General features: G+C 34.0%; 1 protein-coding gene and 1 non-coding gene across 2 annotated transcripts; both read left to right on the top strand.

Annotated features, from left to right (window-relative positions):
- Positions 1-19,698: 19,698 nt before the first annotated feature.
- Positions 19,699-19,821, top strand: LOC129233916 (U6atac minor spliceosomal RNA). The gene has a single exon (XR_008581499.1). It is a non-coding gene; the product is annotated as a U6atac minor spliceosomal RNA (small nuclear RNA).
- Positions 19,822-47,460: 27,639 nt separating this feature from the next.
- On the top strand, positions 47,461-48,842 carry LOC129233915 (transcriptional repressor protein YY1-like). Its single transcript, XM_054867840.1, has one exon. It carries the CDS (start codon positions 47,814-47,816, stop codon positions 48,840-48,842), a length of 1,029 nt encoding a protein of 342 aa, XP_054723815.1. The 5' UTR covers positions 47,461-47,813.
- Positions 48,843-72,089: the final 23,247 nt, after the last annotated feature.

Genomic DNA, 72,089 nt, shown 5'->3' with positions numbered 1-72,089 from the left:
AATTTCAGGAAAGAACTCCAACATTACTTTCCCCTCAAGTCTCGAAAAATTTCCTAAAATTGCAATTTTTGACATTAATATTGAAAATTTCTCCATCATAGGCGGATTTAGACTGTGAATTCTGGGGGTGCAACAGTACAGGGGATATGGAGGGTGGGATGCACCGCTGCCCATGGCGACTAAAATTAGTATTTTGACGGCAAAAGTGACTATTTTAGTCAAAATATGAAAAGTCACTATTCTACAATAGTCCGGGAGCAAATGGTTTCCCGTGCGATTTTTGTGATACAATTATAGCAGTTAGTTTTTCTGAAAGGTATTTGCATGAGGAAAACGAATTCAGATGTTGCCACCCTCCAAAATGGTGCAGGGGGCTGGGGGGCAGCTATAACTGCCGTGGGGGGCAAGTGATTTCCCGTTCAATTTTTGTGATACAATTCTGTGACTTAGCTTTTCTGAAAGGTATTGGTACGAGAAAACCAAATTTCGATAATGCCAACCCCGAAAATGGTTCAGGGGGGCAGGGGGCGGCTATAACTACATTTGGGGGGGCAAGCTGTTTCCCGTTCAATTTTTGTGATACAATTATGGGAGTTAGTTTTTCTGAAAGGTATTGACACGAGGAAACTGAATTTGGATGATGCTACCCCCGTAAATGCTGCAGGGGGGCGGAGGGGGAAAGGGATTATAACTGCATTTGGGGGGCAAGCTGTTTCCCGTTCAAATTTTATGATATAATTATGCGAGTTAGTTCTCCTGAAACGTATTGGTACGAGGAAACCGAATTTAGATGCTGCTAACTCCGAAATTGGTGCTGAGGGGCAGGGGGGGCGGTTATAACTATGCGTTGGGGGCATGTAATTTTTCGTTTAATTTTTATGATACAATTATGGGAGTTAGTTTTTCTGAAAGGTATTGTCACGAGGAAAACAAATTTGGATGTTGTCAACCCCGAAAATGGGGCAGGGGGGCGGTTATAAATGTGCAGGGGGGCAAGAGGTATGTTCAATTTTTGTGATGCAATCATGGGAGTTGGTTCTGCTGAAAGGTATTGGCACGAGGAAAACGAATTTGGATGTTGCTATCCCCTAAAATGCTGATGGGGGGCAGGGGGGGTATGACTGCAAACATAACACACTTATATATTCAAAATTTCTCGGTTTACAACAAGTTTTCAAAGTTTAATATGCTTAAATCCACTAATAACAACATTAAATGCAAAAAACTCCGAATTAAATTGCTGACACGTGTTTCGAAGCTATTAAGAGCTCCTTTTTCATTGTAAAAGATGTGAGTTTATGAATGAAAATTCATCCGACTAAAGACGATCTTTCCATTGATAATGGGTTCCTGGTAACAAAGTTTATCATTTCAGTAAAAAATATTAGGAGGAAGGGGATGGGTCCCCCCCCCCCCCAAATTTTTTGTACAGGTGTTTCTTTCGGTTTCAGAATATAAAGAGTATTTTTGAACAAAACAAAACTTTTATTGAAACCGTGACTTTCATAACCGTGACTTCATAATAGATTTACGGAGATAATTAGCAGCATCATACAAACTCCTCATGGTCATGTTTAAATCTTCATCATCATTCTGGGATATCATGTTATTGTCTCGTGCATGCTTCATACTAACAATTTCTGCTTGATTTCTTTTCTGCGGACGGTGAAATTCAATATCTGCAACAGATTTCTGTAGCAATTCTTTTGTTTCTTTCCTTGTAATGGATGGATAAGGGACGTTATTCATAGCACGAATGTTTTCATACGTGGTTTGTACATCAGCCATACTCAATGTACCTGTTTTTAAACATTCTTGAATCATACAAGTAAATTCAATCTCTGACGCACTCTCAGGGGCTCTAGAAGTGTTGGGTGCACTGGCATTAGGACATCGTAGTACATTTGTCACATTCTTCGCAAAACATTGTAAATGGTATCGAATGTCGATAGCGTGACCATCTTCAGGGTTTATTGCTGTATTAAGTTTTATCTGGAGGGCTTCATTTCCACTTTTAGCAATAGCATCACTCAGACTTTTTTGAGCATGATCAACCGACAGTTTTCTGAGGGACTTTGCACGTGTCTGACCTTTGTCACAGAAAAAGCATTTCTCTTTATTGAATGGAATGCAATGTGAACGTGTCAGTCTCGATGTGCTACTATTTGTAACAGGTGATGTATGCTGAGCTTGACTTTCATATCGCTTTTTTATGCGTTCAAAATGTCCCTTATGAGTGACATCTTGGTAACAACTTCGATGCCATGATGCCTTGTTGTCAGCCAGTATTTTTGCAGTCATTCCACGCAAACGGATATTAGATGAAACATACTTGACGTTTTCATATTTAGCATTTTCTAGCACACTCTTTAAAACCTTTTCATGTGTGGTAGGGTTAATGATTAGTCCTTCGGTGGATTTCTCTTGACATATAATACATAATGTATAATTAATTCCTATTTTTAGCTTTGTATTTGGTTCAGTGAGATCCATCTGAAAGTGACTAATTGCTTACTAAACTAATAAACGACGTGCGTCAAACTTCTGCATACAATATTTTTATTTTAAATGAGCTAGACTAAAATAAGAATCCCTTCTCCTCTCTTTCTTAAAAATAAATGGTACAACGTTCCCTTGTTGACGAATTTCCATTTCATGTGACTCCAGAGAAAAAGTGGCCAATTAAAGTGTCCAATAAAATAGATAATACTGGTGACAGCAATAAATTTCTGTTTTAACCATTTAAAGAGATCTGCTCTTCCCTCTCTGAAACTTGTTCGTGAGAATTTTCTTTCAGAAGAATAAGAAGGTACGGTGTGCTTCATAGAGAAAAGAGATATTGTAAAAAACCAATACTATCACGATCTGATTAGGAAAATGAGACCCATCAAGTTGCTTTGTAGAATAACTAGAGACATATAGGTTGTAAAACTGGACATGCCGATTCCGTGAGAACTGGATCAGATTTTGACATTGTTGCTTTTGGAAAAACTGACCGCCAACCAAGAATTGAAGATACACTAGGCCGCAATACAAAGGGAAGGAAAAGATAAGCAAAATTAAAGGCGGCGGCAAGGAACTCATGTTAAGCTCTCGTAACAATGCCTTTGTCCTCCGCTTCTATGAGTACAAAGGAGAAAGGAGAAAAAAGACCTCCTTCGACATATGTTTGTTTCTTTAATGTACGACCACCATGGTGTTGGAAATTTCATCCAAGCGCTCCCACCACTTAGTTAAAATTTACTTTAAAAAAAAGGAGAAAAACTCAAACGAAAAAACATTATTCTTTCAGAGCTGGGGCCGTCAAAGCCGTCATTTGGGGGGGGGGGCTTAACACTGTCCCCCCCCCCCCCCCAAAATGATAGGCCTGGGTAAAGGGTACAAATTTATTTCGGAAGAGGAAATATATACAAAGAATAATAAAGTACACAAATACAATTTTGCATTTTTTTAATCAACGGGGGGGGGGGGACCTCCCCCTTCCTCCTAATATTTTTTACTGAAATGATAAACTTTGTTACCAGGAACCCATTATCGATGGAAAGATCGTCTTTAGTCGGATGAATTTTCATTCATAAACTCGCATCTTTTACAATGAAAAAGGAGCTCTTAATAGCTTCGAAACACGTGTCAGCAATTTAATTCGGAGTTTTTTGCATTTAATGTTGTTATTAGTGGATTTAAGCATATTAAACTTTGAAAACTTGTTGTAAACCGAGAAATTTTGAATATATAAGTGTGTTATGTTTGCAGTCATACCCCCCCCCTGCCCCCCATCAGCATTTTAGATGATAGCAATATCCAAATTCGTTTTCCTCGTGCCAATACCTTTCAGCAGAACCAACTCCCATGATTGCATCACAAAAATTGAACAGAATACCTCTTGCCCCCCTGCACATTTATAACCGCCCCCCGCCCCCCTGCCCCATTTTCGGGGTTGACAACATCCAAATTTGTTTTCCTCGTGACAATACCTTTCAGAAAAACTAACTCCCATAATTGTAACACAAAAATTAAACGAAAAATTACATGCCCCCCTGCCCCCCATCAGCATTTTAGGGGATAGCAACATCCAAATTCGTTTTCCTCGTGCCAATACCTTTCAGCAAAACCAACTCCCATGATTGCATCACAAAAATTGAACAGAATACCTCTTGCCCCCCTGCACATTTATAACCGCCCCCCGCCCCCCTGCCCCATTTTCGGGGTTGACAACATCCAAATTTGTTTTCCTCGTGACAATACCTTTCAGAAAAACTAACTCCCATAATTGTATCACAAAAATTAAACGAAAAATTACATGCCCCCAACGCAGTTATAACCGCCCCCCCTGCCCCCCAGCACCAATTTCGGAGTTAGCAGCATCTAAATTCGGTTTCCTCGTGCCAATACGTTTCAGGAGAACTAACTCGCATAATTATATCATAAAATTTGAACGGGAAACAGCTTGCCCCCCAAATGCAGTTATAATCCCTTCCCCCCTCCGCCCCCTGCAGCATTTACGGGGGTAGCATCATCCAAATTCGGTTTCCTCGTGTCAATACCTTTCAGAAAAACTAACTCCCATAATTGTATCACAAAAATTGAACGGGAAACAGCTTGCCCCCCCAAATGTAGTAATAGCCGCCCCCCTGCCCCCCTGAACCATTTTCGGGGTTGGCATTATCGAAATTTGGTTTTCTCGTACCAATACCTTTCAGAAAAGCTAAGTCACACAATTGTATCACAAAAATTGAACGGGAAATCACTTGCCCCCCACGGCAGTTATAGCTGCCCCCCAGCCCCCCTGCACCATTTTGGGGGGTGGCAACATCTGAATTCGTTTTCCTCATGCAAATACCTTTCAGAAAAACTAACTGCTATAATTGTATCACAAAAATCGCACGGGAGCTAAAATTTGACCGTTTGCTCCTCGACTACAATCAGTTGTTAAAAACGGCGATCATTTTAATAAGTAACTAAAATGCGTAAAAAAGCCAGATTTTTGTTTTTCTTTTTTCTCTAGGAGAAAAGCATTGTAAAAAAAAAGAAATGAAAAATCGCTTTTTTAAGTTTACCCCCTAATTACCGGGGGGGGGGGGAGAGAAAAGTTTTACCGTGTTTAATATTTGAAAACAATCGTTTTAAAAAGTGGGAAAATGAAATGTAATAAAACATTCAAGACCAGAAATGTGATGTTTATATTTCTGTATGAAAAAAGTTTCGCTTTTACCCCCGATCGCAATTTTCGTAAAGGTATCGTTTTTGTGAGTGCAATTTTTGTAAAGGATTAGTTTTTGATAGTTTTTGCAATCTCAATTTCTGAAAAAAGTTGTTTCCGCTCTTCTTCTTCTTTTTTTTTTTTTTTTACTGTTTTTTGTTTTTTAATTTCTTGCATCCGTAAGGAACTATACATTCATGTTTTTAAAACCAGAGCTAATTTTCTTCCGATCGGAAATATCACGAATGCAGCTCTTCGAGCTCTTTTTATACAGTCTTTTGCTGTTGTCTTGAATTAGCAATCACACAATGATAAATTATACTTGAATGTGTCAGTACTGGTTTCTCTATTGCTTATTCAGAATTGGGCTAAAGTTTGAAAAATGTTTTTTAAAGTTTTCCTTTTCAAAGGTTGTTTAGAGAAAATTTGCCCAACGTAGGTCTATCCCACTTCATGGTAATAGTTATTATTATTTTTTTTTAAATGAGAAACTATTTTAGAAACTATAATCTGTATCAAGAAACGATTTTGGAGACTATTTTTCATATTAAAGGCAACTATTTTTAGTTGCGAAACTCAGTGACAGCCCTGGAGGGGGGGGGGAGATCTTCCTTCAGAAAATTTTGAAATTTTACAGTGGAAATGTTGATTTTTAGTTGATTTCAGAGTGATTTTATTGCACTGTTTACAGGAATGATGAGTAAGGACTTTATATCGTTTTTGAGGAAGTATATTATAATAGTCATATTCTTCGACATTATCAGCCATGGTTGTGTCAAAGAAAAAGAAAATTGTAATGTTATACCAATACATACCCAGTTACAGAGAATAAAATTATTATATAATGCAGCACTGAAAATAATTAAAGGTATGTTTTTATTGATTTATGTAAATATTTATTGTCTTTTTGTTTGTTTTTTTTAATGTAGAAATACTTATTTTTAATTTGTGTAGCACAATTTCAAATACAAATACAAATGTAACGACCAGCAACAGGCTCTTGGCCCAGCTAGGTTGGTCCTAGTCATTTTATTAGTCCCCAATGAAGATCAATGGCCCTCTTAAAGCTATCCACCCCCTTGCTCATTACCACTTCTTTTGGTAAGCTGTTCCAAGTGCCCACAACCCTACTCAAGTAGTAGTTTTTTCTTATTTCCAGGTTAGCCTAAGATTTGAATAGCTTAAAACAATGCCCCCTCGTCCTGCTTTCCGTGCAAAAATTTAATTCATTAACATCATTCATTTTGATAAATTTTAACAACTGAATCATGTCCCCTCTGACCCTCCTTTGCTCCAGGCTATACATATTAAGCCTATTAAGTCTGGTATCATAATCTAAGTCTAAAAGTCCCCTAACTAATCTAATAACCCTTCTTTGAACCCTTTCAATACAAAAATATCTTTCCTCAGATAAGGAGACCAAAACTGCACAGCATACTCCAAATAGGGTCTTACTAAACTCCTATATAAAGGCAGAAGAACCTTCTTAGATTTGTTTGAAATCATGGGCGTCGCGGCCGGGGGGTCCGGACCCCCCCCCCCCCCCCAATATTTGAGGACTGGACCCCCTCAATATTTGAAAATCGAACCCCCTCGATAATTGTCAAGATGAAATTCATTATTTTGGGGAAATTATTTTTGCTTTGAAGACTTTAAACAGTTGCATAATACATAATTTACCATTTTTAATTCCTATCAAATAAAACGAAATGAACATCGAAAAAAAATGAACTAAAAAAAGCAAAATAGGTGATGTGTATAGTGAACGGAAAGTTGGAAAGTGAACTCCAATGACAAACCATTGCTCTGCTCTCTGCGCTCACTAGCTTCAGTGGAAGATGCTAGAAAGCGGACACTTTCTCTTTAGTGCAATGTCAACCTTCCATAGTCGTGTCGCCGCCCCCCCCCCCCTTTTTACGACTCTCGTGCTAATAAGTCAGCAGAAGTCAGACGGGGATCTAAATTTTTGTCCCTTTCTTTCTTATCTCGTTTCTCGGCTCCTCCAGGTTTCTGTTTCGAGTTTTGCAGTGTTCGTTTCTCCTATTCGTTTCAATTCATAGCGACCCCGATGTTACCCAAACAAAATGAGACACCAGACCTCTTTGACGGTTTTTTGCAGCTGGCAACAACACCCTGGCCAAAGGATGCACAAAAATTTAGAAGACCACTTAGCTGGTCAAAGGTTAAATTTGGGGTAGAAAGGGAAAGGAGAGACGTGTCATGTGTTTGACATTATTCGACACGTGGCTTCAAAGTACCTTACCGAAGCGCGGTTTTTCAAATGTGTTTACGGCATCTCAAATTTGACCAAAAAAGTGTTACGTTGCAAAAAAAAAAAAAAAAAAAAGGAGTAGTCAAAAAATTAACGTTTGAAAAGCAAATCGTAAGCCAGCATAACGATGGATACTGTGATGTCACTTCTGATAGACCAACGTAAAAAGAAGCGCAAGATGACCAGAAAAAAAAAAAAAAAAAAGACAAATAAAAGGAGCTTCCCTATTGGGAAACGTTCCAACAAAAACAAAGATAATTTCATGTGGTCTTTTGGTCTCCTTGACAGTAGGTGACCTGAAGAGCGCTCCTATTTTGGTAAAAATACTTTTTTTTACATATTCGATTACGGCTATGGAGAGGTGGCTTGAAACGGGAAAACGTAGCAAACCTTCTACATCAATGGAACCTGAGCAATTTTTAACTACTGAATCATCATCAACATTCACGGAACCGTCTTCAAAAAGTCAAAAGACCGTGATGGGTAAGTACCATTCTGTTTAGTGTAATACATGCGGGGCTCCCCGATTTTATACTATTCAGGGGGGTTACTTCTCGATTTTCCGAATGAAATTCCTAATTACCCACATCACTACATCTAATGAGAATATCTTTTCAATGCAATATTTCACAAAAAACTACTCGAAATTTGAAGACTCGTCAGACAAAATTTTCTGGGAAAGGAAAGTTTATGAAAGTTCACAGTGACCTCTCATCGAGTAGCCCCTGAATGCATGCTAATCAGGTATGCTTTGCAGTCAATATTTTGACATTATGAGTCCTATCGGAGCTAATGAGTTCAACTTTCTTTCTCTCTCTCTCTCTCTCTCTTTTTTTTTTTTTTAAATGTTTCATCTTTTATAAATTTTAATGGAATAAATAATACTCCTTTTAGTTATTAAAGGTTAAGAGAAAATTATCCATTAATAATCCTACTTTACTGAACAAATTTTATTGAAATAACCATTTTAAAACTTATTGTCACGTGCCAGAAAAAAAGCAGTTCATTTCTCTATCTCTTTCCCGTCGTCCGCTGATCAGAGTTCAATTATACACCAAATGCTGTTTGTTCTCTGTGTAGGGCAGTACTTTTCAATCTGTGGGATGTGCCTCTTAAGGCAGGCCTGTCACTTAAAGAGGATCAGGAGGGGCACTTTCCCTGCTGACTTTTGAGAAATCAGAAATTAATGTATTTACATGGGCATGGTTTTTACTGTTTTTTGGTTTCATATGCATTGAGTGTATGGAGGATTCAACAAAAAAGCAAAATTTTGGTGCATTTGTTACAAAAAACCTGAAAAAATTAAGAAAATACTTTAAAAGGTTGCATTATTAAAATATGACATCATGAGAGAGCTTAATTACTTGTGTCTTATTTTATTTTTGTAGTTGTGTTTTTCGTTGGTTTGTGAATGTCATAACGGAGAATTATATACTTTACTTTTTTAATTAAAATACATCAAATCATAGGCGGATTCAGGCCGAAAGATTTGGGGGTGCAACAATAACAGGAATCTGGGGAGGGGGAGGGATTCCCGGAATAACAAGGCAGTGGCGAAATCAGAAAATAATTTTAGGGCAAGACTCACTTTTAAGTCTAAAAAACGCGATGTAAACCATATTTAGTAAATTTAAGGGGATGGGTAATTCTTAACATTTCAAACTGCAGAAAAAGTCTTAAACGAAAGTCGATATTAGATGCAAGGGGTGAATCCAGCTACTGGTTTGGAATGGGATTCACGCCCAAGAAAAAATTTTAAATAGTATTTTTGAAAACGCAGTTTTACAGTTCTTGGTGATATTTTAGGGTCAAGAAAGGTACGTGTGGCTCCAAGGCTATTCTTAGAAATTTTAGTCTTATGAATGTGATTATAGTCCATATTTATAGTTTGGGTTAGGAATGAAACTCATAGACTGTCTCCATTCGATTTTTTGAAAAGCAGATAGACATACGTACCCCCCCCCCCTCCCCCACGCTACCTCTTTAATTTTTCGTAATTGAAGTTCCAAAAATACTACGGAGGACAATTTTTGATGCTGTTACGGGACAGGGTGTTCTGGAGCTCTCCCCTGGAAAATTTTCGAAATTGAAGTCCTAAAAATGAAGTTCTGCAATACTCCATGGTATTAAAAAAGGATTCTCCCACTTAAATATTTCGAAACAGTAGTTTTCAAAACCAAAATATTAACACTCTTTGGTAAAATTAGAGGAAGGGGTTGGAGGCCCTTGTTCGAATATTTTCCAAAATTAAAGTCTTAAACACATGAGTGTAAGACCACATTTGGTAACGTTAAGCACACTGCAGTTTTTCAAAACTGAAGCTCCAAAAACGCAATTTTAAATGATTTTCGATGTATTTAGGTGATTAGAAGATCTTCCTTGGAAATTTTGCGAAAGTGAAAAATAAAGAAACGAAATTTGAGGTACTCTGTAATAACTTTGGCTGGGAAAGGGCTTTGGAGAAGAAACATTTTGAGGAATAATAGAAAAAATGAAAACATAATAGAAAAAATGAAAAAAAAAAAGAGAGGGGGGAGATATGAAAGAAAGAGCATTGTACGAGGAGGGGGGAGGAGGCACACAATTCGCCACCAATAATTTGAAACTGTTGAAAAATTTAAATGTCAATATTTCTTTTTGAAAGAAATTAAGAATTTTTCCCAACATTATTTTTTTTCGTAAAATAACTGCGTTTTCCCAAAATGAAATCTTTTCTTCTCTTCAATAATAAAGAATATTTAAAAAAAAAATCTACTCAAAATTTTGTGGGGAGGGTCACCAGTTTTGTGCCCCCTCCCCCCTGGATGGGGGGGCAAACCCCACTGCAGCAAAATGTCTGGGAGTCTTCCTTCAAAAATTTTTGAAAATTTACCTTAAAAATGTTGGTTTTCGGTTGATTTTATGTAGATTTTCTTGATAAATTTTCTTGCAATACCCATGGTTTTTTTTTTTTTTTTGGATTTTATTAGACATTGTTGTTTAAAAATAGAAGAATTGATATTGATATACGAATAAATACCCACTTACAGAACATACAATTATTCTATACAATAACACAGCACTGAACAATAAATTGTTTGTGAAGTTTCTTTATTTGCATGAAATTATTTATTAGTTTTTTTTTTTTCCAAATGGATAAAATTATTTTAATTCTTAATATCAGCACAGTTATGTTTTCCTTGCACTAGCGACGTGTGGTGATACACTGGATTCAAGTAAATTTACTAGTATAGCAGCTACGAAATTTTTCCCCCAACTGCGTTTCTGAGTGAAATATACTAAACTATTTTTTTTCAAAACCCAACCAAAAATTTTGGGGGTGCGGTGCACCCCCTGGCACCCCCGTAAATCCGCCTATGCATCAAATTAAATTCCTTCGAATCCAACGTGTGCCAAGAACTTAAAGCTGCAGGGTTTATCACTATGTAATATAAAAATTTAATTAAACAGTTGTCGCGGCTTATATATATATATGAGTCACATTTTGTTCTAAACAGCTTTGATTCCATAAAGCGGCTGATTCAATAAAGCTAGATTTCGTTTTTTATGATTTCATTCATTAAGAACGTTTAATTCAATTGTCCACTGTTTCAAAATGTTGAAAATTTGGTGCGGCTACTCTAAGTGTGCCGCCCTTCGTCGTGTAAAGCTGAAAGAAGCTTCACCTTATCAAAATCTTTTTGAAAATCAATATAAACAACATCCACACACTTTTTGTTATCTAAAGCCAAGGTAACCTTGTCGTAGAAATGCAATAAATTAGTAGCACACGATTTACCTTTCCTGAACCCATACTACAAACTAGTCAACAGACTATTATTCTCTAAGAAATTCATAATTTTAATTTTGATCAAGGTTTTGAAAATCTTACAAAAATACTGAAGTCAGACTTACAGGTCTATAATTCCCAGCATTACCTTTATACCCTTTTTGAAGAGCGGCGTTATGTTAGCCAGTTACCAGTCTTCTGGTACTATCCCTGAGTTATAAGAAGCATTAACAATATTTAAAATAACACCCACTAATTCCTTTGAACATTCAACTAAAGTATTTGGATAAATATTATCTGGTCCCGGAGCTTTAGTTGCTCTACTTTGTTTCAAATAAAATAGAACTTCCTCCCTGGAAAAAACAAAATACTCAAGCTGCATAATAGATTGTGTCTTGCTAGTGTCAACTGTTGAGAACTGTTTCTCTCGCACTGGCGATGTGTGGCGGCCGGATCACACAATAAGCTGCCTATTATTGTATTTTTGGGTTTACCTTCAAGTAAATTAACTTGCATTGTAGTTGTAGAAAAATATAAGTTATTTTACAAAATTCCCGAGGAAAAAAAATATAGTTTCTCCAGATAAAATATATTTCATTTAAATTTTCTTTGAAAATCCAACTAAAAATGTTGGGGGTACGGCGCATCCCCGTAAATCTGCCTATGTTGGACCTTGAATGTTCCCGAATCTTTTGTCCTTGCAACCAAACACAACCAAAGATTAATTACAGCTATTTTTCGTACGCCAATTTTGTATATTTTCTGGGGGCGACCCCTCCCCCCTTCCTCTAATGTCACCAAAGACAAACTATAAAATGCATTTTTACAACTAGTAAATTTCGGTGCCTATTACTTTCTTCAAAGATATAAATTGTACCTAAGGAGTCTCTAACGTTTTACATGAATTCATCATTCTGTTTTTTTTTTTAATTAGAACTTGATACGGAAATTTGAAGAATGATTTATATGGGCGTTAAGTATTAGTCAAAACATGCAAATTGCTCTTCAGAGGCGGCACATTAGGTCTTTCCACACGGGCGGCCGACACCCAGGATCGGCCCTGGGGCTCGGGCTCTATAACTTCAAAAAGCTTTCGGGCTCGGGCTAATAGCAAAGTCTTTCTTCAATCTCTATACAAATACAACTTAAATGGTCTTATCTATTGGAGAACAGTTGTTACTTAAAGAGCGTGAGAAAAGTTCCTTTTTATGACTAGGTTGCTTTGTTGGGATACATTTTGAGAAATGACATCTATCACTTTATCTGATCTCCCAATCATCGAGTCCAGGTGCCTTCACATCTCGAAAGCGAACGATATCCGTTCTGCAAACCCTTGGGCAAGGACGTAGTCAAGGGGGGGGGGAACCCCCCCCCCCTCTTCTCGAAAGACCATTGTCTGCTTTTTGTCAATTGTTGCATCTCACGTCAACAAAAAATTTTCAAAAGAGAAAAATTTTATGAAATCCGTTATTCTCCCCTTAAATATTCCCATTAATCGGCAATTTTTCCGCATCCGAGTCAATTCAGAACACGAAAACCTCGTGAAACTGCAGTTCCCTCTTGCCGCCTATCTTTGTATATGCTGTGTCGCGTACTCCGTCCGAAAATGACGAATGCCCGTTTCTTCTTTCAACTAAGCTGGGTTTTGACCTTGAAATTCGGCCCCTTTCCCTTGATCTACTAGATTGCCATCGGCAAAGTAATTAGAAACAAACATTTATTGCCACTTCTCCGTACCCAGTCTCACTGGCGTGGTTTTCTTTCTTTTTGAGCAATCACTATTGCTTATTTTTCTCACTTGACTGTTTTGATGTGCTATCATTTTATTTTCCCGCCAGCACCCTCTGCAGCATCACCGTCGACCGGTTCCTCACGATGCTGCTCCTCTAGCGAAAGCCATCTCCAGGTTGCGTCAATATCCTACACTTACACGCATACATATACGCACGTACAAACAAACACATACACACACATACATACACCTACACACACACACAAACATATACACACACACGCATACATACTGATACCTACATATACACACACAACTACCCACACTCATGCCTGCACACAGACACAAACACACACGCCAACATACACATACACACTCGTGATTGCGAAAAACATAATTTGAATTCCAGACGTCAAAATTCAAATTAATTTTTTTTTTCTTTTGACTCTTTTTTCGTTTGGACTTGATTTCCTAGACACATGCTGCACGAAGGACAGCCAGAGTGGGGTGCATCCCTGGACAATCAGTAATTGAAATTCCTATTATTTTCTGTTTTAACACAGTATTTTTCTACCACACACTTATGGGAAACATATCTAAAACAAATTTGTAATCAGAAGAAAATTAAGTTCACACAAACTAGGTAAGTTGTAGTTTCCTTTTAAAGTTTTCTTAACAATACGAGCAATTTTATGTGTTAATGTGTTTTCCCATTTAAAAACTAAGTTCAGACAGCAACGAAAAAGAAATTCTGCACATTTCGTGCGTTTGAGGATGAAAAAAAGTGAACATTAATTATTAATTTATTTATTTTTGCTCTTTATATTTTTGGGATGATTCATTTCAGATTCCTTTTACATTTTGATTAATAATCTTATTTAAACTTTTAGTTTATTTTTAACAATAACAGATTACTTATGTTCCCAGAAGCTTACAACTTTTGAACTGTAATCCTGAAAAAAGTTCGTTTTTTTTTTTTTTTGAACATTTGTGTCTTTTTTTTAGCTCAAGATAACATTAAGAAACTTCTCTCTCCTTTCTGAGAAACAAACTAGATTTTTTACGGATGTTTTTCCACCCAATACTTAAACATGAAGATGAAACATATTAAATGCCCCAAAAGAATTTGTGTTTAAAGGTAAAATAAGTGAATAAATAAAATTTGAAGTTGATGCAACGAAATTACTTTTCGCTGTATCAAAATTTTATAAAGCGAAGAATGAAATTGAAAATTACTCGAATATTTTACTGTGATCAGTTTATGAAATTGCAAGTTCGGCCGTATTAACACATGTGATTTAAAAGTACTTATTTGAAATTCGTACTTATAAATCTTACTGAATAGGGAAGTTTTCGATTTTTCAATTTTATTTTTATATGATAGAGTAACATGTATGAATATTGTTGAATTTCTAAAAAATAAAAATATCAGCGTGCTCAAAATGTTCCTAGCGAAAACAAGGGATCTTCGGCGGAAGGCTGCCCATTCGCGCCCTGTGACGTAGGCTCGTGACGTTTCAGAAGCGCGCACTTTTGCGCGTGGATTTTTAAAAATTCATTAAAAATCAACCACGGTGTTTTAAAATTCGGCGATGGTGAATTTTTTAGTTTTGAGGGTCAATTAACAATATCCAATAGCCAAAATATGAACATTTAATAGGTTACAACTTCCCTATTGTGAGCTTATGTTTCCAAGAGAAGAGCCGTTAGTCATTTTTAACTGAAAAAAAAAAAAAAAAAAAAAAAAAAAAAATCTTTCTTTGATGTTGTTTCCGTTTTTCAAGTAAAGCATATTTGTATTTGCTTCATTGGAATTTTCTGATTGTTATTTACCGACTTTGCACTGAGGAATTATTTAGTAAGCATCTATGCATCCATCATTAGTAAATTTCGAAGGTAGCATTAAACGTAACAAAAACGGACATGTGCATTTAACTATAAATTACCAGGTGAAAATTTCTGCTATTTACTGCATTACAAGCAAATAATTTTAAAAAGGTGAATGCGAGGTAAATTTTCTTGTGTTTTTCACTTCCATATTAGTTTTTTTGAGCAATCACGATTGCTTATTGTTCTCATTTGACAGTCCTTGACGTTACGGTTCCTTTTTCAGCTTGGACCAGGGCTGCAGCACCACCGTCCACTGGTGGCGGCACGGCTGGTCCTGAGCACTGTCCACCGGAATCCACTTTTACTGGGCGGTGGCGTCCATGTCCTACACACGCATGCACATACACACTCCCCTACGCGTGCACGCCTTTCAGGCGCGGATCCACGGGAGGGGAACTAAGGGAACGTTCCCCTCCAAAATCCCAAGTGTACATAAAAATTTTCAAAAGATAGTACGGGAAAATAATTCCGTTTTTCAAAACTTGAACTATAAGAAAGGCGCCAGAAAAAGTAAGGAGAGAATTTCAAAAGCGGATCTAAAAAGAGGAACTGCTGGAATGTCCCCCCCCCCCACACACACACTTTAGAACGTGAACTAAGGCACCAGGAAAAGCAATTAGGCAACAACAGAAACAGATCCATGGAGGGAACTGGGGGAACCTTCTCCTCCCCTCAAAACCCCATATATACCTAAAAATGTTCACCATAGAGTGTAGAAAAAATCTTCTGTTTTATAGAACTTAAACTCGAGGAAAAGCTCCAGAAAATTCGATCAAACAATAGCAGAGGCGGATCCCTGGAAGGGAACTGGGGGAACGTTCCCCTTCCTCTAAATTCTCATGTGTACTTAAAAATTTTCGCAACGTATTACAGCGAACTTCTCCAGTTATATAGAACTTTAGCTTGAAGAAAGGCGCAAGAAAAAGATAGGAGAGAATTGCAAAAGCGAATCTAAAGAGGAGAACTGGGGAATGTTCCCCTCTTCCCTGCATAAAAATAAATAAATAAATAAAGACAAACCTGTTTAAACTGTTTTTTGCATTTATTTGGTGAAGGATTGATCATTATATTTAAAGCTACTGCAATTCAGTGGCGCTATTAGAGGTGGAGGCTGGAGGGGGGGGGGGGGCACAGGGCGACAGGATCCGTGATCCCCCAGAAGGCCGAGTAGAATGTTTTTGTAAAACATTTCCTATAATTAAAGAGAACAATAGAACGTACCTTGGAAACAGTCGCCTTTTTTAGTCTGTCTAAAAATAAGAAAGCCTTCATAATGTCGGAAGTCCGCTTCCTCTGCCAATACCTTTAAAGCGCGTCTCAAATCTTGTTTTCAGGACTTCAATTTTGAAAATTTTAAAGGGGGAGAACTACCTAACACCTCGCATTCTAATAACATCGAGAATCGTTTGAAATTGCTTTTTTGGAGCTTCAATTTTGAAAAATTGCCAAACCCCTGACGTTACCAAATATGGTCTACAGTCATTTTTTTAAGATGTCGATAACGAAAAATTTCCGGACAAGGGTCCGAATGCTCCTGTAGAAAATCTGAAGATTAAAAAATTAAGGTTTTGAAAAACTTAATGGGGAAAGCGTTTAAATCCTTTATCACCGAATATCGCTCAAAAACTTCGTTTTCTAGGACTTCAATTTCGAAACATTTTTTTGGGAAAAGCCCCAGAACCGTACTGCTCGAAGTATTGTCAAAGTTAGTCTGTAACTGGGTTTTTGGAAATTCAATTTCAGAAAATTTAGCGGAGGGATTTTCGATTTAAATCTATTTTACAAAAAAACGGAGGCAGCCCTCCAAAAAAATCCCATCTCTGACCCTACCGTCAATAAATATCGCCTATAATTGCGTTTTTAAAACTTTAATTTCCTCAGGCGGCCCCCAAACCTTTCTTTTTCGTAACATCACCAGAGGCCGTCTAAAACTGCGTCCTTAAGACTGAAATTTCAACATTTTTTTTCAACAACTTCCCTATCAGATGGTGAAAATTTTAAAAGTGCACCCTCTATAAAACTTTTGTGGTTGAACCACTGGTGCAAATATTATTTCCTTTAAGCACATACAAATAGAAAAATGAACAAACTTTTTAAACTAATTATTTAAGAATTGTACTTTTAGAATTTGTAATGAACAATTTTTTTTTCATAAGAGGCATTAAGAAGCAGTAGATACGTTGTAAAACTCAATATTTATGGTTATTTTTTAATGAGTAATTTCATATAACTCCCCCACCCCTATAAACGTACTTGCTAGAAAAGTTCCCCTCCCAAATCCATAGTCTGGATCCGCCCCTGACGCCTTTACACACATACACACGCCTACGTGCACACACGTAAGCCTATACACACAACTATACACACACGTAAGCCTACACACACAACTATACACACACGTAAGCCTACACACACAACTATACACACGTAACCACCCAGGAGGAGGGAATGCTTGGGGGGGGGAGCCATTTCTGGAAACAATAACTCTAATCAGTAGGGTCTTGTCGCAACTCGTGATTGCGAAAAACATAATTTGAATTCAAAGTTTCGGAATTCAAATTAGAGTTAATTGGGGGAAATGGGTCACATTTTAATTTTTTTTTTAACTCTTAATTTCTCCAAGTTAAAATTACTTGCTATTTCTTGCACTAGAATATATTTTTCAAACATCACATAAAAGAATGAAAAAAAAAAAAATCAATACCTACGTTATAAAATATGATATGCTTTCGAGAACACAGGATGATTACAAAATTGCTCCTAGAATGGAAGTTATACCAATTTGAAAATGAAAGAATAAAAAGTGTTATTATTGTTATATTTATTTTGGAAGATTTTTTTTGAATCATTACTGGATTTTTAACCACAATTATTCTAAGAGTTTTTACAAAAGATTGTCTTCAGACTTTGGAACATCAGATGACTGAGGAGCAAAAAAATTGCAAACTGAGGCTATAAGAAACCAATAAGTTTTGTTTCCAGAAATTGGCTATAGCTTTGTGAATACATATTGTTGAAAATGTATCTAATTTGATGCTGCTGTATTATCAAAAACGGGACGAAGACTACCTTAATGATCAAAATTTGACGTTTGACTCCAAATTATGAAATTCTCGAATATGACGCTTACTGCTAATAAAGACAGTAAAGTAACCAGGTTGTAATCAAATATTGCCACTATAATTCGTAGCAGAGCATTTTGCCATTTTCCCTGTAGTTGTTTACAATTATTTTTTTAATTTGAAAAAGACTGATTTGTACAGAAATTGTTTTGCATCGGCAGAATAAACAGAACTCGTGTTTGGTGGTGAGATAGGTGGGTGCAATGCCTCCTCTTGATTTTTTAAATGAAGCATCAAATTGAAAACATCAGAGGAAAATTGCCAATAATGTTCAAATCATTCATGACCTTATAAAAAAACATTCATAAAAAGCAATCATTTGCATTTTCTCCAAAATGTTGTTAAAATAAAAATACATAGATGCTTAATTTCATTCATTATACATTCATTATATACATTCCATTACTCTTCAGGTAAAAGATCTCTCAGGTATTCGTTTGGCTTGACAAAATTAAACCCCTAGTGCAGTTTCGCATCGCAGAGAGCTCAAGTGTCTCCATCTGGTGGAAACTCGGTGCCAAATTTTCCTGTGCCAGTCACATCCGCGCCTTAATGGTAGCATATGAAAGACTAGATGCCATATCGGTGGTTCGCACTAGATCCAAAAAGGCTAAAGCCTCTAAAGAAGCCCAATTAGAAAGAAAAAAAATACCACAACGGATTCTAAGATAGCTTGATTTACCAAGTCGTTGCAAAAAAAAAATAGTAACGATAAAAAAACGGCAATAAGCTTTTAAAAAAATGATTTCAGCAAAGGAAGTCACCGTCCCTCAAGGAATTAATAGTTCGTTCAAGCTTTTAAATGATGGTTAGAAATGATAATTAGAAAACGAATAAAATTAGAAATGTCATTCAATTTCGTATTATCAAGAGAATGTCATAAACGTAAATAAATAAAGAACTAGTTCAAGTTTTTTTAAATGAAACCTCGCTAATATTTTCATCGAGAGGGTGGTTGAATTTTGCCAGAAATCTTGTTCAAATCGAACAGGGTGGCGGAATTCCGTTATATAGAATTCATACAGTTATACATTCGACTCGATAGATATAGATTTCTTTATTTTTTTCAAATAAAATGGCTTGTACATTTTTTGTTGAAATATATTACAAAGCTTCAACATTTTATTAAATTATCACCTGCATTTTCCAAGTAATCCCTAGAACAGTTTTCGTTTTCCGATTTTCTTTTATTGTGAACTTTTTATTAATAGGAATTATATCACTCATTTTCAAAGCATCAGAACAGAGGAAGCTTATGTGATAGAATTTTTCTACCCATGTTTGGAAACTTAGTATGGGATAACTTTTAGTTTAATGTTAACTTTATAAACTTTTCTTTGCCACTTAATATAAAATTTTTGTTAACTAATTCTAACTAAATGCTCCATCAATTTCAATTATCTAATTAATTTTAGTTAATTATATTTTCATTAATTATTTTTAATTGGATTTATTTTTTAACGTAAATATGAGCTATTAATTCTGCTTTAAGCATGCATCCTCTTTTGAAGTTCGTGCAACCTTGCCCCCCCCCCCCTTAACAAAGTTCTAGCTACGTGCCTGCCTTGGGGTGTAATTGAATGGTCAGTCGAAAGTGAAGACAAAGTGATGCAAACCCCCGTGGTGCTTAGGTCATTAGAGAGAAGTCATTAAACAACTTTCTTCTATAACGTTGACTGTTGACGAAATTGTTACGACTTTGAAAGGAGCATTGTGTTATATGAAAGGAGAGAAGGTTAGCACTCCCCTTGGCAAGGACGGAACGGCCTCTGGGCCTAACACACATACGGTTAAGGCACTGCCGCTTACTTCGCGGCAACCTAACCACATTTTTTTTCACAGGGGACTTTAATGCTAGAAATACTATAACGGGTGACTGGGTGACAGGAAATCTTTTCCCAGCTCTACTAAATTCTATGAGTGGATTCAAGATAAAAACATTCCCACTCGTATAAGCAAAAAAAAAAAAAAAAAGACGATGGAATTCTTGATTTAACCGTAGTAAGTGCAGAACTGGTCAGAGAGTTATTTTGGTTTAGAATCGAAGAACACGGGGAAAGTGATCATTATCCTATCATAGTTAGAAATACAGAAAAGAAAAATTGCACCAAAATCAAAAGATACGTTAATTGGAACAATTTTAAAGATAATATGAGTAAAATTATGAATAATATTGATTTCAATGGGTTTAACTGCAATACTTATATTCAGTTCACTCACCTTATTGATTCTAATGTTGAAAATTTTACTAAAGTGATTAAATATAACAATAATAACTCAAATGACAATTGGTGGAACAGGGAGCGTGCAAAAAAGAAAAAACAGAAGAATCGAGCAAAAAACAGAGCCTATAGATCACAACTTGTTGCTGATTGGATTGAATATAAAAAAAAAAAATTAACGATCTTCAGAAAATGTATAATTGAAGCCAAAAGAAAATACTGGGAACACATAAATTACAAAATGAAACAACCTAAAGATATCTATAAATCTGTCAACAAGCTCAAAAACATTATGAATAGAACAGCCATCAATAACCTTGTTTTAATGAAAGACAATATTGAATATTTTGAAGAAGACAAGCAAGTGGAGCTTTTTGCTAAACATTTTGAAAAGAAAATAGACACAACTAAAAAAACTTATACAATGGAAAGGAAAATCAAAGGCAATACCCACATTTTTACAATAGAAGAATTACAAAAAGAGATTAAGGAACTTGAAAACACATCAGCTGGATCAGATAAAATTTCGAATAAAATTATTAGAAATTTACCAGAAAAAGCAATTGAGATTTGTCTAAATATTTTCAAGAAGGAAAGATACCAGATAATTGGAAAACATCAATGATAATACCTATATGCAAACCTGGGAGAAACCCACAAGATATAGATAGTTACCGACCTATTGCCTTAACCCAATGTTTTTGCAAATTGATGGAAAAGCTCATCTTGAAAAGGCTAACATGGTGGGAAGAAGAAACAAGAAAGTAAAATATTCCCAAATTACATACACGGATTCAGGAAAGGAAAAGTGCCGAAGATTGTGTAGGGCAAATAATTAATTCATTAAAGTTTTTAAGAAAAGAAAAGAACACAGTTTTTCTTGTATCTATGGATATAAAAGGAGCATACGATAACATAAACAATAAATGAAATCCTAGTAGAAAAACTTAGGACATTGAAAATAGAACAGGACCTTATAAACTGGATTAAAGAGTCGCTGCTGAATAGGAAACTGGTAGTTAAATGGAGAAGTAAGATATCAACAGAAAGAAATGTCGATTTTGGACTGCCACAGGGGTCTATTTTATCGCCTTTTTTGTTCAATTGTTTTATGACTGGTTTTTACTGTTGTAATAATACTTGCAAAGTATATATATATGCGGATGATATCTCCTATGTAATCTTCAACAAAGACAAAGACACTGCGACAACGGCCCTCAAAAATTTTATAACTGATATTGAGAAATGGTCAGAAATCAACAGCCTCAGAAATCAAATCTCAGCGGAAAAGAGCAGCATCCAAAACATGACAGCCACGAGAAATAAATATACAGATATCATAAAGATAAATGGAAAAACCATTCCTTGGAAAGTTCAACATAAATTACTGGGTGTCCATATTGATCACAACCTGTCATGGAGGAAACATACTAATGAAGTTGAAAGGAAAATCAATAAGAGCAGTAATGTCATTAAGTATTTGGGAAGCAGAACAGGTTTCAATAATGATAACCTTCTTAAAATTATCAAACAAGTAGTACTGCCGCAAATTGATTGTGGAAATATATGTAGAATTAAGGACACTAAATATAACAGAAATAAACTAGATACTATCACAAATAAAGTTATCAGGAACGCACTAAAACTTAACAACTTCGCACCGAATGCTGTTATTAGATATTTCACTAATATTGATATGTACGAGAATAGGTTGAAATGGAAAACCATAAAGTGGAAGCTGAAAATAATGTATAAGGAAGATAAACATATCAACACTGAAACACACAATCAGATAAGTTCAACAGAGATGGAAGAAGATGTTATGAACTTCTGTAAAAGCTTTATGAACTTATATAACACCAATCACTGGAAAGATAAAAAGCTGGAAAACAACCCACCATGGTACAACAAAAAACTTGAAATAATCACGGATGAAAGAAGATTTCAACGAACACAAGTTAAAGAAGAAATAAAACAGGACTTTCTAGAATTTTTAAATGAAAATAAAGGTAAAGAAGTCTGGGCTACAGATGGTTCCAAAAACCGGAATTATGTCGGTTTTGGAATCGTGAATCAAAACAAAGATGTTAAGAGAAAAATTCAGATTCCTAACTTTTGCTCTATTTTCACAGCTGAGCTTGCTGCCATTTACTATGCCACCAAATACTTAATTAATGCTGAGTCTCCCACTATTATTCTTACAGACAGCCTTAGTGTGATTAATGCTATTTGTAATGAAAAAAAGAATCAAGACCCCATTGTTAGAATTACAAGAATTTATCTAGAGAAATTAACCAATAAAAATGATATTACTTTAGTGTGGACTCCTAGCCACTCCGACATTGATTTAAATGAAGCAGACGAAATGGGAAGATTGGGCGCCGGGAACATTGGGCGCCGAGCACTTTGGGCGCCGGGAACTTTGGGCGCCGAGCGTTTTGGGCGCCGGAAACTTTGGGCGCCGGTATAGTGCCTAGAAAGAGTAGTGTGCCGATCGGCGGGGAAAAAGTGAGGTCAGATCTGAGGAAAATCCAGGTGGCGCTGCACTCGAGTAGTACGTTATGCTCCTCAATCAGACTCATTTTAAATCAGCGATTGCATGCTGATTTCGCAGTTTAAAAACCCCGTTTTTCGGATTAAACTTATTTCTGCGCAAAAGACAAATTCTGTAACAAGTGCTAATTGTTACATGGGTGTTCGTTTATTTTTTGAAGCATATAAAATTACCTTATTACCTTATTACAAAACTACCTTACTTCAATGAAAATAGTAGACTATAAGGGCCCATTCATTAAATACGTAAGGGTCCCAAGGGGGAGGGGGGTTGGAAAAGCCTCTACGTACCCTTACTTGGGGGGAGGGTCAAACTCATTCTTACATAATATTTTCCAAGTCGATATTTCACATTAGACATTGCGCGGTCAAGTGATTTGGCAGAGATTATGTTCCATTTGCGTCTGGAAGGTAAGAAACGTGTTAGGATAAGATGTTTTTTTATTTGTTTTACAAAGAATTTATAGTGTAAAATATAATAAAGGAGTCGCATTGCGTACGGCATGTTTTATTCGTAATCAATATTACATCAAAAAAAAATCGAAAAAACATTCAGTTTAAATTCTTTTCAGTAACTATTTCTTTACGCAAAAGGTTTAATTTAATAATGTGAATTTAATAACGATTCCAGTGATGTAACGATTCAAGATTTGTTATTTTATCATTTTGAAAAACGAAATGGAATCTTACATAAGAATGGGGGGGGGGTGAAAATTCTTACGTACCCTTACATGGGGGAGGGAGGGTCAAAATTGCCAAAATCATCCTTACGTAATTAATGAATGGCCCCCTAAGTATTCAATAACAGCGCGTCTCTTATTTCTCTACTAATAATAAAGCCGAGTCTCTCTATCTGGATTTCTGTCCGGAATTCTGTCTGGATCCCTGTGACGCGCACAGCGCCTATACCGTTCGGCCGATTTTCATGAAATTTAGTACAAAGTTAGTTTGTAGCATGGGGGTGTGCACCTCGAAGCGAATTTTCGAAAATTCGATTTTGTTCCTTTTTTATTTTTAAATTTTAAAAGCAGTTTCTGAAGCAGAATTATCATAAGATGGACGAGTAAATTACGAAATTATCCTGACGTGGACATAGGCGGATTTAGGACTGAGTTCCTGGGGGGGCAGGTTTTTTTTTTTTTTTTTTTTTGAGCAACACTTTAAATTGCCCCATGTTTTTGGTCTGTTTTCCTGTGATGGTCATACTTTTAATCTTTTTTTGTGTGTGTGTCGTTTTTCATTAATGTGTGTTTTCATGCTGTCCTTTTTGAATTGACCTTAAGAGAGGTGACTGGCATCAAGAGAATGACGCAGGGCTCCCTTTTAAGTGGGATAAAAAATATCTCCAATTTTAGGGGGTCCGGGGGTTTCTCCCCCGGAGGAAGTTTTGTAAAATGGATATAAAATTCTGCATTTTGAAGCCTTATAAGGGTTAATTGGATAAACAAAAATCTCGGGGGAAAATTAGACAAATAGTTTATTTTTTAAGTTTTATGATTTAAATGTGCTTTGTGATGTAAGTTAATATTTTAAAAGAAATGGTGTACAGGTTTAGAAAATATGTAACATGAGAGTAACATACTACTTATTAGAACAATTCATAATTTATAGACTTGATAAGAAATAAAATCGAAGCACACTTTGCTTAGGAGCTTCAAAGACTTGTCTGATTTATTTTTAAGGTTTGGTTGGTTAGATTGGGTGTTCTGGCACAAGAGCCCTAGTAGGCTATACTGCGCCAATTCTTTTCAAGGATTTTAGAACATTTAATAATTTAAGGCACCTCATTTGCACTTTCCAGTCTCTGAAATTAAGTACTAGATTATACAGTTGTGCAGTATTATTCAAACTTAAAAAAAAAAAACAGCTATTTTAAGTTTAAAAGAAAAAATAAACTATAGAATTCTCTCATTACAACAACCTTTTTTTAAAAAAAATATGCAGTGCAGAAAACGAAAAGGAATAGAGGTTGTGTATCATTTTTTCCAGGCTAAACGGATTAACAATATGCAGTAGAAGCAAGATAAAAGCAATCAATACAAAAGAATTTCTAAAATATTGCATTCGGGATTAAATAAATAGCAAGATATGAAACATGTGAGTCACAAAAATTTATTTCAAGTAATATGTTACAAACGTAAGCACCATGATTTCTACGCTTTTGATGCACGATGTAACAAGGAGCTAAATTTTATATATTTTGGCATTCCTTCCCCTACCATTTGTTAGAAATTTAAAATTTAAGGTTTTGTAGCCACTCTTTTCCAAATATTCAAGGTTTTCAAGCACTTGAAGATGAAATTATTTTTTTCAATCACTTTCCATTTTTTAAGGAACAAATCATGCAATTTGTTGCGAGCCACTTCAAAGTAGTGGCCCGAAGCTCTAGCTTGTTTATCTTATAGGCAAATCCGGCCCTATTACCTGCAGATTTTTGTAATTTTTACGAAAGTTCGTCAGTTTTTACGGTTAAAGGATTTTTACAATTTTACCAATCTGGACGTGTGAATCCAGAAAGTTCCTCAAAATCTTTCGTCTGTAGCAACACAAAATATCTAGTTTTTTAAATCACGCAAATTGAAAACAAACATTCTGAAAAGAAAGAAAACAAATCATAACGAGCAGATCATTCTGTTAACGCAAATGGGGAAGGGGGTTTTTCTTTGTTTTAGGTTCTAATTTAAAAATAATCGTCAATTATTGTAAGTGTTGCAGCTGAATGCATAGCTCGTTTAGCCTATTTTCATTTCTATACTTGCCCAAATGGTTCTCAGTTCAAAATAGTGAATTTAGGCATATTTTCAGCACCCCAGTGACAGCTGTACTATTTGTATTTAATGTTCCTTTTTTTTCTTTTCTCCCATCAGAAAAGGACATTCACTATAATCTTCATTTTCATTGAACTGTTCAAAAAAATAAAAAAATAAAAATGATTTTTTGTTCTAAGATTTTGGATGTGTTGTTACTATTTAAAGTCCTCCCAAAACCGGGGGGCATTACCCCCTATGCCCCCCTCCTATAAATTCACCCGCGCCGTTCTGAAATAGTCAAAAAAGAAAAAAAATAATGATTTTTTAAAATTTTTTTGGAAGATGTGTTGTTACTATATAAAGTCCTCCTAAAACTGGGGGGGGGCATTGCCCCCTCTGCCCCCCCATAAATCCGCCCATGGCACGTGGAATCGTAACATGGGAAGATCGAATGAACATAGCCTATTGGCGAGAAATTCATCATCCATTATTTGTAAATATACAGGCTAATCAAATGACCTTTTAATTTTCTCCTTCGGACAAAGTCGTGCGGGTACCGCTTGTTACAAAATAAAACTGCTTCTAAATTCTTGAAGCTAATTGAAATTATTAGGGCTTCTCAGTCTGAGTCGAAGAACAGGATAATCTACTTTTACACCTTTGACCAAAATAGCAGCATTGATTTGTAAATTTTCTTCTACTTCAATAATGATCTTTTTATCGTCAATATTATTTTCCACATAATTTTCATTATATACAAAAACTACAATATTTGGAGATTTTTTAAATTTCATACAAACCCAATATTCGTTAGGTAAATTAATATGAACAATTTCATCTATAATAGATTTATACGTGGTTATTTCAGTTTCATCTGCGGAAAGATCAAGTTTTATTTTTTTCAAACAGGGAACATTTTTCTTAACTGCATAATTCCTGATGGACCTTTGCTTTGGTATTTTTTTAGTAAAGTATGTTGGCAGATTTGGGAGAATTGTCGTAATTGCCTCGTCTTTTAAAAAAAGTTTCCCCCGGGGAATCAAAACTTCCTCACCATTTATAATATGCTCATTATGCGTTTCAATAAAATGTTTTTCGAAATGCAGAGCACAAATTGAGCAATATTTATCAAAAACTTTATCAAACCTGGGAATTAACGAGTTCCATTTCTTTAGTTTTTCTTCATCTGCTGGAGCTTTAAAAAGCGCAGAGGCGTAGGAACTTTGTAGAATTAGGGGGAGCTGGGAAACAGTATAAGAAGTGTCTGGAATCTAAGGGGCAGAAGCAGAGGCGCAACCAGAAAATAATTTTTTTTTTTGGGGGGGGGGTTAGGGGGGGCAGACTTTTAAATGTTTTTCCCCATAAAAAATTGGCTTCGAAGCTTCCATCTGTTATTGAATATTGTATATATACAATTGTTTATGGAGAGAATGAGGTGATTTAACTTCTGGTTTTGAAAAGGAGTCGGTTAGTACTCGAAGATGGAGCACGTAGAAATAGAGGTGTTTCGGGGTCTCTACCGGAAAATTTTCGAAATTCTTGTTCTAAAATCGAACTTATAGGTGATCTTTGATAATGTTAAGGGGAGAAAAGGTTCGAATACCCTCCCTGAAACATTTTCGAAATTAATGTCTTAAAACGCGATTATATACCATATTGTTGCCTTCAGTGAAAATATGACTCGAAGGATTGTCCTCGATCGATTTTTCGAACGATTTACATCTAGATGAAACAGGAGGGCGGAAAAACAGAACGTTGGATATGTGTTAAAATGAATTGTTCACTATCTTACTACTATTATATATGCGAAAGTTTGTCTGTATGGATGTATGGATGTATGGATGTTTGGATGTATGGATGTATGGATGTTTGTTACTCTTTCACGCAAAAACTACTGAACGGATTTTGATGAAACTTTACAATAATATAGCTTATGCATCAGAATAACACATAGGGTAGTTTTCGTCCCGTTATGGGGGGCAAAACCCCCCTTAGGGGAGCAATAAAATACAATTTTCGTATAAATTCTCTAATATAGGGATGAAAAAATACTTGCACATATTTACATTATATGTCCATCGAAAGCTCTGATTTTTCTGCTGAAGATGGCACTTATTCGAAATTTCTAAGTAGAATAAAAAACGAGTTATGAGCTTTTTAGTTCCATGTTCGAAGGCTTTCCTAAACTCAATACAGTATTTAGTGTATCATCTCAACTCCCTGTCGATAGCGACTATTGTTGTATTGTTGACTATCTTTGCATTTCGTGACTGTTCAAGGCTTTTCTCAAGTCAAATCTTGAAGTAAGATTTTTGCACAAGATTGGCAAATAATACATGATTTGGCTGATCATTTTCCATTTAAACGAAACTTTAATGTAATTAATGGTTTTTATTATTATTTATGCTGATTGAACACTTACTCATTATCCAATCAACCAGCAGATCGCCAAAATTTTTGCAGAAATATTTCCGTAGCTGATGCATTTGGCAGTTTTTTTTCAATGTCGCTGTTTTTGAAGTCGAAGACTACGTCATAATGTTTCTCAGTTTTCACCATGTAAACAAAATATCGCCAATCAAGGAATCTTTAAAAAACTTTTTTTACTGTGTTAAATAATCCAGCAACTAAATTAGGCAAATCCATAAACAGTACAAAAACTTCTATTAATTTTTCCTTTTTGCACAATTTCAAACAATCGCCAAATTTTACTACTTATTTTGGAAACATTTCGAATGAAACTCTTTAGCGCCATTTTATGGTGACCAAAAGTATCTCAGCACCTGGCGATAATATCTTTGTAACGAAAATTAATACATCGTTTTTACAAAGTAAGGAAAGAAAGAGGGAGCATCATCGAAGGTATCCCAAAACGATTCCCGCAAATTCGGTAAAATCGCCCCAAGAGCCCACAATGATTGAAATTTCCCAAAATAACTAAAGCGAGTATAAGGGGATAACGAGCAACGTCAATAGCAATACAGAGAAGGTTTTAGACTCCATGTTTAAAAAAAAAAGGTATCAACAGATTAATCTTTTTAAACATGAGAAGAATAATTTCATGTTTTGGAAATTTGTATATGCTTAAATATAGTGCTTTCGTTTCTAAATCAATACTATTTTGTTCTTTATACTTATTGCTATTTTACTTTTATGGGTAAGGAAGAAACTCTACTTTTAATCATGTCAAAAAGATGTTTTAAATTCTTTCACTTAAAACAGAAAAAAAAAGCAAATAACGATTTTTTCTCATAATTATTACTGACCCAGGCAACGCCGGGTATTTTTGCTAGTATATTATATTGTTCAGATAAATTTTTAGTTTCAAGTCTTTGAGTCTTTGATAGAAACTATAAAATATTGTTGGCTTTTTTTCTGCAATAATAGATGAAAGGTAACAATTTTGGCATAAAAATATATCTCTAAGTGATGAAAAAATCGTAATTTTGAGAAAGCAAAAAAAAAAAAATTAATTTGAATTTTGACATCTGGAGTTCAAATTGTTTTTCGCAATCACGAGTGTGTGTGTGTATGTAGGCGTGTGTGTTTGTGTCTGTGTGCAGGTATGAGTGTGTGGGTAGTTGTGTGTATGAGTGGTAGAGGGGGCGGGAATGTGTATGTGTGTGTAGGAATATGTGTTGTGTCTGTGTGCAGGCATGAGTGTGTGGGTAGTTGTGTGTATGAGTGTTTGTGGTAGGGGGGGGGGAATGTGTATGTGTGTGTAGGCATATGTGTTTGTATCTGTGTGCAGGCATGAGTGTGTAGGTAGTTGTGTGTTGTGTTTATGTCCGTATGTATGCGTGTGTGTGTATGTGTTTGTGTGTGTGTATGTGTTTGTTTGTACGTGCGTGTATGTATGCGTGTAAGTGTAGGATATTGACGCTACCTGGAGATGGTTTTCGCTAGAGGAGCAGCATCGTGAGGCCGGTCGACGGTGGTGCTGCAGAGGGTGCTGGCGGAAAAATAAAATGATAGCACATCAAAACAGTCAAATGGAAGCAATAAGCAATCGTGATTGCTCAAAAAACAAGAATAACTGTAACTTCGTAAAGTATAATCTGAGGGGTCAGATAACTTAAAATGAGATACAGTGGCTCCCAAAAGTGTTCGTACACCTTGAAATTTTGTAGTAAGATCAAAATGAATTCGAATATGAAGCCCATTTTTTTTTTCACACCATTCCTATGCCATTCTGAATAAAACCCAGTAGTTTTTTTTTTTTTTTTCAAAATATTGGCAGATTTTATTTTTGAAATTTGTCAAAAGACGAAGGGTCAGAGAAAAAAATACGCCACAAAAGTCATCGCACACTGAAATATTTTCGAATAAATTCATGATTAAAATTATCATAAGTTGTTTTTTTTTTAATTATTTTTGCATTGTGATGACACCCTGTAAAGTAATTTGTCTTTAATTTTTTGTTTATTTATGCCCTAATATTCTGATTATTATTTTAAAATGGCAGCTATGCGCATAAACCAAAAACACTATTCTAAATTTGATCTTTTTTCTCTCTCAGTAGCAGTAAATTGGTTTGAAATGTCTCTAAATTAGTTAATTTATACCATTCTATGGTGAAGTGCTTGATAAAATGCTTTAAAGACAAGAATCGGATAGAAAACAAGGTAAGAAAATGTCAAATGCAAAGTTAACAAAGCGTGATTGGAGATTTACAGTTAAAAAAATGATGAAAAATACACCTTTGAGTGATGAAAAAATTTCTGCAGAATTCAATGAAACATTTTCGTTTAATTTTCCCCTAAAATTATTCGCCAAGTTCTCTGATTACCTGGATTAAATGGGACCTCTTCCTGCAGAAATTTTCTTGTTCTTGGGAAAAACAGAAAGCTTACGTTTTCCGCCGTAAAATCAATGATAAATAAGCTCAAAAGATTTTGGAACAACGTCTTATTTAAAAATAAAAATAAATTCAACATTTTGGGTTAAATTGTTGCATAATTGTTAATAGAAAAATAATGAGAAATTAAATCTTAAGAACTTAGTTGGGATCAGTTAATCAGGACGGTGAAGGTGTTCTTGTGTGAGGGTGCAGGACTTGGAAGTTTGAAATATTTCGATGAATCATGCTGTTCAGTGAAATATTTTTAAATTTTTTTTTAAATTATTAGCCCAAAATTTGGCAATCAGAAACAACTTCGTTTTTTTAAATCAAAATAACGATAAGAAGCACACGTTTGCGTTTGGTGCCTCAAATATTGTCATTAAGCTTAGAAATATCTCCTCAATCGCCAGATTTAAACTTAATAGAACATATATGGAGATATCTGGTGGATATATTACGAAAATACGCTATTGAAACGGAAAACGAATTGGAAACAGTAAGACTCGAAGTGCGGCTGAACACTTACTCAGAAATTGCTCAAAAAAGAAAAAGAAAAAAAAGAAAAAAAATCAATGAAATCTATTCCTAGACGTTTAAAAGCTGTTGCTGATACTGCATGATATTCTACTAAATAATAACTTAGTAAAAAGTTAGATTATTTACTAGTTTTTTGACATTTTTTCCAAGTGTACGAAGACTTTTGTGAGATCAAGTTTCTGGCACTTTTTGATTACTGATTTCTTAAAAATCAAGTTTTATTATGTTATTAACAATTTTCATGTAGTTTTGTTAAAAAATAAATCATAGATCTTATAATTAAATACCCGTTCCAAAATATTAATTTTAACGAATCGATAATGGCGTATTTCATTGAAAATCGTAAGTGTACGAATACTTTTGGGAGCCACTGTAAGTTTTTGGAAAGTTGAAATTATTTGAACAAGTTCAACATTATTTGAACAAGTACAAACAACCTTAGTAACCTTTTTTCAGTCATGTCTGGAGCACCTTCCATGTTATTCATATTTAAATGCCAAACTGGCTCATTATTATCTCTTTTTGTGATCATTGGACTAATGGCGAATCCAGGGGGGAAGGCGGATATGAGGCTGCAGCCACCTTCATACCAGAAATAAATTCTTTCACCCTCTGTCTATGCATTTTAATGTTAAAAAATATATATATAATTTCCTACATCCATTCTATCTTTATCAATTAATTTGTTTTCGCTCTTCATAAGGTTGATATACAAATTTGCGATAGTAACAGAAGTGTTAGTTTTCCGAAATTTCGCTTCAAATTTCTGAACTTTTTCCCTACCTGTTCCAAATATTTATACATTTACTCACTGAAAGAAGGAAAGGAGAAAAAAGTAGATATAATAGCTACTTGTTTTTCTTTCTTTCTCTCTCTTTAATTTTCGTGTTTAATATCAATTCTTAAAATTTTGTCTTCTTTCTCGCTGTTTTTCACTATTTGTTTAACATCTTTCAGCTTTTCTTTCTTCTATTTCATTTACATCACCTTGTCAGCGTAATTGTTTTGCATCCTTAACAAGAATTGAAAATTTTGATTTCAAATTGCATAACAAATATGTCTAAATGAATAAAAAAAACTTTGAATATACATTTAAAATTTAGAATTTTAACACTGAATACCAAATTTTAGATATTTCAAATGTAACTCAGAAAGATTCATTAGTCATTAACACCCCTAGATAGCAGATAATGATATAGAACACTTTCGTTTACATCGATAAACTTTGGTAATGACAAGGAGACCTCAGCAAGAATTTTAACTACCTCAGCCGCCCCCAGAACAAAATCCTGAATTCGCCACCGCATTGGACAAAAAAACCGCATGCAAAACTAATAAGAATATGAACTGAACTGCAATACCGCTCTCGAAAGCCGAAATACGAGCTCAAGGTGGGGAACAAATCCATATTGGTACTGGGTACTGATTTTCGCAGGTTGCGGAGTAGAGCTCACTTTTCCGCATTTCTGGAATCAAGAGATGTTTTAACAGTAAAAAAGGGTGAAGTTGAATTCAAGTGCACTGACCACTCCGTCTGTCCCCTGCTTTTGTTGCTTATTGGGTGGAAATTCCGAAATTCCTAGAAAAGGCAGATCACATTTTTGAAATCATGTTTGAGGAAATCAATGTACGGCAATAAGCTGCAGTGCTAGAATTTTCCGGGGGAGCTGAGCCGGTTTGAAATATTCCAGGGGGAGCTCAAGCTCCCCCAGCTCCCCCAGTTCCGACGCCTATGAAAAAGCGAAACTTTTTCTTTGCATGTTTTGTATCCACTTTTGCACCCTGGTACGAAACAAGATGAAGCTTTACTTCTTCTAATATTAAACTTTGACGCCTCCATTAAAAGCCTTAAACGCTGTTTCATGAAATATTCACGAAATAAAGGTAAAAAAGAGAAACGCGGAACTAAATTGTAACCCGCGTCTACTAATGTAAACACCGCGAAATTGAACGTACACCTCGACCGCACTGCCCTCTAGCGGTTTTCATACATTTTGTCTTCAAGAATCGAAGGGGAAAAAGCGCCGATCGGCACACTATTCTTTCTAGGCACTATAGCGCCGGGAAGTTTGGGCGCCGAGCATTTTAGGCGCCGGGAACTTTGGGCGCCGGCAAGCGAATTTTGAAACCCTCTCAATTACAGTGCATTGGCGAAATTTGGAAGCTGCCAAAATGGTTGGCGAGAATTTCGCGGTGCTGCTCTTTTCGGAGCGCAATGCTACTTATGCTCTGCTCAAGCGCCTTTGCTTGCATCTTCTGTCCGTTTGAAAACAAAGTTCATTGTAATAGTCGCGATTGTCATAAAGTTCTGTATTTTTAAAACTCTGAACGATATTCTTGATCTAATTAAATAATTATTTGAACACAATATGTATCAAGTTTTTAAATGTTGCAAGTCGTGTATGGATATTACGCTAGTTAAATTTTGTATTAAGACTTATAAATTTTGTTTACAAATGCTCCTTGTGCAGTCGTGAAAGCTTGGCTTCATCTTCATACGTTATGGCTTTCATATTTTAACTCGTATTATATTTAAAATCCTTGAAACTTATGTTTTGTCACATACAATCTTATTTTGTGAAACAACCACGAATTTTGTTAGCGTTACTAAAAAGTTGTTATATTGTTGACTAATATAATGTAAAAAATATATGGATTTTTTAGGATACATTTGACATTTCTTTTAATTCAATATTGATTCAATGTATTTTAATTCGTAAATATACTTCAGTTTGATTCTTCTGTGTGTTGAAGTTACGCATAATTCAAATTGCAGACGATATTCCTTTTATATTTTCCGAAAAATATTAAAGTGCATTTTACTTATGAGTTAAAAACTAGTAGTGGTGTGGAACAGTCAAAAAATATTAAGAATTTTTCCTACCTTTCCTGCAATCCTACTGGTGATTAAAAAGTTAAAGTTGAAAATAAAGAATGATAACGGAATATCATATCAATTTATTTTAAAAACTAATAAAATCTCGGTTGTGTTTCTTTAAAAAAAACCCTATATTGTCCCCTCAAAGCAACAGTAAGATTTCTTGGTGTTATATCTGTGATTAGGTATGACTGTTGTTCTGAAGCTATGATGTATTTTGGTTTTGCATTAAAAAAATCCGAGTTTAGACCAAAATATCTAGGACAGCATCAAGACAAGTGAAAAAAAAATCTAAAGATGGAATGGCAGATCTACCATGTTGCAATTGTAAGGGGCTCCCAGGACAATAAGGCTATAAAGATGATTCAAAATTGCAGCCTTTTTTTTCTTCTTTTTTTTAACTTAGTTCTACGATAGACAAAGACTTAATAAACTTTTTAGAAATATCAATATTTTGAAATTTACCAAACTAAACAATGAGATGGGCTGGTCATTTCTCAAGAATGGAAAATGACAAAGCTGCGTTGACGATCTTTAGAGCGGTCCCATTTGGACAGCGACCAATGTTTAGACCAAAAACAAGATAGGTCGACTGTGTGGACTCTGATTTTGATTTCATTAAAATCAAAAACTGGAGGTCAACAACAAAGAGGAGGACAGCCTGGCGGGATCTCCTGAAAAAGGCCAAGGCTCGCAATGATGGGCTATCCAGCCAATTATGATGATAATTACAGACAAAGGGGTCCCCAAAAATATATTTCAATGGGCCTTTTAAACCCATAAATCAGCCACTGAAAACTAATCTTCTGGGTAACTCTGAAGTAATTTGAAGTGAATATTTACCAAATACTTGAACTACCTATAATCTGTGAAAAGGTAATTGTTTCTTATTCACAGTAATTATTACAATTGGCTAAAATCACATTGGCTTGCTCAAGACATGAATAAGTACAGAAATTCTTAATTTCTTAGTATTCCTGAACTGCTAATACTTCGTATAAGCAGGCTTGTCATTTCGAATTTTTCCAGGGTTTGAGGGGTGGGAGAGGGTGTTTACTCAATGCAAATTTTATTGCAGAAACTACAACCCCTTATATGTAACATTAATTTCTCAAAGCTAGGGGTGAGGCAATTGACCCTCCTAAATGACAGGCCTGCTTATAGGAAGTTTAAATTTCGACGGGGTCAACAAGAGGCCATGTCTGCCTGGTGTAAACCTAACCGGCAGCTCTGTAATGCTGTGATTAGGATTTGCGTAGCCTTCACAATATTCCCAGGTTAGATTTGCCCCAACTATAGTGAGCCTAGCTTGGAATCTAAGTGATATATTTATGGAGGGCTAAAAAGAACAAGGTTTTGTCAAAATGTCTTCTGTTGAAAGGTTCTTCATTCATAAGAGCGTAAGGATTGGTAGGGGCACCATGGGCTCTCACAACCCTTTGCACTGAATCTTATTCAGCTCCCTATTTTGCACAAAGTATGAAGTTGAGAAGATGATTGAATGTCATGGAGAAGCGTGCCATATCTTGCGCTCACTTAGGCTTCAGATCTGACCCTTCCCCCAATTTTCCTTCCACTTCCACAGTGCCATGAATTCAAAATTAATTATAATGCAAGAATAATTAACTGCAAGCTCCTTCTGCAAACTTATATGGATTGCTTTGAACCTAAAAAAGAAAAACATGGGTGGCTCACATGTTGTAGGGTGCTTACTTTGGCTCAAGAGCCTCCCCCCCCCCTTTCCCCAACTACCAGTCACTTCTGAAGTGCTCCAAATTCAGAGTTAATTACAATACAATATGAATAGCAACCCCTTCTACAAGTTTTCCGGATTGCTTCACATGCCATGAATGTAAGGGAAAAAAACGGAAACGAACAAGTTCAAAAGGTGAAAGAATGCACTAGCCAATGGCACTCACTTTGGCTCCCCTCCCCCCTCTAACTTAACTATCACAGGTGCTATGAATTCAAAGTCAATTATACTATATTTGCTGTAAACTCCTTTGATAGGGAACATTTTAATATAATTAAGATTTTGGTGCAATCTGCAAATTGTTATCAATTATCAGTTCATTCAGGCAAAATTAACAAGGCCAAAAAAAAAATTTTTTTTTAGAGCTCTGAATATGTTATTATCATTAGCATGCAAATGAACTCACACCTATTAGACTATAATGATTTAGTACAGTTAAGGAGTGACACTAGCTCGGAGCATAAAACAATCGAAATGGAACAGCTTACAATGACTACTGATTGCGAGTAGTTGGTGGTAGACAAACGTGTCATTTCAATTTTTTCTAGGAAATGGGGGGGGGGGAGTGTTCAAAGACTGACACTGGTCGCTCAAATTCTCACGAGCCCCACAGAGCATAGGAGCAGTGACTCAACGTCTTCCCACCCATCCTTTCCCCCTTTCTTTTCTTTTTTTTATAAAACTAAAAACAGACAGATGAAGGTGAAATTACAAATTAAATAAAAAGGATTATATTCTTTCCTGAGATAAAATGTATTTCTTAGATCATTAAATGGTAGTATTTTTTACAGATTTTCTCACGACATTTTTATTGTTAAAAAACTTTATGAACTAACCAAAATCTTCAATATTGTTCAGAGAAAACCAATAAATTAAAACATCAACAACTTAAAAGAAGCACACTCAGATCGTATTTCAGTTACCATTCTCAAGAATATAAAAAAAAAAATCAACAGTCAAAGAAACTCATTTTGAAACAGCATGTATTATCTACCATGTTTGAATCTGTTCTGCGTCTCTTTCAATGTGAGTTTATTGCGAATGTTTACAGCAAGCAGAATTTTCCGAAGAAACCCTACGAAAACGGAAATATTTCACAACACAAAAACGGTAAATCGTGAAATTAAAACGAACTAAAACTTTAAACAGCAATATTTCACATTGCAATTTCTACCTCACAATTTAAAGGGGCGGCTCTGTTTACATTTTACTCGGGGTTGCTTTAATGTATCCAGGTTACCATGCTGTTTAATAGAACGCGCTCGTTTTCATTTCTCATTTCGCCAATGTACTGTAATTATTTTTTTTCGGCGATCCTAACCGGTCGATCACTGAGTAACCGGTTGCTAACCGCTGCGTTCTATCATCAACCGTTACAGTATTAATATGTTGATTAGTTGGTTGAAGCACGTGATCATTAGATGTCACGTGATCGATTAACCGGTAGCTACCAGTTGAGCTCGTCGAACGCAAGCATTCCTTGCGTTCGACGAACCTCACCGGTCGACCGGTTACTCACCGCAGCGTTATATGATCAACCGGTTACCATTCTAAGCAGTTGATTGGAGCACGTGATCATTAGCTGTCACGTGATTAACTAACCGGTAGCTACCGTAACGTAAGCATTGAGAGCGTTTCAAAATTCGCCGCCGGGAACATTGGGCGCCGAGCATTTTATACCCCGCGGGAATACTGGGCACAATATGCTCGGCGCCCAAAATGCTCGGCGCCTAAAGTTCCCGGCGCCCAAAATGCTCGGGGCCCAAAGTTCCCGGCGCCCAAAATGCTCGGCGCCCAAAGTTCCCGGCGCCCAATTTACGGCGCCCAATCTTCCTAGACCGGAAGCAGATGCACTTGCAAAAGAGGCAACAAATAATTCGATCATCCCAAGCTTAAACATCACAACTTGGAAAGATGCATGTAGATTTTTAACAAGTAGGCAAAATGATGAACATCAGGAACAATGGAAGAAATCTAAATACTTTGCAAAGTTTAAAAATAGAAAAATTCCTTCCGTTAAAGCAAATCATGCAGTTAAAAATAGAAAGATGGAAATCTTCCTAAATAGATTAATTTGTGATAGTATTATCACTAAACAAGCTTTTCAAACTTAAGTCCTCTAATTCCCCAAATTGCGATAAATGTGGGGCGATGGAAATTGTGGATCATTTTCTGCACTTTTGCAGTAATACAGCCATAGAAAAGTTATTGGACTATATTTTCAAGAACAACATATAAGTTATAACGGCAATTTTTTGGCTCATGATACGATCTTCTCCCCTGTGGGGTGGCTCAGTCTTTATGCTCTTTCTTTTTTTGACTGCTCTTTTGGTGTTGCATGCATTCTTTCTTTTTTCCCTTTGTGTTTGATGGTTGTACTGCTCTCCCTTCGGCTTTTCATTGTTTATGTCATGCATGTTGTTTCATTTTTTTTTCTCTCTCTTTTGGTGAATTTTGTTTGTCAATGCTTCCCAGATAGCATTTTTTGCTTGCAGCAAACTTGCAACAAATTTGCTTTGCAATTCTGCAAACTTGCATCAAATTGGATGAGACAAGTCTGCAAGTCAGATACAAACGAGATGCAAGCTTATGCAAGCCTTGCTTTCCCCACGAAGTGAACTTGCAGCAAGTTTGTCCTGCAAGTCTTATCAAGTTTGCTGCAAGTTCGTTGCAAACCAGTAGGAAAGTCATTTTTGTGGTATCAAACTTGCTGCAAGTTCAAAGCAACTGAAGCTTCGCTGTGACAAGTTTGCTTCAAACTGAGCTTTGTCATATCAAATTTGCTACCAGTTCATATCAAATTTGCACAGCATTTTTTTGTTTGCAGCAAACTTGCATCATAATGGATGCGACAAGTTTGCAAGTCTGATGCAAGCCTTGTAGTCCCCACGAACTGAACTTGCAGCAAGTTTGTCCTGTAAGTCATATCAAACTGTTGCAGGTTCATTGCAAATTTGCTTAGGTGCATCAAATTCTGAAAATTTTCTGCAAACTAATAGAAAAGTTTGTTGTACCAAATTTTCCACAAATTAGTGAATAAGTAGCCTTTTTTTTTAACAAAAAGTATTGTGAACTCACTGCAAACTAGAACATACTTTTATTGTATTCATTGCAGAGATATTTTTAATCCAACAAACTTTATTGTATTAAAAAATTGAATTTATAATAATACACTCCTTTGAAAAAAATCAGGTCTCAAAATTAGTAGTATTTCTAGCAAACAATTAATTTTAGTTTTAGTAATAACTGTAGAAAAATATTTTACACTATAAAAATATAATTAAATTAAACAATGAATATTTATGTAATGCATCCAAGAGAAGTTTGTAATAGTTTGAAATAAGTTAACAGTACCTTTGATCTGATTCACAAAAATTTGATACAACAAAACTTTTGTTTTCAGAAAATTTGCAGAAATTATAACGCAAAGCTAAACAACTGTTAATTTTATAAATGTCTTTCTCTAAACAAATTCTCACTTGTTTTTTATTAAAGGATTAAAACCTTTTCAAAATTTTATATCCCAATTTACACAATGTAATACAGTAAAACCTGTGAAGTTGGCCACCTGTGTAAATTGACCGCTTTTTTCAGGCACGGAATTGGTCCTTATCATATAAACCTACCTTTGTAAGTTGACACTTGTTTAAGTTGACAACTAAAGTAATGCACCACAGGTGGTCAACTTATACAGGTTTCACTGTACTAGCTTTATTTACCAATTAAAATTTGAATAGGGCATTTCATTTTTCTTTAACAAAAATTCTCATGCATTCATCGAATGCTGTAAATACAATGTTAATTATATACAGGTAAATGTAAATTTAAGCCCAATTTGCAAGTAAATTTGAAGACTTTTTTTACTTTATTATTTACTATGTAGGATCTGATTCAGGCGTAAAAAGTTTGCTAATGTGTGATCATACATTCATCTAATTTTATAAAGAACAGTTGATTATCAAGCAGATGAACACAAAACAAATCCCAAATTCAACGTAACATTATATTAAATAAATTAATTTGTTTTTGGATATTGAACTGGCATTTAGTTCATGGTCTCATAGCGACCTTCTAACAAATTTGAGCACAGGAAGTAAAGTATAGATCAAATTGTACCAGTTGTACCGAATAACATTGAATTGATACAGTGGACTTCTCCAGAAATGTTAATATTTGTTATTATTTTAATAAAATATACTTGTTAAAACGTACAATTCAAACTAAATTATATAGAGAAAAAATTACTAGTAAATTATTTTTTGTACGTTTTTTTTTCTATGATATAAATATATGGCACAAGCATCAATTAAATAAACTTTTACTCTAAGGAGACTTTTCAGTATTGTGGTAACCCTATTCTCAGCAAACACAAAATAAATTTAAAAAGACAGTTATAATAAATCAATACAGACTGTTTATTAACAATAATTACACACAAATTGTCCAACAGTATTTACAGAATATTATAATACATCGATTCTTCACACTTTTCTTCACGTCTTTGTGTCCTAAAATAAAAAAAAGCATTGTAGAAAAATTATAAGTTTTACTTTCATTAAAGAATTCTGCTAACAGTAGTCTTAAAGACAGACATAAACTATAGTTCCCCAGTTATGAACCCTACTCCCATTAAAGGTGCTACTTGAAAACCACCAATTGCTAATGTTAACTTAAAGAGAAATATATTTTCAATGGAGAGCTTTTGTTACCACACAATTTCTGTTTTTTACTTCTATTAAAAATGAAGAAGAATCTTTGCTGGTAAGTTTTAGTACTTTTGGAGACATTTTCACTTTTGAAACATGTTTTAAAAGACTTATTGTTATTTATGCATGATTAATATTGCAGTAAATATGAGTTGATTTGATAACACTTTTAGCTTTAGTATACTTTGACAGATTAGTGTATTTTTGGACGGTAAAAACCGCCTGTTCTGTCCGAAACCAGTTTTAGACAGTCCAAAACTCAACCCTGATCTGTGGTGAATTTGAGGAGCAGCTCGGACTTTGCATAAAATTCAACAAAAAACTAACTTTAAATCTCAAAAACACTTATCTAAAATTATTTTTGAGCTATAATAATCATTTTAAACACTGCATAAAAATAATTATTTTTTACTTAATAAGACAGTTTTAAGCACTATGTCACGCCTCATGCTTTTGGACGCTCGACTGTGAAATGCAGAGCAAAATAACTTTTTTTGCAGAGCTACGGAGTTTTGCAATCTCACTGCCTCATATGGAAGTTCAAAATTTAATTCAGCTAAAGAATGAAAATAATAATAAAAATTAAGTTTAACATTGATGGAATTGTTGGTGAACATGATGAAAATTATGTATGAAAGAACCTAAACAAGCACCTAACAAAACACTTAAGAGAATAACTAAAAGTAGGTACAGTAGAACCTGTGAAGTTGACCACCCTTGTAAGTTTACCACCTGTCTTAAGTTGACTGCTTTTTTCAGGCACGGAATTAGCCCTTTTCATATAAATCAAACTCTGTAAGTTAACCATTAAAGTAGTGCACCGCAGGTGGTCAACTTAACAGGTTTCACTGTATCAGCAAACTTAAAAAAAATTACTAATAATAAAGCTGAAAGTTCCTCTGTCTGTCAGGATCTCTGTGACGGGCATAGCACATAGACCGTTCGGCCGATTTTCATGAAATTTGGTAAAGTTAGTTTGTAGTATGGGGATGTGCACATTGAAGCGATTTTTCGAAAATTCGATGTGGTTCTTTTTCTATTCCAATTTTTAGAACAAAATTTTAGTAAGATGAACGAGTAAATTACGAAATTATCATAAAGTGGAACCTCGCCATGGGCACAAGCCAATTGGCGAGATACAAAATTATCATAACGTGGAACCGTAACATGGGTACAAGTCAACTGGCGAGAAAATTCACCATATATTATTTGTAAATATACAGGCGAACCAAAAGATCTTTTAATTTTTCTATTACGGGTAAAGCCGTGCGGGTACCACTAATACTGAATATTTCACGCTTGTTGAAAATCTTTGATTGAAAGAAGACATACTTTGTTTTAAGTAAAATTTAGAAATGATAGTTTAATAGCATAATCCAGCCTTCACATTCCCCATAAATAGTAAAAAAAAATTAATTTGGTGAGTTTTCCTCAAAGCAAAAATCCTGACTTGTCAACACCTACTTGTAGCATTCCCCACACAAATTGTAGGATTTATTACTTCCAAACAAGCTTAGGTTTGTAAACATGACGGAAATACAATGCCGGTTTAAACTAAAAAACTCCAATTGTTCAAATTTGCTTGCGAACAAAAGCTTACTGAAAAACATACAAATTAAAAACTTGCAATAGCTGTCATAAATCCTGCTGAAATTTTAAATGGGTAATTGGTTGGTCTAAACTTGATAGGAAGTAAAATGAAATGACAAGTTTAAAATATGATTTTCAGTGCATACTCAAAAATTTTTGTGTTTTCTCCCTTTTCTTTCAAAATTCAAGCTAGCATATATATTTGATATAGCCGAAATGCATTAATTTAGCTTACATGCTAAATGCGATGTATATACAAGATTTTCAAAAAGAGCTAACCTCATATACAAGTGCATGATATTCTTTTTTAATGTTATTTTCAATTGTTTACTATCTAGTCTGTCCAATTAACTTAACCAAATTATTTATAATTAATGCACTTATTTAAAAAAAAATCATTTTTACCAAACATTAAATACATTTAAGTATTATCTATGCACACCTATTTGACCCCTAAAAGTAAATTGAAAATGAATATTTACCTTGAAAGCAAATAAGAGGGGAAGTAATTATTCTGCTGCTGAATACTTTATATAAAGCCATTCAATAAAACTTGGGAAATATGATAGGTTGCGGTTACTAAGATATGGTAAACAACCTGACAACCCAGCTTTAAAAAATCCTATTTATGAAGTTTATTAATAAAAATAAAAATGTTGTACTCAAAAACTCACATTATTTCTTGATGCCAACTGCCATATATTCTTATACACCCTTTGACAAGCAGCTATAATAAAAAAAACATAAGAATAAACAACAGGACATGCTATATTTGCTAATACATTTAACCAGAGCTCAAAGCAAAGTCAACAAACAAGAATACTATTTTGAAATTGTTGACTAAAATTATTTTATGGAAATATAACCAGTTTTAAAATTGAAGACAAATATTATTAATGGAGCTAATATTTTGAATAATAAAAACAAGTTATTGCTAGAAGCTAAACTAAGTTACAGTTAAGCTAGGATACATTCAATTTAATTTGAATTCCGAAATAAAGACATATTAAACATATGAAATCATCTGGCAATCCACAGGCAAAAAAGAAATTATTCAAGCAAACTTTTTCGATAAAGGTAAAACATCCTACAATAATTATCAGAATAATCATTCTGCACAGGTATATTTCAAGCCTCGTGTTAAACACAAAAGTTATGTTTTTCCTTTTTTTTTTTTGGTATAGAGATCTCAAAGAAATGTTTTTAAATTTTAAACCATTTCTTTACAACAGCTTCTCAAAATAATTAACAATAATCAGTGCAAATGTAAATCATGCTGTGCAACAAACATGTCTAGAAAGATGGCATAAAATTTACAGAGCTCATAGAACATTTTCAGTGTCGAAAAGTAGGACATTTTCGGAAAAAGGAGGAAAAAGTAGAATTAATACTTGATTACAAAAGCAAGAACAAAATCAAAACAATTAAAAAGTGAACACATAAATATGTCATATGTGCACTGCATCTTACTTGAAGTTTTGCCACAAGAAAAGTACATACATTTACAAAAATCAGAATGCCCCGAAAGGAGGTATTAATCAAAATCCCATATTCAGCAAATTTTAGCTGATGATTTGGCAAATCTGGAGATAAAATTGCAAGTTTTTAAATATCCAAATATTCCTTTTCATTGGTTGTAGGGGGGAAAGGGACACATGAGAACAATATTTTACATTTCTTTATTTTTCAAAAAAATATTATCAATTTTGCAACACCAAAATATCTAAAAGATTAAATAGGTAGCCTTTTCTTTGTGTCATGAACTTTTTAAAAAATGTCATTAATTGCTTACATGTGCCCTTTTTGGGGAGAACATATAAACAGGCCTGGGACTCATATGAACATGATTAAAAAATGCAGGACATGCATCATATTTTAAAGAACAATATAATGATTTGCAATAATGAAGTTTGACTAAGCAATTTGAAATATGTTTTCCCAAGTAAAAGAAAACGGTGAAATTACATAAAACAGCTGCTCAAAGGAAGAAGTTTCGACCTGAGAAACATAAATCTCATTGTTCCAAATATTTGTCCAAGAGATCGAGTACTGGGACTGCTATTATTTGAGATTTTTTCAAGATTAATGTTATGTAAAACATGCCATGTTCACAAGTCTCCTCCCCTCCCCCCCAAGTGTGAATAACCATATTTCACTAGTCGGTAAAATTTGAATTTCCTATCAGGAAACTGAGAGGGTCCCTGATAACAATAATGGCAGTATTTTACTTCGGGCAAAATTTATACTGAATGAAATATACACCAATATTTTGAAAATTGGGATTGAAGACTGGTAAAGAAAACACATTCATTTGAAATGCTTATAATCAATATTTCACAAAAGATCATACATTTAATTTACTGCATTTTAATTTGGTATAAAATATTTCTTCAATGAGAAGAACAAATAGTATATTCGTAGTTATTCTGTCTAGAAGTTTTTACAAAAAAAAGGTACGATTGATCCAGGGTGCAAGGCAGCCGTGAGCTAAGGCAAGCCACTTGTCGGTTTCATCGCCGGGCCCCATCCCCCCATTTAGCTTGTTAAAGTCGCTAGTTTAAGACTAAGTTGACATGGCCTCTCGTCGGCACTGCCAGGGTGGTAAAATGGATAAATTTACCAGGTATTCAGGAAAAGACTAAAGAGGAATACAATTCGCAATGAATTAACAAAATTATGAATTTTATTTAATATATAGATTGAAGCAAAACTAACGCTTTAGTGATACACTGAATATTCAGTTGGTATTCAGTACACTGCCTATTCAGCAGACAAACCGAATATTCAAAATACAAAAGTCTTAAAAGTTCTTGGTTCTGCTCTATTTGAGGTGCTTAATGTTTTTAGTTAGAATGAAATGATTTTCATTAACATCTGAAAATTGAAATACTTTGCTACGTTGTAATCCGAGGAGGCATGAGCCCCAACTACATCTGATTTTCGAGACTCTATGGTACCTTAAATAAGTTTAACAAGAAGAAAAGTTCAAGTAGAATTTTAACAAATTTAAATATACAATAATAGATCAGGGCTACAAAATTCTTAAAAATTTTAACATGCCCTGCTGGGTATGTTTGTCAAAACAACAACAAAAAAAAAAAAAAAAAATGTCGGAATAAAAATTTTAAATGCCCAGTTTTTTTTTTTTTTTTTTTTCAATTTTATATTAATAAAAATATTTGAATTTGTCGTATTGCATTAATCAGACAAAAAATTACACCTGATTCAAGAACTGTTTCAATATAAAACATAAAAGTCAAAATAAATAGGTAGGGGAATACGGGGCAAAGCGAAATATTTAAGATGAGCTTTTTCAAAATGAACAAATAGGAAATTTGTTTTAAATTGCAATATATAAGGAAATAACATTACACATAAAATAAAACTTGCGTTAAAACATTATTTTTTATTATTGGCAGTAAAATTTAGCCTTCAAGAAAAAGCAGAAGTTTTTTTTTTTTTTTTTTTTTTTTTTTTTTTTTTTTTTTTTTCATGGGACAAAGTGAAAAATAAAATATTTTCTATTTGATTGTGAGAAATTTTTTCGAACAAAATAATGATAAAATAAATAATAATTCACTTAATGAAAAGATAATGAAACAATAAACTAATAAATAAATTAATTTATTAATTGATACAAAGAAAATAAATGAGTGAATTAAATCGAGAGAGAATGCATAAGAAAATAAGTGAAAAAGTGAATTATTAAATTAAGGAAAAATTAGTTAATTAATGAATACGTAGGTGATTTGGTAAGTGATTGAATAAGTAAAGGAAATGAATTATTTCACTTTGCCCTGCATGCAATTGACTAATTATGAAAAATATTAAAAATACAAATGAGCTGAATATTAATTAAATAAATACTGCACAGAATATTCGAAGTTCCCAATTAATATTTCAAATGTTAATTACAAGAACGTTATGATTTAATAACACCAAAAATAATTTTCGACTTACAACAAAACATTACATTTTATTTGCATGAAATAATTTGCTTTTAATTTAAAGAAAGGATTCAATATGCCAAAAAAAAAAAAAAAAAAAAACACTAAGGTATATTTGAGATAGAGTTTGAAACTTTATTTTGGCGTTTTAAGGCATCGACAGTCGATCGAATTAAAAAATGCGGTTTGATAAAATCTGTCAAATAAAGATTGCTACCAACTGTATTCAAGCCATCCTGTATGCATATGTTCAAAATTATTCATAAGCATCAAGTTTAAACGCGTAACATTGAGCTTGAAACATGTGCTACGCTACAAAGAAATGATTTGACGCGAATCGTGATAGTAAAAAAATATAAACGCCAGTGCATTCTTCTGAATTATAATTTAAAGAAAATTGCATTTGAATAAATATTAAACAGCCAAATACCTTTTCTCTGCTGTTCCATACTTCGTCAATCCATCATGGCTCCCTGTGCTTCGTTTGCTTCTCCGTGTTTGGCGCCGAACCGTAGACTATGTACTACCGCGCATGCACTGGGTGTCCGGATTGAAGCAAGTGTCCATCAAACAAGCGTTTGCAAGAGTAGTTTACGGTGGTGCCGCCCAACTTGCTGAAAGTCTGCCGCTAACCAGTCACGTCAAGTTTGACACAACAAGATAATATCAAGAAAAAATCAAACTTGTCGCAAGTGATCATGCTATCTGGGTTGTATCTGAATTTTTAAGAACATCGTTTTAGTAAACTCCTTGGCGGTTGGACCTTGTTCTGGCTACTTCTGAGGAACTTTTTGAGAGACACATCACATATTAGTAGCAGAGGCAAGGCGTGAAATAATCGCAGCCCTCTATAATTTGTAGAATTCGGAAGACTCGTATTCAAGTTCAAGAAAGGAGCATTTTGTAAATAATTGTGGGAAAGATCCTGGTATAGATATAGTATGAACGAGAATAAAGATATTCTAACTAAATTGAATTTCGGACAATATAAATGTATGAAAAATGATGTCGGAAAATGTTCAATAGGAAGCATTTTCGTGAAGTTTTTGATTCGGTGTCAAACGTAAAATTGGAGTACGTTCAGTGTGATTCATGTCCCACTGCGTACAAACACACACGCTCATACACATGTACACTCTCACACATACAAACTCACACACCCCTACGATGTGCATACACACCGGTCTACGCACACGCATAACACATGCACGCACACACACGCCTTCACACACCAATATACTGTCTGACCACGGATTGTATGGAAAGACAAACATCCGTTTTACAGCTGGAAATGGACAAATCTATGATTTTTTACCGATGTCAACTTTTGAGAAGCAGAGTCTCATTCAAATGAGCGGAATACGCTCATCAAATTTTTACTTTTCCCCCTTATTCACAGAGAATTCGTCTTATCTGGACGTTTGAAAATTCCACGCAATCCGTGGTTGGACAGTACACACGTAACCGCCCAGGAGGTGGGGCAGGTTTGAGGGGACAGGAGCCGTTTCTAGAAACCATAACTCCAATGAGTAGGATCGTGTCGCAACTACATAATTTGAATTCAAAATTTCAGAATTCAAATTATTATTTTTTTTTTCGATTTTTTTCTTTCTTTTTTATTATTATTATTTTAATTTTATTATTAAGTTTAAGTTGTAGTATCTGGCAATGAGACTAAAAAGAAAATGGTGGTGACTGTTGCTATCGTAGATGTCTTTTAACGCATAACGAAAGCCGTTCGATTTTGTACTTGCTTGTCATTTTATCAAATGAATATAATTTTTCAAAGTTTAAATATTACATAATAACATGAATTCCTGCAAAGGACGTAGTTTGTGTAACGAGATATCTGATTACGAAGCCTCAAAAGGTGAACGTACGTATCTGATGATTTAAATGTAAAATCGACTACCTAGACTTGTTTCTACTGTGATTTCGTTATACAGAGTGAAATTGTGTTTATTTATTGTTATACATTAATCTAAGAGCTACGTATTTGAAATTTATGTACCCTTTTACGCACTAATTAAATGAAACTGTAATGTAAATATGAACATGAATAACTTAGGGGCTACTGACATAGCATCCGAAGTGATAGTATCGGATTCTCGTGAAGTTGAAATAGCTGATATTTTGGTTGGTATGCCAGTTGAAACCGTCAGTTCAACTGGAGAAGTGACTGAAGAACAACCTCTGATTGCTCTGCAACCATTATTAGACGCTAGTAGCCAAGGCATTATTCTTCAACCACAAGAAGAAATAGTCGGTGCGGATTCTGAATCGGAAGGTTTGTCTGCTTACGAGACGATACCAGTGTCTTCGGCGGATGTTAACCTAGACTCTGGGGCTGGACCTGTGAATAAGCGAGGAAGGAAAGGTAAAAAAGTGACAAATAAAGGGAAATTGAGTGGAGAGCAGTTGACTGAAAATAAAAGGGCAGCCAGAAAATGGGATCGCAAGCAAGTGCAAATCAAAACATTGGAAGGGGAATTCTCGGTGACCGTTTGGGCGTCCGGTAGCGATGACGATCGGAAAGGGATGTCTGTTGATGACTCCATGAATCCTGAACCGGATCCGGACTACACGGAATACATGACTGGGAAAAAATCCTTGCCTGGTGGAATACCTGGCGTGGACTTAAGCGATCCTAAGCAGTTGGCAGAGTTCGCAAAGATGAAGCCTCGTAAGCAGAATGACGACATTGCCAGGACTATAGCATGCCCACACAAAGGTTGCAATAAGATGTTTAGAGATAATTCTGCCATGAGGAAACACTTGCACACACATGGGCCCCGAGTTCATGTCTGTGCTGAATGTGGCAAAGCATTTGTGGAGAGCTCAAAACTAAAGAGGCACCAGCTAGTGCACACTGGAGAAAAACCTTTTCAATGTACATTTGAAGGGTGTGGGAAAAGATTCTCCTTAGACTTTAATCTACGCACTCACGTCCGCATTCATACGGGCGACAGGCCTTATGTCTGCCCCTTTGATGAATGTAATAAAAAATTTGCCCAGTCAACTAACTTGAAGTCCCATATCCTTACTCATGCAAAAGCTAAGTTTGAAGTATTTGGTTAATTATTTCCTAAAATATTTTGTATGAAACAATTTATCGTAAAATTTATAATCTAATTTTGTCTGAAATTTTAGTTATAATCTACTACGTGATGAATTTAAAGATGTGCATTTTCAAAAATTTAAAGCTGAAAATTAGAGTTGCATAGTAACTTATCATTTTAAACACTAATGCAAAAAGTAAAGATCTCTTCATGAGCAATATCACTCAAAATTGTATCTGTCTAGTTGACTGTAGTGATGATACAGTGATGGTATGCATTATAAAAATTGTAACCTAATTTATAGGTGCTGTAAAATGTTAATTTGTAAATTGCTATTTTATATTTTGTAAGAAAGGTTTTACAAATCACTGCAGGTAATTGATTTCTGCTCTTTGCCATTAGGAAATTCTTTTGCCTAAACTGGTTTGATGGATGTTTCCTCAAATTGTGTACCCACTATAATTTTAGGACTAATGAATTGTTTGTATAAATTTTACTTGTAAATTTTGATGACGACTTATCTTAAATATATTCTATTTTTAGGTAAAATGTATTTAAATTATTGTATGATAATACTTTTTTTTCCTGTGTGTATTCAAATTGCTACATGTGGGTACCCTTCACATTTATTTTGTATATTCCCATTTGATTGTGTGATCGGGTGCAAACAAGGGAAGAGGGGTGTAAAAAAAAGATGCTTACAGCAATTCGTAAAATTAGTAATCTTTTTGATTGGTACCAAAGTTTAATGCTAATTCTTCCCTTCCCCCATCATGACAATGTGAATAAAACAACAGAAAATAATGAAATAAATATGTGAATGGAAATAAGAAACCACCTAAGCAAATCTAAGAATTGATATGACCATATTTGGTGTTATGCTAAATTTGGGAACCAATTTCCTAATTATTGAAATACCCTCCAAAGAGCTCAGAACGGCCTTCTAAGTTCACATTTTTTTCTGTCTTAAGCAAGAAGATTCTGACCATTCTCGAAAGGAAATACTAACACTCAGGATTGATTCCATTTTAAAAAGGGGCGATAGGTTGAGGATAGGCACTTTCCACTTGCTATCTGTGTTTTTTGGCGTTACTTAGGAAGAACTACTGAACAGGTTATTTTGCATTTCCAACTTGCATCCTTTTACTTTCAGGTTTCCAACCATTATTTTGAAAAAAATTCGCAATTCTGACGCATACGCAAATTTGTAGAAGGTTCCAGTTAAGAAAACGAACAGTATCATTATGTTAGAAGTTTTCATTTTAATAACTAAAAATTATTTTACTCATGAAAAGAATTTTTTATCAATCTTATACACACAAACATGTACACGAAATTCAATGCATTAGAAACAAAAGGTTTTAGTTTTAATGGGGGAGAAAGAGGAGGAGACGGAGAATAATCTATAAAATTAGTCAAGAAAAAATACATATAATTAGGTAGATAAATTTCAGTACTGAATTCAGCTAATTGTTTGTAATTGTGGTCAAATATTTTGCTTTACCTGAAAATTAATGTTTGGATTATGAACATGAACGCATCTCAGACCATTGTGTGATAGAGAAGGAATGAGTTCAGAAAATTATACCTGGTAAAAAATAGTAATAAATGCAATTTTTCAAAAAAAAATTCTATACAAAATATAAATTTTCAAGAAAAAGGCAAATGCACAAACATTTTAGAGCAAATTTTAATCACAACAGTCAATTTTAACTTGATGTATTTTTAAACTTAGCGATTATTTTCCATTTTATATATCGTCTCCATATTTGTTCAAAGTTACATAGGAATGGGTCTTGAAAGTTTTGTTTAAAGGAAAAATAATCTGTCAATTAATCAAACCATTCAAATAAAAAAATATCCATCAAATTAAAGAAAACCCATTGAATAACATGAAAAGTTTCATAAAATATACCAACTAAATTAAAAACATAAGAAACTTCATTTAAAGTACGAAAAAAAAAACTACCATACAAATACATAAAGCAATAAAAGTTAATTCAATGTGTCATTTAAACATTGGGACAGCATAAATGATATTTTTCTGTTTTTGCCAAATCAAAAGTAAACAATTAGCTAAAATAAGCACCATCAAAACGACTATAGTACTTATAACATAAATGTATCTAACATTTTAAAGTCACCCTTGTTAATAACTCATTGCCTTTTAGTGTGAGGCATTAGGATTGCCATATAGTATAAGAGAAGTAGTGTGGGCTCTACCCATGAATGGAGGCAAGAAGAATTTAATCTTAAGAGCCTGAAATTTTTTTGGGGGGCCAGAGAAATTATTTCTCAGAGTTTATGGAGAATTCAGTATAGCATGAATTCTGAAAGAAAAAGAACTAGTTGTCAAGGTATTTTTGGTGCTTTTCTATTAAAAGGTACTTGCATCTCTTGGTTTGACGCAGGGTTTCCACTAATGTCACAATTTTCGCAAAATGCTAGATTGCTATTTAAATTACAAAAATGAAGCTATGCATTTTCGCTTTTTTGTTCAAATAAGAAAAAAAAAAAAATAGTCAAACCATACACGATCCGAGACCGGAAGCCAGCATGGCAATAGTAAACTTAATCTTATTATAAATTTTAGCTAACATGTTCAAGCTACTATTAAAATCAACAGTCAATCATTTCAATGTGTATTATGTCCCGAGAATGAATGCATTCTTGCAATTTTAAAAATCAACCTTGTGTTCTCTCAATTCTTAATTCAATTCTAAATTTTGTATTTCAAAATTGAAAAACATATTAGCTGCTATCTATTCTTTCTTTAAAGATGTCTTAGCTGAATATAGAATTTCGCCTCCAACTGGTGATGAAGCAGTTAGAAAGAAATATAAATGGATTCGCTAATCATTGACATTTTAGGAGTTTGCTAAAGCTTTTTTTCCATTTTTTTCTGAAGAGCTTTTGAACTTTGCTTAAACCCTGGTTTGAGGACTTGTTTCTGCTTTGGCGAGAATAGAAAAATTGCTTAAACTGATTGGCAGTATCTACAAGTATATGGCAACCCTAGAATTTAGAAATAGAAGTTGTTGAATGCCGGCATAAACAAAATTTTTAGGTTTGCAAATAGCATTGCTGCCAACTCTTTTGATTCATTCAGGAAACAGTTGAACTTTGATGCTCCCAAACTCTCTAATAAAGTAAATATCTCCCATATTTTTATCAAAATTCTAACCAAAAAAATTTTTAGTGAGAAATTCTGAGAAAAAACCCAATGAGGTTGAGATCACTAAAACTGAATCTTTTCATACACATGTATAAAAAATTTTATATGTCCGATATTTTTAAAATATGTTTATATCATTTTCCATCCTTTTAAAAGCTGTATTTCTCCAAAAATGCAGTAAAACAATTAAAAATTTCTTCTGAACTTCCTAAACTTTTACCTGTTGCTAGGAATGTTAAAAATAGTAACTTGAATATCCAAATTAAGGGCCCTGTATCTACTTATTGAAAGAAATCTCAACTTGTGTTTTAAAAATCCTTTTTGCACTAAAAACTTTTGTCGCAAAATTTATTCATGTGCAAAGTCTCCTTAATTTTACGCATGAGTCTCCCGAATTTTCATCTTTCATTAATGACAGCTATTTAATTGCTATAAATAAATTAAAATTGCCAACAAAAAAAAAAAAAAAGCCAAGCAGAACCTTTAGAAAAGTACCCTATTTTTTTTTCATCGCTAAGTGTTTGTTAGATCTAACCTATGGCCCTTGTCAGGAATCAAACCTGACACAGACTGTTTTGGGTAAAAGATAGTGACCTTAACCACTAGGTTACAAAACATCAAGTTTTAAGGGGTACAGGGTTTGCTGATATATATCAAATGATATATATCACAATATATATCCACTATTTATTTTAAAAGTATCGTGATATTTTGATATTTTTGATATTTATTTTTAAACTACGGTATTTTCAATGTAAAAATTATATTAATCATAGTAATATTGTTCATTTATTATTAAAAATAACTAAAAAGTTATGTACTATATTTTTATGATGTGTTATACATCATTAATATAACAAGGTAGTATAATATTCCTTTTTTATTTTACTCTCATAAAATTATTACTAATGTACCAGTTTCAATTCATATTAAAAGTGCCTAATTAATTATTAAACATTGGTCAGAGAAAGAGAAAATGTCTCGTGACTGTGCACGGACCAATGTATATTTTTTATTTCTGAATCGTATAACTGTACAAGTAGCTAACAGAAGAAAAATGAGTGATAAACAGCTAATGCTAAATTAACCCCATTAAAATAGGTAGAAATGTAAAATGAAATATTAGATATAAACAATGAAAGAAACCTTAATTTTAACTCGACATATTGTAATTATAATGTAAGAAAATTAAGAGTGATTTGAGGATGCATTTAATACTTTGAAGGCTTTAGTTTCTGCTAATTGAAAATATCAGATAGATATCAAAATATCTGATATATATCAAAATATCGGAAATATCCGATATCAAAATATCGGATATTTCCGATATTTTTGAAAATATCATGATATTTTCGAACTCTGAAGAAGTAGTATGAGCTAACTGGAGGAACTCCTTTCACAGTAGATTGTTTATCTCAACAACCCTCTCCCCCTTCCAGAAAAAAGTTCTGGTTGCACCACTGTAATTTATATCTTGTACAATTTGAATAGCAACTGTGTATAACCAATAACTTAAATGAGAGACTTTTACTTACTGTGTAAATATTTTTTTTTCTTTTCATTTTACAAACAATTACACACAGAGGCAATAATCAAGTTTGCTTGTCTTTCTTTCACTCTCAAAGATAATATTTGCTAATTTTGTTAAGAAATACGAATGATGCTTGAAAAATATTCCTAGTTTTGCTGTATAAAAATAGCTCCGACTCTTCTACTTTCATCAGATATATCATAGTGTAGTTTGCTTGTCTGACAAAACTTGTGTTATATAATTTTTCTATATAAAACTTAAAGTACTTGTTTCTATTTCACTTTTGTAAGTGGAAAATGTCAATGAATAAAATGCTTGATTTAAACTTTTGTCACTTTATTTTGTGTTTTCATTATTGCATCATTCTAAATATAAATTTAAATACATTTAAAAATAAACACATAAAATTTTTTAGGTTTTGCAAATTATTATTTACTCTTAAAATTTTTTTTTAAATAGATTTGATCATGAAAAGAAAGGTTTTAGGAAGGAAATGATAAAATAACTATGCCAGAGCATTTTCCTATTGAAATTGGTTTATAGTAAGCATAGGTGGATAATGTGCATGCCTGCATCACCTGATAATTGTTAATACAGTAAAACCTGTGAAGTTGACCACCTAAGTTGACTGCTTTTTTCAGGCACAGAATTAGTTCTTATCATATAGGGGTCATTCTCTAGAAATGTGGAATTTTCCGTCACATGTTCTCTGCAACCTCATAAATCTTTAAAAAGAATTTTGTTTTTTAATATTTTTTATTTATCACCTTCTACTAAACAAAATAACATAGATTTAACAGTGATAGACAATACCTGTTTTTGTTGAGACTAAAAAGATAATACTAAAAAGTCATTACTATCCACTGCCCCTCAACTCTGTTTGTCTTTTGTGATCTAACTATACTGCAAATAAAACTAAAAAATGTCTTGAAATTTTTTTTTCATAATTGCCTCACATAATCAAATTCAAAACAGTTTCTTTTTTGTTTGATTACAATTCTGAAATTTTTGTGAAACAGTTTTAATTTGTCCCTGACATTTTCCATCATTACCAGCCAACAGTTTTTACACTCATTCATAACCACTGGGTGACACTATTAACCCAAACTGTTCAGTCTTAGTAGCAGCTACTTTAAGTTTGTTTGAAAGGCAAAAATTTACTGTGTGGAAATCTTCCTGCATTTTGCTTAGATGTGTAGATATAAAATTAAGTAGAAAACTTTTATTGCTGTCATTACCATCCATACCCATTGATAGTTATTTTAAATATTATTATGCATTTTTGTTTTTTATTTGCTTACATGAACATTTGATCAAAATGTGCAAAATTTTTAGAATGGTAGCTACAGTTCAGTTTATGCCAGGTAAAAAATAAGTGAAATATCATTACCATCCAGCACCAAGTATAACAATTTAGATGGTAATGACAAACTGTGGATAGAATAAAATTATTTACTTTGTTTTTTTAATTATATACACTTTTACCTTCAAATTCAGTAAATTGAATTGTTTTTAATATCTTAGATGCATAATTTTCTTAAACATACTTTTTAAAAATTATCTTACATAATAAGTACCTGTTGGGCAGTGGTTGCTGTTATTTTTAATTGTCAATGATTCCCAGTTAACTATCATTTTGAAAAGTACATTATCTTTTAAATTGATTGGTTTTGAATGAAATGTGTCATAGGATGATAACTAATTCAGACCCTGATTTGCAGGTGTTGTTGATTCAAACCAAAGTAATAGTCGGAGAATCCACTTTATGTCCAGATCAAAAACAAAAAATAATTTTGTTGGTCTACAGAAGAGGACAAGCACTAAATAGCCACAGAAGAGATTTTATGTGTTATTAAAGATCCTCCTATAGTCATTTTTAGCAAAAGAGGAACATAATTTGGTAGAGAAACTCGCAGCATATGCAAAATAAATACATAAATATTGACATCATAATATTCTGTTTTTAAAAACATAGCATTTTGACATTAATTTTATTGTATGTTTATTTAAAGTTATTTTATACTTGTAAACATCATTACCATCCTTCCAGAGTCATTAATGTCCTTGCTACAGAATTGCTTGTCCTCATATTATTAATGTTCAATTTTTTTAATGTATTTTAAATAGTTAGTTCTATTAATATTTTAGAAAGCATATTTACTTTAGGTTCTAAGACTTAATTTGAACAAGTAAAAATGAATGATGTAATGAATTCAGTATATTTAAAAAAGAAAATCTCAATATTTTAAAATTTATTAAAAGACTTAAAATGATATATTTCTTTTTACTCATATTTTCTATCAGGCTATTGCTAGTACTTAATTGTAAACCTTAAAACCACTAAAAAAGAAATATTTTTTGGAATTTCTACATGGTTTTTTAACATGGGATAGTAATGACACTTTTTGTCCTTTTTACAAATTAAAGCATCATTATCTGCAAAATAAATGTACATGTTTCATGAACTATTGCTATTTTAATAAGATACATACTTTATTTTTCTAAAAAAAAAATGCCAAATTGCATCCTTCTTGAAAAGTTCAAAATTTAAAAATTCAGGATTGCAAAATTCCTCATTGCAGGAGAATGACCCATAAATCAACCTTTGTAAGTTGACCACCAAAGTAGTGTACCACAAGTGGTCAACTTACACAGGTTTCACTGTATCAATATTAAACACTGATTATCTTCAAAATAGGTTGATAAATTAATGAAAAAGTTCACATTTTTGCTCTCATGGATACATGATTGAAAGCAAAAGACATTGTATTAATAATAACTTTTGCCTTTTCACTGTATGTTGTTTTTCATACCTGCAGATAGTTTGGAGTTTTGTGTGCAGATGCTTTATGTTTTTATCTTACTATGATAGAAGGATTGTTCAAGTTAGGCGATGTAATTAACTGGAGGTCTCTGTTCTCTAGAACTCCAACTCATAACAGGTTTGAACTGCTCAGAGACTGAGCAGGTTTTGGACTATGCAGTTTATTATGTAATGGACAGAGACTAAGACTTTTCGCTAAATGTAGAATTTGTTTGCAAAAAAGAAAGAAAGAGAAATATAGTGTAATTTCGAATCTTTCACTATCAAACATTAACACCATTAACAATCAGAGATTTGTATACTTAATTTAATTTTTTAAAGGCAACTGTAAGAGTATATAAATAAAGATTTTTTTTCATAATCTATGTTTTCACCAGGCATTGTTAAAGCTCTGAGAAGACTTAGTGAAAAAGTTCATCGTATTGAACAGGTGAGACAGATTGAAAATCCATTGAACTTGTTCAAAGATGCGCACACTTCCGAGAAAGAAGGTAAGAATTCAAACTCTATTATTTCTTAAAGTTTTTACTGAAATATTAGATGACTTCTCCTGCAATTGAAGTTTCATTTTATGATAATACAGTGTACGCCGGGTAATGAATCAATCACTTTAATGAATTAAGTCGTCTAAACCAGAGCAAAATCCAGCTTTATTGAATTTGCCGCTTTATGGAATCAAAATTGTTTAGAAAAAACGTGATTCATATAAGCGGCAGCCACTGAATTCTCATAAATCTGAAATGTATATGTTACAAATAATTCATTTGTCTAAAATGTACCAGCAATTATTTATTTAAAACTGACCGCTTTTGACAACTAGATTGTTCTTTCTGCAATTCCCCTTTTATGTTATTCGCCTTCCTTCATCAAGACTCGCCTTTGGCAATGTCTTGAATAGGTTTTGCAGTTTAAAAATGATTTTAACCAACATCTATATCTGTGCATCAACAAATGTCTATCTCTGTCTCCAGTTATCATTTACGTACAGTCAAACCTTGGTATCTCCAACCCCATTAGGGTCATTTCATGTCAAATTGCCTAACAATGCCATGACAGCACAATGCCATGTGCTGTCATGTCTCAGATTTTGTCCATTATTTTTTTATGAACAGATATCTAAGAAAAGCCCAAATTAATTTTTTTAGATTTTTTGAATAAAAATTACCCTTTGGAGAATCTTCTCAAAAATTCGATTTTTGATCATTTTTCAGAGTCACCGTTTTGGCATGAATTCAGAAAATCTCTCTAGTTTCTTGATTTTTCAACCAATTAAGCTGAATTTGGTATCAATTTCAAGCTAATATTTTTCTCTTTCAGTGTGAATGACATGATTCCGTAACCAGAAACTGCAGATGATACTTTAAAAATAGACATAACCCTTGCTTTAGAACAGAGCTGCCAACTGCTAATCATACTAAATGATAAAATAAAAATAATTAAATATTTTTTCAAAATTAACTGGATTGTCCTAATGTAAATTTATCCTGAAATCCCGAAAGTAACCATTCCTTCACCCCCTCCCCTTTTAACAGAAAGTAAGAGCATTCTCTAATCCAGTACAGGGTGGCGACAGATCAGGGAAATCAGGGAAAAGTCAGGGAACTTTATTAATCAGGGAAATGTCAGGGAATTTCGAAAAAATAAAAAAAAATCTGGGAAAATTGATTTTATGTAGAAAATTTTTTTTTTGCTTTGCAAAAAAAAGTATCCTAATTCTCTACGCATTTTCTGCCAATTATCTGTTCAAAAAAAATTAATGAGGTGCGATTATGTACTGCCGCATATTTGTGCATCTTTTTTTCTCAACATCAAAATATTGCATTTTACTTATTAACCACAGAATGAACTTCCCAAGATTGCTTCTGTGTCTGTAAAGTTGTTTATTTTACCTAGCTTGAAGTTTGCTTTCACGCTTTCAATACTACGTAAAATAAACAACCCTACAGGCAAAGAGGAAACCGTCATAATGCCTTAGCTCCTTTGCCTTTATTCCATTGTCTCGAAGTAATAAGCGTATTGTAATCAAGATTTCAAGAAATCTTTGTTTTTTGAATTAATACTGATAAAAGCTTAAAAGTTATTATTTCTTCACGTTTTAAATGTAATTGCTAAAATTGAACTTTGAATCAAAAAAACTTTGTTTTTTGCCGTTATACTATTTGCTGTCAACGCAGGTTTTAAAGGTTTTCTTTTCTTCAGGCTTAAAGGATTCTTTTATTTTAAAACCAAGTTGTATTCTTCTTTTATATATTTTGAAATTAACCAATTGCTTTTTTCCCCCCTTGCATTTCAAAGCTGTTGTTACCAAAGCAACCTAAATTTTTTTTTCGATTCATACTGAAATCATTTGAAATAGAGTTAACTTGTGCACCTTAGTAAATATCTTTATTTTTTTATTGTTAAAATGCTGTAATCATTCATTAAAACCTATGTTCTTGGTTAGGGAAAAGCTCCCTATGAATAGATGTCAAAAGGTTTCATCTGTTTTGCATAAATATGTCAATTAGTTATATAAGAATAATTACATTACTCCTATTCTTTCACTATTACTTGTTATTCTTGCAACAATTATTATACTGTTTGAAAATTTAGTTCAAAATAATTTCAATAACATTTTAGTTCTATCATAAATACACATATGTTTTTAAGAGTAATTTTAATAGTTTCTTAAAATTCTCATGCTAAGTGGTTACTGGAAGTAAAGTATTTTTTTTTAATTTTATATAACTTTCCATATAGAAAAATTTAATATACTGTTTTGTAGTTTTTTTTTTCAAAAAAAATTGACTTAATGTGTTTTTTTTAACCATTTTATTAAAAAAACAATATCTTTTTAAAATTATATTTTTAGTTCAACAACTTTACACAACTTAAAACGTTTAAAATATTGCATTTTATACAAACATACAATGGATTTCAAGTAGAGCAAAGAATGTAAACCATTACCATTGGTAACGTAAATCAGGGAACTTTGATGAACCTAATCAGGGAAAAGTCAGGGAACTTTTTTTCACAGTTCCTGTCGCCACCCTGCAGTATATTCTCGTAGTTTTTGCCAATCTTCATCTGCCACTCCCTCAAAAAAAAAAAAAAAACCACACACACACACACACACATACACACCAAACATTTCCAGCTCTGCTTGTCGAAAGTTTTTAGAGTTTTAGTTCACCCCCTCCATGTACAAGTTTTCTTTTCTAAAAAAACAAAAGCAAAGCAAACAATATCACACATAAAATTTTTTTAAAAAAATCATGCAAAGGAACAATTAGCCAGTTCCAGGGATTCATTCCTTCCACCTTGTCTAGACACATTTTGATGCTATAGCGTTTTTTCTTTTTGTACATATGTGTTACAAAATGAACTTATTTAGAATGAACAAATTCGAAACGTGCACTAAAAATGAACATTGACGCCATGTAGAAAAGACATCGTTTAAAAATTGTCGCAAAACTTAGAAATAACCTAATACTTAAAACAACTGTCAAAAAATTTTGATAATTATCCTCCACCATCTTAAATTCATCAGTTTAGTTTTGAAAATGAGGGTGGGGGGGGGGGGGGGTACTAAACTTTTACTAACGTAAGTTATTCATTATGTCTGTTACATTTGTTATGAAACGCGTCGTTTTAACCCTCCCCCCCTGCACAAAACTCTGCTACGAATTTAGATTTTCAAAAGTTGGTAGCTCTGTTTTAGAATATGAAATCAACTTAAAATGAAGAACTAGGGGGTGTTCTAGTTTTTTTCCCTCAAACTTTGGGCAAAGTTTGTATTGTGCAGCTTTTTAAGCGCTTCAAAATGCTAAAAATGTGATATTTTTTCTATGAGATACTTCCAAATTAATAATTAACTATAACATTGAAATGAAAACCTTGATAATTTTTTTTTTTTTTTTTGAATGAAAGGTAGCCTAAGTTCTATTCTGTACCCCCTGACAATGTGTATGCAAAATTTCATGATGATCTGATGAGTAGTTAAGGCGGAAGGAATTACAAAGAAACAAACTCACTTTCATGTTTGTAATATTAGTAAGGATAACATATGAGAAAAGTATAAACCACTTATAACTTCAATTCTTTGTTCTTTAAATACGTGAACCTATCAATTTTATTATTTTTTGATGGATTGTTAATTTTGAACCTTGAAAAGTAGAGAGACAAAGCTCCTTTATATTTATATATATGTATATATACCAGTGGTTGGAAAAACTAAATTTTTTTTGTAGCGAACTACAACTACAACTACTTTAGCACAAATGTAGTTAACTACAACTACAACTACTTTTTTCAAAATGTAGCAACTACAAACTACTTTTGAAATGTAGTCGCTACTTCGCTACTTTTCAAAAAATAAATAAATAACATACACATAATACACACCAATTGCGGATTGAATAAAAAAAATGTTGAGATTGATATATTGGTTCATTTGAACATGGAATATTGCTATAAATTATCTATTTTTTCTTTCCTTTACTGAAACGATTCGTCAATTCAAACATTGTATACCATTTGCAAATATTCCCTGCAAGAAAGGACTTAAAAGTGGAAGGAATTCAACTTTCAAATTTTTAATCCTTTCCTGACGGTAAATAGTATTTCATTCAAGAAGTGTAACTCGGCTACTTGAAATTGAGATAAACCTAGCAATAATTTGATTTAAATTTTACATAGACATACATATACAAGGCCGTATCCAGAGGGGGGGCCTGACGGCCCCCCCCCCCGAAACCCGCAATGTTTTGTACCGTAAAACAGAGGAAGCTTTTTTTTCTTTTTTTTAAATTCCTATTGTCAGAAAAGGAAAATAACAATTTTTTTTTTAATTCTTAATTTTGCTACTATTCAAAATTTATAATATTTTGAAGAAATACAGAAAAAGCAATTCTTGTTCTCATTAGCTGCAAGGCACACTTGAAATTTAGACCTTTTATTAGGACTTCCTGCTCTCTTTGCCAATTCAATTCAGGGCAGTCCAGGGTCAAGGCAGGCCCTTTGTCAGTTCGGTAGACTTTTCAAGTCTACTTCTGTGCACTTCCTCCTCCAGACGCGTGCACAGAAATTTTGGGGCTGTCACACATGGGCGGATTTATGGGGGGGCAGAGGGGGGCAATGCCCCCCCCCCTAGTTTTGGGAGGACTTTATGTAGTAACAACACATCTTCCAAATGTTTAAAAAAAATTATTTTTTCTTTTTTGAATCGTTCAGAGGGGCATGGGTGGATTTAGAGGGGGGCATAGGGGCATTGCCCCCCAGTTTTGGGAGAACTTTATATAGTAACAACACATCTTCCAAAATCTTAAAACAAAAAAATCATGACTTTTTCTTTTTTGAATAGTTCAATGAAAATGAAGAGAAAAGCGAATGTCTTTTTCTGATGAGAGAAAAGGGGGGGGGGGTGGAACGAACATTAAATAAAAATAGTACGGCTGTCGCTGGGGTACTGAAAATGTGTCAAATTCACTATTTTGAACTGAAAAACCTTTTGGGCAAGTATATGAATGAAAATATAGGCTAAAAGAGCTATACATTAAGCTGCAACACTTATAATAATTGACGATTATTTTAACAAATTAAAACCTAAAGCAAAGGGGGAAAAACTCCCCCCCCCCCCCATTAGCCCTAACAGAACGATCTACTCGTTATGATTTGTGTCCACATTTCAAGCATATTTATGCATAATATTTATGTTCTTAGTAGATTAATTGGCCGTTTGAGAAATTCTAAAAAACAAAAAAGTTTTTTCCTCTTAAAAAGAGAGAGAGGAAATAAATATTACCGCAAACTGAATAAATTTTAGTTATCTGAGTGTTCTGATTAAATGAATCTTTTTACTTAGAGGGAGAGTACAATTTTACTGAGTACAATTTTACTTACTTTATAAATACTGTTTAAAAAGTAAGGTAAGTCATACTCATCTAAGTCTAATTGATTCAGACCTTGTCATTATTGAAATCTAAATAATTGAGTCATCAAAAGTTTTGGAAAAAATTTACTGAAATTTTATAAAAGTCTATAAAAACCTAACAAAGATTGGTAAAATCGTAAAAATCTTTCAACCGTAAAAACTGACGAATTTTCGTAAAAATTACAAACAGGGCCGAATTTGCCTATAAGGTAAACAACCTATTGCTTAGGGCCCCTGCTTTGAAGTGGGTCCCTAACTCCCCCCCCCCCCCAAAAAAAAAAAAATTCATGATTTGTTCCTTAAAAAATGGAAATTGCTTGAAAAATTTAATTTCATTTTTAAGTGCTTGAAAACCTTGAACATTTGGAAAAGTGTGGCTACAAACCTTAAATTTTAAAATTTCGAACAAATGGTAGAGGGGAAGGAATGCCGAAATGTGTCAAACTCAGCTCCTTGCCACATCCTGTATCAAAAATGTAAAAATCATGGTTCTCACGTTTGTAACATTATTTGAAATAAATTTTTGTGACTCGCATGTTTCATATCTTGCTATTTATTCAATCCCAAATGCAAAATTTTGGAAATTCTTTTGGTGTTGCTTGCTTTTATCTTACTTCTGCATATTGTCAATCTGTTTAGCACAAAAATAAAATTACACTCTACTTCTATTCCTCTTTGTTTTCTGTCCCACTTGCAACTGAATAGAAGTTGTTGTAATGAGAAATCTATAGTTTTTTTTTCTTTTAAATTTAAAATAGCTATTTCTCTCAAAGTTAGAAGAGGACTGTAAAAATTTACACTCAAATATTAAAATATCAGAGACTGGAGAGTACAAATGAAGTGCGTTAAATAATTTTATTTATTCTACAGTCCTTGAAAATAATTAGATAAGTCTTTGAAAATCCTAAGCAAAGTAAGCTCCAATTAATTCTACTGCATATTGTTAATCTGTTTAGCCAAGAAAAAAAATAGACACTACCTCTATTCCTTTTTGTTTTCTGCACTACTTAAAATTAAAAAAAGGTGCTGTAATGAGAAATCTATAGTTTATTTTTTCTCTCAAGCTTAAAATGGCTGTTTCTTACAAAATTTGAACAATACTGTATAATCTGGTTATCAATTTCTATGTCTGTACAATTAACCTTTATAAGGCTTCAAAATGCAAAATTTTATATCCATTTTACAAAATTTCCTCCGGGGGAGAAACCCCCGGTTCCCTAAAATTGGAGCCCCGCGTCACTCTCTTGATACCAGCTCCCTCTTTTAAGGTCAATTCAAAAAGGACAGCATGAAAACATGCATAAATGAAAACGACACACAAAAAAGTAAAGCATGGACTTATGCATCACAGGAAACAGACAAAAACATGAGCATGGGGGGCAATAAAAATGTTGCTAAAAAAAAACCCTGCCCCCCCAGGAACTCAGTCTTAAATCCGCCTATGCTGTCACAAATGCTTTTTTTTTGGGCCCCCTCCATATTGTTTACCCATATTTTCAACCCTAGGTTTAAAAATATTGGGCCCCATTTAAGCTCGGGCCCAGGCCAACAGGTGTCCCTTTTCTCCTCTGTGCACGACCCTGCCCTCCTCCGCCTGAAACTCTTATAAAACATACACTGTACTGATTTCGAGCCGGGGACTCCCCAAAGGTTGGGCCCCTAGTTTCCGATTAGGCGAGTATCTTGTTACCAAGATGTGCCAAATTCAGCTCCTTGATACATCCTGAGTAAAAAATGCAAAAATCACGATTCTCGCGTTTCTGTAGCATAATTTTCAAGATCATTTTTGTGACTGATATGTTTCTTGTCTTGCATTTATTTAATGCCGAATTCAGTATCATGGAAGTTCTTTTGTTATTGCTTGTTTTTTTTCCCTTACTTCTACTGCATACTGTTAATACCTTAAAGTATGAGAAAAAAAATAACACTTACTCTACTCTCTTTCATTTTCTGCACCTACTTGTGATTGAAAAAAAAAAAGTTTGTTTTGAGAAATATTTCGTTGCATTTATTTTTTACTTAAAACGGGTGTGTCTTACAAAGTTATAATCGTTTTGTAAGACTGTGCAATCAACTTCTGAAAAGTGTAAATAAAAAGCTTCAAATAATTTCAACTGTTCGAGAGTCTTTGAAAATTATTTAAGTTTTTGAAATTCCTTGAAAAGTTCTTCAATTTTGTATTTTGTCAAGAAAATAAAGTATGAATTGTCCAAAGGACCAGAATATTACTCTTCCGTTCTTATTTTCTGAATGTCTACACCATTTCTTTTAAACTGTTTTGTACATTTTTCATACTGTAGGGCAGTTAATGGAAAAAAAATAGGGGGTAGGGGGAGTGATCAAAAATAAACTTCACTAAAAGTCAATATGAGCAGATGGCGGGGTGCTTCTCTTTTCTCCTCTCTCGTTTTTCCTTTCTGTCCATTAAGTTCCATGATTTGTCGAGCAAGCAATTTTTATTTTGTGTGATCTTGATTTGCAAAAGAATGTATAACTTTTAAAAGACTTTGTCTATTTTTTTTAATATTTTTGTTGTCTCAATTACCTAATATAAGGCCTCAAAATACAGAATTTTCTACATCCGACTTAAAGGGACACTCTCCTGTTATCCTTATCACTACAAGGTGAATAAGAAAAATAATAAGAAATTAAAATAACAACGGTCCAATCATTAAAAATCGAGACAAAAAGTCTTCTATGTTAACATTTTTATGCGTTTGGTGTGTCTATATATACTATTTGTGTGTGTGTGTGTGTGTGTGTGTGTGTGTTAGGGCAATGTGCTAATCCGGGCCCGTCCCGAAAAAGATTTCTGGATACGGCCTTGTACATATACATAAAATTTATTTAGATGATGAAAAGCATCATCTTTTAAACAAAAGAGAAGAACTTTAATTTTCATTATATGAGTTAATTTTAGAAGAACTTATATGTCGTAGGAATTAACTGCTTTTGAGCTTCAAGCTACGGTTCCGGACCTGGACACATCTCTTTTCTTATGCCCCTGACAAAATAAAATAAAGAATTTTTCAATTTTACCGAATAATCTCAAAAACTCAGAACATTTAATAATTGACTTTTAATATGTTAATATATGAACACCCAATCAGTAAAAAAGAAAAAAAAAAGAAAGAAATAGGAAAAATACCCCAAACGGTTCTACTAATTATCCGAAACATGTAACATATCTAAAAACTTACTTTACTTCAATGTGCATTTTTTAGCAACAGTGGACTCGGGCTACAACGCAATTCGACTAACACGAAATGTCTATATAGCGAGTTTTACTCGAGAAACGAATTTTGCAGCTGACGCGAATTCCTCACCCGCTACACGAAAATTTTTGGAGCAGAAGCGTAGGGTTTATATCACCCTCTTTCTTGGGTACTAAATATTAGTTTTGTGAATGGAATTTCCCTTTGGCATCACTGAAAACCTAAATTCCCCGCACCGTAGAGTCGAAACATCAGATTGTTAACGCACAAATCGCCGCTCCGCATTTGTTTTCGAAATATTAAGTTGATGAAACATAATTTCACATAAGCGGGCTGTTTATCTAAAGTTAGAAATGTATCCCTCGCGTAAATTGAGGTTCGACTGCATGTGCAAATGGCATTGATACCGAAAGCTTTTTGCTTAACGGGCAAAGTTTGCATGAAACGGAATAAATTCGTTTTTTTCTTTCTAAGCCATGCTCTACTCAAGGCGAATATTGGGAAAATGTTAAAGTCTCTATGCCAAACAAACTAATGGCATCAAACAGATACAACGTATGGCGTCAAACAGATACTACGTATGACGTCAAAATAATATATCAGAGGTCAGCTCATATTTTTCAGTGTTACGAATCTCATTGGTGCAAGTTTTACTCGCGTAATACTTGCACCAGTCAGATTCGTTTTGAAAACGCGGTTTTTTCTTTTTTTTTTTAACTTTATTCAAAAGTAGTTTCCAGAAATCGCTACAAACTACTTTTTTTTTGTAGCGAACTACTCGCTACTCTACTTTTTTTAAAAAGTAGTGCGCTACACTACAAACTACTAAAAAATGTAGCTACTACAGTAGCGTCGCTACTTGTAGCGCGCTACTTCCCCAACCACTGATATATACATATATATATTGAAAATGTATTAAATAGGGAAAAATTAGAGTACTATAAACCAGAAGCCCAAATATGCCCAAAGCAGCCAAACAAATAAGCCAGGTAAATATAAACATGATTAAAACAATAAACAGACATGGTTACAACACAGATAAATGACAGAGATGAAGCCAGTACTCTTCAGCAGTAGAAACTTCATCCTATGTTTGAAAGACCAAAAAATTTTAATACTAAAACTAAGAATAGGATGTCCAATTCCAAAAAAGTCAAAATTCAGGATTACATTGGGCAAAAGCACCACATGTGAAAAATGAATGCAGATTTTTAGAACTAAGACCTAAAACTAAGCACTGAGGTTTCGTCTCGGACAATTAGAAGCCAAGGATATCAATAATGTCCCTCCACCGTACCGCCAGCAAAAATCAAAAGTCTTACCTATGTGTCCGGGTGTAAAAGTAAAATCCACCTCCTTCGGGTTTCCATTTATTTAGTTTTTATATTTATTGGATTGTTTTGTTTTTATTTTTATCGACTGGCACGGAAATGGCCCCAATGGATGCGATTTTACTTTTACATCCGGACACATAGGTAAGACTTTTGATTTTTGCTGGCCGTACGGTGGAGGGACATTATTGATAGCCTTGGCTTCTAATGTCTGAGACGAAACCCCAATGCTTAGTTTTAGGTCTTAGTTCTAAAAATCTGCATTCATTTTTCACATGTGGTGCTTTTGCCCAATGTAATCCTGAATGTTGACTTTTTCGGAATTGGACATCCTCTTCTTAGTTTCAGTATTAAAATTTTTGGTCTTTGGACCATAGGATGAAGTTTCCACTGCTGAAGAGTACTGGCTTCATCTCTGTCATGTGTTGTAACCTTGTCTGTTTATTGTTCTATTGATGTTTATATATATACACTGAGGAGCCAAAACACCATCCCTAACTTTTTCAAATAACTGATTTGGATGACATTGAGACCACATGATGACTTGGGATTGGTATATAACTGGGGCTGGAGAAGGTAAGGCTTCATTGGAGCACTTTCTTTTGCAAGTTTACGGGAAAGGGTAACGATATTAGCGAATTTGATCGAGTGCAGATTGTGATGACCCGAAGACTCCAAACGAGTATCTCAGCCAAACGAGTATCTCAGAAACTGCAAGACTGGTAGGTTGTTCACGATCTGTCGTTGTTGGTACTTATGCAAAGTGGAAAAAAGACAGCAAAACCAACAGTAGGCGTAAAGGTGTTGGACGGCCACTCGTCATCAAAGATACGGGATGTTGGAGATTAGGCCGATTGGTAAAGCAAAATCGGAGGCAGACAGTTGAGCAACTAACAGCTCAATACAGTGCAGGTGTGAGTGGAAGTGTTTCCAAACATACAGTTCAGCAGACACTGTTGGATATGGGACTGCGCAGCAGACGTCCCACTCGTGTGCCTCTATTGACCAACCATCATCGCCAACTACACCTACAGTGGGCACGAGAACACCGAGACTGATCCTTGGATGACTGGAAGAGAGTTGTCTGGTCCGATGAATCGCGATTTCTTGTTCCTCACGTAGATGGTCGTGTCAGGGCTCGCCGTCTTACAGGTGAACAGTTGCTCCTGTCGTGTACCGTTGGTTGTAAACAGGTTGGTATTGGCGGTATTATGATTTGGGGAACTTTTTCCTGGCAGGCTCTGGGACCTTTAGTTGTGGTAGAACATACCATGAAGGCTGTGGATTATCTGAACATTGTAGCAGATTAGGTGCACCTGTACATGGCGTCGGTCTTCCCTACTGGAAACGGCATATTCCAGCAGGACAATGCCCCATGTCAAAAGGCGAGTGATTCCAGCAGCATGATGAAGAATTCCAATTAATGCCCGGCCACGAAATTCACCGGATTTTAATCCTATAGAGTTCATTTGGGATTTCATGGAAAAGCAGCTCAGAGCTGAAACACCACCATGTCAAGATATCTCAACTTTGCGTGACTATAGTGCCTAGAAAGAGTAGTGTGCCGACCGGCGCTTTTTTCCCCGAGATTCTTGAAGACAAATTGTATGAAAACCGCTAGATGGCAGTGCGGTCGAGGTGCACGTTCAATTTCGCGGTGTTTACATTAGTAGACGCGGAATTTTGTTACAATTTAGTTCCGCGTTTCTCTTTTTTACCTTTATTTCGTGAATATTTCATGAAACAGCGTTTAAAGCTTTTAATGGAGGCATCAAAGTTGAACATTGAAAGAAATAAAGCTTCATCTTGTTTCGTACCAGGGGGCAAAAGTGGGTACAAAACAAAACATGCAAGGAAAAAGTTACGCTTTTTAAAGCTCCAGCAGATGAAGAAAAACTAAAGTGGAACTCGTTTATTCCCAGGTTAGATAAAGTTTTTGATAAATATTGCTCAATTTGTGCTCTGCATTTCGAAAAACATTTTATTGAAACGCATTTTAAGCATATTATAAATGGTGAGGAAGTTTTGATTCCTCGGGGAAAAACTTTTTTGAAATATAAGGCAATTCCGACAATTTTCCCAAATCTGCCAACATACTTTACTAAAAAATTACCCAAGAAAAGGTTCATCAGGAATTATACAGTTAAGAAAAATGTTCCCTGTTTGAAAAAAATAAAACTTGATCTTTCCGCAGATGAAACTGAAATAACCACGTATAAATCTATTATAAATGAAATTGTTCATATTAATTTGCCTAGCGAATATTGGGTTTGTATGAAATTTAAAAAATCTCCAAATATTGTAGTTTTTGTATATAATGAAAATTATGTGGAAAATAATATTGACAATAAAAGGATGTTTTCAAAACAAAATTTTACACAATTGACTGAAAATGTGATACTTATATTTTAAGGCAAATGTATTATCAATCGAGATGACTTAGGGCGCTGTTTGTTGTTGTTTTTAATGCCACTTGGGAGAGTCAAGCCCCATTCATGTAGCCAGGATGAGTTTAAAGCAGACAGGAGCGACTCATGAGTCAATGAGGCCCCTAAATGAGAAAGAGCCCGACTTGGGCGCGGTATATGGTAGCACCACCTCTACAGTTTATAGGTCTGGAGAATAGGTTGGAAATCTCCAGCAACGCTACGCCTGGTAACTGTTAGCGACCGACCATAAGCCTTTCGGACAAACGGAATCAACGAGGACGTAAGTTATATTTAAAAAAAAAGTTTTTTTTTCTTGAATTACAGCCTTTTAATATCCTGTACAAAATTGATAATTTTTATTGTTATCGTCCCTCGTTATCGAGATAAAAGGTATTTAAGTCTCCCAAAATTTTAAGAAAAGTAGCAAATTTAAACACTTGGCGAGGGATTGAAGGTATCAATTTCTCACAGACGATTTCCTCGTTTGCATTCACCTCCCCCCCCCCTTATTCCTACGTAAGATTCCATTTCGTGTTTCAAAATGATAAAATAACAAAATCGTTACATCACTGGAATCGTTATTAAATTCACATTATTAAATTAAACCTTTTGCGTGAAGAAATAGTTACTGAAAAGTTAGAATCTAAACTGAATGTTTTTTCGACATTTCTTTTTTATGTAATATCAATTACAAATAAAACATGCAATAAACAATGCGACTCTTTTATTATATTTTACACTATAAATTCTTTGTAAAACAAATAAAAAAACATCTTATCCTAATATGTTTCTTACCTTCCAGACGGAAATGGAACATAATCTCTGCCAAATCACTTGTGCCGCGCAATTTCTAATGTGAAATACCGGCGACTTGGAAAATATTACGTAAGAATGAGTTTGACCCCCCCCCACCCAAGTAAGGGTACGTAGAGGCTTTTCCAACCCCCCTCCCCCTCGGGATAATTACGTATTTAATGAATGGCCCCTTATAGTCAACTATTTTCATTGAAGATAAATTAGCATAAGATAATTTTATATGCAAAATAATAAATGAACACCCATGTAACAAATAGCATTTATTACAGAATTTGTCTCTTGCGCTGAAATAAGTTCAATCCGAAAAACGGGGCTTTTGAACTACGAAATCAGCATGCAATGGCTGATTTAAAACGAGTCTGATTGAGGAGCATAACGTACTACTCGAGCGCAGCGCCATCTGGTTTTTCCTCAGATCTGACCTCACTTTTTCCCCGTCGATCGGCACACTACTCTTTCTAGGCACTATAGCGTGACCGCTGCAATAACATTTGGTACAATCTATCTCCAGACGTCTACCAAGAGCTTATGGCATCCATGCCAAGACGAGTCGCAACTGTTTTGCGGGCCATAGGTGGCGCAACGCTGGGTGGTCATAATGTTTTGGCTTATCAGTGTATATATATATATATATATATATATATATATATATATATATATATATATATATATATATATATATATATATATATATATACTTGGCTTTTTAGTTTTGCTGCATTGCGCATCTATGGGCTCTTGGTGTGGTCTTTTCAATATTTTTCACTTTTATTATTATATATATATATACTTTCCAAAGTGAGTGGGCAGTTTCCCCTCTTGTCTCCCTCCCTCCCCCGTATAAGCAGCATAAGGGTACACATATTTTCAAACAAGTTCTATCAAGATTAATAGATATTTTTTGTTTTGTGCCAAAGAAGAAAAAGTTTCTAAAAGAAACATGCAGAAATTCGGATCCTAAGAGTAAGATCCAAAGTCTACTGTCCTGTCCACTTTTGAACTAATTAATTTCTTTATAGAAATAGTAGTAAATATGGAGAAAGATGAAACTGCAATTTAACACTAAACATATCACTAGCTGATCAAACGACCGGTTATGAACTTATCATCTTATTGTTTTTGCACATTTGCCTTCATGACTTTTTCTGTTTCTTTTTTTGTTATCATTTTAAAAAGTTTGTATTTTGTTAAAATTATAAGTAATACTTGTATACCGAACCCTTACATGCCCGACTAGTAATGTCCTTTTTTAATGAAATATTTCTTCCTAAAACTTTATTATTTTGTAATTTTTTGAAAAATTACCCCATCTTTATGGGAGCTCATTTATTTACAGCGGTGCTGCTAAAATCATATTTTTACAAACATAAAATCATTCAGAATAATCGGCAAAGTCACTGAGCGCAGGGATGTGCCAGCTGTGCCAATCGAGCCAAACTGCTTCAAAAGACCACCAAATGGACTTTTCTGCGCCAAAATCGGACAAACTTGCGCCAAAAGTGCGATTTTGCATGTAATGTTGCAGTACCTTCAACATATTTGGCAGTTTCTGCAGATTATCATCAAGTCTATGCGTTTGGAACTTGTGTATACTATTTTTTTTGACTTAGTTCTGATTTTTTGTGGATTTTAAAATCCGATTGCATCCGCTTTTGAAAAACTCGATCGTTTTAATTTATTATGTGATTCTATTCCTTTGACTTGAAAAATTTTGTATTGACCATTATTTTCATTCATTCTTATCTTTTGTTTTTTGAAGAAGAGGACTTGTAAGTTCGTCTTCTTGCCATGCGCACTCAAAAATGTCACTCTAGTTCCGTCCAAATTTATTTAAGCGAATTCCATCTGTAAAAAATAAAATTGTTCACCAGTTTTTAATCTTGGGTTTCTTAAGATTTTAGGACAGAAAATTGATCTCTAATTTTGGTTGGAGAATGGAGACACTTAAGATAGCAAAAATCGGGAAATTCTAATGCTCTGGTAATGAATATGCAGATATTTCCAAGTTCTCATTCAGGCATTTTTTCCATATTC

This window comes from Uloborus diversus, unplaced genomic scaffold (assembly GCF_026930045.1).
Source record: "Uloborus diversus isolate 005 unplaced genomic scaffold, Udiv.v.3.1 scaffold_803, whole genome shotgun sequence".
In the NCBI taxonomy this organism is placed as follows: Eukaryota; Metazoa; Arthropoda; class Arachnida; order Araneae; family Uloboridae; genus Uloborus; species Uloborus diversus.
The sequence above is the reverse complement of the archived record's forward strand: the minus strand, read 5'-3'. Positions and strand labels throughout refer to the sequence as shown.

Coding starts and splice junctions, on each gene's coding strand:
- LOC129233915 (XM_054867840.1), top strand. CDS start 47,814: ATGAACATGAATAACTTAGGGGCTACTGACATAGCATCCGAAGTGATA.